The 61,683-nt window shown below is 41.8% G+C and overlaps 1 protein-coding gene across 1 annotated transcript; it reads right to left on the bottom strand.

Annotated features, from left to right (window-relative positions):
* Nucleotides 1-1,068: 1,068 nt before the first annotated feature.
* FAM124A (family with sequence similarity 124 member A) lies at nt 1,069-38,311 on the bottom strand (the record flags this gene model as incomplete). The annotated part of the gene is made up of 4 exons (XM_083855596.1): nt 1,069-1,866; nt 11,600-12,339; nt 27,946-27,977; nt 38,253-38,311. 4 exons carry the CDS (start codon nt 38,309-38,311, stop codon nt 1,069-1,071), a joined length of 1,629 nt encoding a protein of 542 aa, XP_083711722.1.
* Between the last annotated feature and the right edge of the window lie 23,372 nt (nt 38,312-61,683).

The raw sequence follows: 61,683 nt of genomic DNA, 5'->3' as shown, positions 1-61,683 counted from the left end.
TTCAGTTCTGGGCCCCTCAGTTCAGGATAGACACTAAGGTGCTGGAGTTTGTCCAGAGAAGGGCAGCAGAGCTGGTCAAGGGTTTGGAGCAAAAGTCTGATAAGGAACAGCTGAGGGAACTGAGATTGTTTAGTTTGGAGGAAAGGAGGCTCAGGGGTTGCCTCACTCATCTCTACAACTACTAAGGAGGTTGCAGTGAAGTGGGTGTTGGTCTTTCATGCTGAATCTTGAGTGAAAAGATGAGAGGAAACAGCCTTAACTTGCACCAGGGGAGAGTCAGATTAGATACTAGAAAAAAATTATTCACTGAAAGGGTGGTCAGACTTTAGAATAAATTGTCCAGGGAGTTGGTGGGGCCAGTCTCTGGAAGTGTTCAAGAGGTGTCAGGATGTGCTTTTGGGGATACAGTTTAGGGGTGATTATGGTAGTGACAGGTTGTCACTAGAACTTAGACGATCTTGAAGACCTCTTCCAACCTTGATGTTTGTGTGATTCTGCCCTGCCTCACCACTGTCAGCTCTCAGAGGTTGGAAGGAAAATGTTTCCTCACAAGAAGCTTCTTGCCTGACCCTACTGAGACTATGTTTCTGGGACCTGCTGTGCTTAGAGCAGCCTTTGGAGCCTGTGAAAGGGAAGTAAGACCCCTTTCTTTTCCCATCTTTCTTGAGTTAGAGGAATTTCTCAGAGAAGTTAAAGCAATTTGGTTTCACAAAGTAGTCTTCATTTTCTGCCAAAATAAAATGTAATACTATGTGCCTCTTCTGGCATTTCTTTCACCACCAGTACAAGGGCTGGTCACAAAACATCCACCTTGAGCTGCTGTGCAAAAGCCTCTGTGCTGATGATATCTCCCAGTAGAAAGATACAGGGTGCAATCTCAGACTGCTTTACTGTACCCAGTTTGGGAATGCCAATCTCAGAGGGTTCTGAGTATTTTCTTCAAATATTTAACACACTTCTGCATCACCTTCTCCTCAGCAAGGAACCTTCTGTAAGCTCAGGGTGGACCCACTGCTGTCATTCACAAGTAGAACATGTTTCCTCTGGAAGGTGTAAGATAGAGAAACCTCAGATATAAAATTCTTCTTCATTAACGGGTGAAGCTGGGCAAACATGATCATCCAGAGAACAGGGAGCTGCTCTCAAGGGCTGTTTGTGTTGCTTGGAGAGAGATGCTGACATGAAAGAGCTGGAAGACCATTCTGAAAGAGAAAGCAGTGAACCATCAACTGACTCAAAAGTATTGCACATGGCTGACACAGGCCTTCCCCTGGTGGCTGCCTGTTTAGTCCTACTGACAGTTTGTTTCTGTGAGGGAAGAGAGTCTTCCAACTCACTGCAAAATCCATTCAGGGCAGAGTATGCAGAAACCACAGACAGGTCTGAGAAGGACAGCTTCTTCCCTGTGTCCACATCAGTCTCTTGGGCACCCTCCAAGTCATCAATATTAAGCTTGGGGCTGCATTTCCATGTTTTTAACCTGGTTGCAGGTGACCCAGTGTTTAAAAACTGAAATGGTTCACTGAAATGAAATGTCTCTGATGCTGAAGAGGAGTTCACTGTGGGCAAGCAGAACAGAGACTTGCTTCGTTGGAACGACCAAGAAATGCTGGAGGCACTCCTGGATCTGCATGTGAAGTCTTCTTGATCACTGTGTCTCAAGTCCTGCTGGGAGAAACCAAGATAATGACCAAGGCCATTCGTGTGATGCACCTTTTTTTGACCCATTTCTTGTGGCTGTTCAGAGACAGATCGGTGGCTCTGAGGAAGAAAGGCTGGCAGAGTGGTGAAGTGGGAATCTGTTGACACAGATGGATATGGTTGCTTGTTCTGCCTTGCAGACTTCCTACACCAACTGTGTGCTTGCTGCAGTTGGGAGAGGGAGAGAAGAAGATCACATTAATACAGAATTGGCAGTTTTACAACCCTAAGTCTCCATTGCTGAGTTGTTACTGCAAATAATTATGAAGCAGACTTCAGTCATCATGCTTGCAGCAAATGTTTCACTGCAATAACAAAGACAAACCACCCTGCCAAAATCCCAAATATTTACATAAGGAGCCTCAAAGACAACAAAGAATAAATGGTAGAGAAGCCTTGCCTTGTGGGCCGAATTACACTGGCTTGAATTTCTCGCTTCCTATTGACTTACTGAGATTCATTCATATTCTGTCTTCCAACATTACTACTTAATGGACAGCTTAAAAAAATAAATACATATATGTAATTATAATTTCTCATTTCTTCTCTACTTTTTTTTTTTTTGTTTTGTCCTCCTTTAAAACATCAGAGAGCCTTCAGTGAGCAAGCTCATTCTGTCTTCTCAATGGGAACCTACTACTTCCTTCAACTCCTTTACATTTTCTTTCTTTCCTAGTTAGCTCTATTAAGTAGCTCACAGTGACATTACAGACACACATTCAGTTTGCTCGTAGACACCTAGACTGAAGACCCAAACTCATGGTTATGATCCAAATCTGAACCTCAATCTCAGTCCCAGGGCAGGATTCAGTTGCTTACCCATGAAAATACTCAAGCATCTGAACAGAGAAAGCAGATGTGAAAAATGGTGAGCCAACATCTTTCTCAAGAAGGAGATGGAGCCAGGTGGCTTTCCTATGGAACTAGACACTGATGTCTGGGTAACTGAACTGTGTTTCAGCAATCATAAGGTTTTTCACCTTCCCCCTTATTTCAGTGAGGCTTTTAGAAATTAGCCTTTCAAAAAGTTTAAATTAAAGTCTTCTGCATGGAATTTCTTGCATAATACAAAATGCTTGATCTCTGCTCCAAAAGAGACAGGAACTAATGGGACAAAGTGCAAGACCATACTCTTGAGAATAAACAATAATCCCAGCAATGGGACTTCTCAGTTGGAAACAGGAGAGGAGAAAGAACTGGGTATCCTGATCTCTTTCTGCTATTAAAACAACAAGGCTGTGACAACACAGTATTGGGCAGACTCAAATGAGTTGAAAAAGCACTGTGGACAACATTGTTATGGCTTCATCTGGAATACTGCACGATTCCAATCACACCTATGTGAAAAAGAATAAATTTTAAATGAAAAAGATGGGGCCACAGAAAAAAAATAAGATTAACTATGCATTAAAAACCAGAACCACAAACTAATAAAAGGTTTCTAATAACAACAGAAGGAGAAGAATCTTCTGGGATGAGTAATGGATCAAGACAGAGCTTGTTTATTTTACTGAACAGATTATATGACGTGACACAAGGAGCTGAGACCTGGTTCTTTGTACCCAGTCTCTAAAAGAGCTCCATATATTGCTGCTTCTTACATCTTGCTAGTGCACATCACATTGTCTTAGTGACCCAGATCTGTCATAGCCATCTTCTGGTTTATATTGAAGTGTTTTTATAGGAAAAAAAAAAGGATTTTCACATCTGCAAAAAATGCTTGGTTCTTTCATGATCTCTTACTAGAGATTACAGGATAGCCAAACCACAGAAGTTCATTTAGATGTTGTAGATGAGTAATCTATCTATCTATCTATCTATCTATCTATCTATCTATCTATCTATCTTTATCTCTCTCTATCTATCTCTGTAATAAGGTATGTTAATTCATAACCTATTTCTGAGTAATATAGTAAGCTGTTTCCCTTAATGTCATAAAGAATTATATGAATGAAGAAATTGAGAACAAAGGAGTCAAAAGTAATGAGTCAGTTGTCAACAAAACAGTAGCCAGAAATCACATTAGACCTCTACAAATAACATTATCTTATTAGTGCAATATGTGAGCTAATTTGTTTTAAAATTACTCTGCAAGATAGAAAGCTTGTCCATGAAGAAAATACCAGCTGTTTCTTAACTGAAGACATTTTTGGATAACCCAGAAATAAGAATCTGACATGCTGAAAGTCCACAAACAGATCACTGCACTCTTTTGATGTGTTTCACCAAGAAAACACTCCTTATTATATTTTGTTAGCATTAACAATAGGTACCTTTTTTTTCTCTGCAGTAGCTCTGTTATGAGATAAACTACATGAACTCAACCACCATGCTCAGTGAATCAACACAAGTGCTTTCAGAACACTTCTACTTCTCAGAAAGAAAATAATGGATTGTCTCACTGTATCTTATTTTTATCCTATACTTGTGTTTTTGGAGATTTAAGCTCACAATTTGGCAGATCAAGCATCCACAGAAACCAAGGATCCAAGCAAGTGCAGTCTTCCTGTTTGTGAAAAGGATGGGACTACTGGTAGCACCCTGGAAAAAACTGTAGCTGAAAACACAAAGCTTTTGGGAACAGATCTATCCTGGCACTGCAGAGAGTTCTGGATTCTGGACAAAAGCCTTGCCTTTACCTTGTGCAGGCCACACCACCTGTCTACCACAGGTATATCAGGCAGAGCCCACAGACATCATGAATGAGATTCATCTGTCTAGTTAATACAGCCAGTGGGGTCTGGAGAGAAATTCAGCTTTCCCTGAAAACACTCTTGTGTCTGGTTGGTTAGCTAAATTGCTTTCTATGTCCTTGGGCTGTACTGGGTATACACCTGCCTTGGGTTTTGTAACAAAAAAAAAAGGTTTATTCTATTCCATCTGTTAAAACCCGGTTGGGGAGGTATCTTCTTTCTTTATCTGTTGTAACTCCAGAAGGGAGGGGGTGACAGCCTTTCTGATAACAAGCCAGCTGTTAAAACTGGGTGGGGTATTGTTTCTTATCTCTCTTCACTCTTCCGCTACCCCCATGGCAATATCTTCTGTTAATGGATCATTAAAGCTCACCAATGACATGGCACATTACATCATCCCATTGTGAGATGCTCCATCCAGGGAGGAGGAGCCAAACAATTTCCACCCACATAAAAAGGAGCCACAGGTGTCACTAGATATCCAGTGTTCCCACAAAACTCCTGAAGGAAGATTGGACCCATCTCTGGACCCTTTTCTCTACGGGACCATCTCTACTTCCAACAGGACCACATGTTCCACTCCAGGAGGGCTGACTTTTGGTGTTTCCAACACCCTGACCAACAGAGTGTCAGGTTGTATTCTGACTCTGTCAGTAGTCTTTTGTATTATTGCATTTATTTTATTTTACTTCTTTTTTTTTTTAATTCTTCCTATTAAATTGTATTTCTGACTTGGAGGGTCTCACTGGTTTTGCTTTCAAACCACAACATCCATCAGCTACAGTGCAAACATAGACTGTAGCTGATGACCCACTTTAGGTAAGACATTAGTTTTAGGGTTTTGCTATTTTAAACCTTTTTTTTCCCTAGTTCTTTTAATGTTCCTGAAGACAGATAGAGGCATTTCATTTTACACAAGTATTTAATTTTGCTCCTGGGTCACAGCTCCTGGTCAAGCCCAGCTGGCCTGGCAGGAGAGGCAATGGTGCATGGTAAGGAGAAGGGGGAGAGCACAGCCTGCTCCCAGAATGGCTGCCTGCAGGGCAGGTCAAGGAACATCACTAATACAGCTTATTTCTAAACAGCTCTTTATAGGAGGAACTGCTCACCTTGGTAATTTTTTTTTAGATGAGTTAAGATTTAGAAGACCTGTTTTCCAATGCTGTTCTTCATTATATGGGCAGAAATGGGAAATAATGGGGAGATACTATTTTAATACTTTCATCTTAAAGCAATATAGCCGAAGACTTTCCTGGCTGTGAGAACACCAGACAGTACAAACAGCAGTAGTGTACTACAGGTAGAACATTGTGCCACAGGTAGCGTGTCAGAAGCTCCCTCCCATGGAATACTAGTGAATAAAGATTACAGGCTAATCCTGTATTGCAGAGAACTGGATTATGTGTACTAATAAGACTTTTCTATATCTACATTCTCTAACTTGTCAGAGATCACAGAGGGGATTCAATGATTTAGCCAGGATTAAAAGTCAGGCAAAACTAGCTCCTTGTCCTGTGCCAAGGCCATTGACCGTGCTCCCCTGTGCCACCTTGGCTTGGCACACCGAGTGCAGTATGCAGCCTGACCACTCCTCTTCGGTTTCTGGAGGAGGCTTCTCTGCCTCCTTAATCCTTCCACCAGCTTTGAAAACAGCTGCATCTTTTCTGAGCTCTCTTCTTTTTCAAGTCCTCATCATCAGCCTTCTCACGGCTTGCTAATGCTCCCAGCATTGCCTGCTGCCTCTGTGCTGCCTGGCAGAGCCCTGCCTGGTACAGCCATGCTGCCTGCATGAGGCACAAGCACCACAGAGATGCCAGAGAGGGTGTCAGCCATCTGAGAGGACAAAGACACAATGCACAGTGACACACTGATTTTCACCAAAATTCCAAATGCAGGGAGATAGATTTGTCAGACCTCGCCACAAAGATGTGCACCAAACCCAGCCACTGACTGAACAGATTAGCCCTCTAACAGAACAGATTTTTTCATCTGCTGCTAATCTGCTGCTCATTTATAATCTCTGCACAGATCTTTGTGAAGCCTGGAGGGATTTAGAGCCTTTGTGTTTTACAATGGGCTGCAGAAGAATTTCATGATGAGTATCTGGGAATGCCATAAACAACTTGGGGTGAACCTCTCAGAAATGTGCTTTCAACTTGGGCTGCTGGGACCTAATAGAAAGAAAATCCATGAGTGTTGCTGCAGTCTATTTTAAGTTATCTGCTTTTTAAGAAAGCAGATAGAGATCTCCTTAAGCATTATCTGCATTAAGAATTGCCAGCAAGGCTTTGCTGAGGTCAGGACCCAGCCAGCACAGCAATGACATCACCATCTCAAGCCCAGATTTTGCCTGCCTTGCTCAACAGGAGTGCGATGGTGTTTGTTTAATTGCATTAAAACCAGTGGAATTGATCCAGGGGGAAAAAAATCAACACAAGAAAAAGTGGCAGAGATCAGTCCTCAGTATCATCATAAGTCTTATTTGAAAGGCAAATAGTCAGAAGCACACCATTTCAAAAAGGCAAAATGCATAGATTTGATTTAAAATTGAACCTCTTAGAAAAGTGGCTTGTAAAATGTTTACAAAAATAGAAAAGCTGAGTGCTTTGTAACACAAAATGTATTCACTCTCAAGAACTTTTGCTGGGTGTATAGATTGGTAAGAGATCCTAATATGCCACGGAACTTAACCGGATAAAGTACCTCAGGCTGAAGAAATACAAGCAAAAATATCTTATATGAGTTAGTGACTGATTCTCTGTGCTCCCTCAAACCCCAGCCATTAGCATTAAGAACAACCAAACACCTATGTCACAAAAAGGAAAGAAAAAATAGATTAAAATATTTTGAAAATTAGGAGACTAGTATTAGATTTGCAGATTAATAAGATCAGTTCATGGCACCTCCCTCGACTGAGTCAATTTTTGCTCTGAAAGTGTGCCCTTTTCACCAGTTTTGGAAGAAAATAAATATATATTTTTTGTAAAAATGCTCTGTACACATCCTTGCCTGTCATAAGACGTAGAATGGTTTGGGTTGGAAGAGACTTTAAAGATTGTGTAGCTCCAACCCCCTGCCATGAGCTGGGATACCTTCCACTAGACCAGGTTGCTCAAAGCCCAATCCAGCCTGGCCTTGAACACTTCCAGGGATGGGCATCTCTGGACAACTTGTGCCAGGGGATACTTTTCTTGCCTTTCTTCCTCTTTGTGCTTAATTCTGCTCTATCTGCACTACTAAGTATAATAATTCATCAAGCTTGAAGGTCTTTTCTCACCTCCATTTTCCTTCCTGAAGGCTAAACTGTTCTCTGTAGAAGTGCCCTTTCTTTGCCTGTTTTTGTCTTTTTGCCTTCTCTGACCATGGTTTAGTTGCCCTTCTTTCTCTTTTCCACTTGTACCTAACTGAGTCCTCTTGTCCCAACTTTTTGCATCAGTTATGGCCACTACCTCTGCTCCTGAAACACATGATACCACTTCTCAATTCAAGATTACAGTTGCCCCACACAGATAAGAACATTGGCCGATTAATTCAGCAAATCAGCTAAAAAAAGAATCCCTCTTCCTCCTCATAAGCTGTGATCTGTTAACATTTGCAGTGTTATTTCAAGGACGCCTTATAAAGCAACACTAGGCAGAAAATAGCCACCTCATAAACTGCACAGGGACTCTCTGGCATGTAAAACAGCAGCAGGTCCTATGCTTAAGTGCTGAGTCTCTACCTAGGTAAGATACTAATTTTTCTGATGTCCACCTTCCTCCTGGGTATGTCTGCATGTTCCAGCTCACACAAAGTGGCTAGGAAATCCTGCCAAAATATTATTTTACTTTTCCTACTCCATCCAGAGATGTTATCATAATTTAAAGAAGCCATCAGTGCACTTTCTTCTCTCTGCTCACTATCCTTGCTTCCCAAACATGCATTACCAAGCCAGTCCAATCAGTTATTAACCTTTCCTGCTTCCCACATTGCACTGTCAGGAGTGCAAGTTGATTAGCACTTCATCTGTCTCTGTGTGGATTATGCCCAGAGGCAGCCAAGAATCTGGGCAAGACCTATAAATCCGGTGGTATACTCAGTATATACCAGTATATGGTATATTCTTAGCTGCATTATTTACATATTCTTCCCACTGCTCTGACAAAAGCTCCCCAGAGCTCCTGCTTCTGGGCTTAGCTCTGGTGAAGAAGTGTGGGTGTCTTCCCGTAGGATGCAATCATGTTCCTAAGCCTTGCTCCTGCTCCTTTGCCTCAGCGGTTTTATAGCTGCACCCTTGGAGCAATTTGCCAACGTGTAAAAGCTACTGTGACAAAATAATTCTGAAGGGCTTCCTTGCAAATGAAGGAATACCTTCTTGGCATTAAACAAATTTATCTTACCCATGAATAACTTTGTTGTCTCTTGAACTGTCTTTATCTAAGCCCCTTGATAATTGCATTTGCAAAATGGATTAAGAACATGGATCAATCTGGCTGGCAAGTATCCAAGTCCCTGTCAGGACAAGCAAGAGGTCACATCTTGTTAGCTTAAACATGGAAGTATGCTCAAAATTTAAACACTGCCTGAAATTTAACAGGGATGTTAATCTACCATTTGTGGTAAGATTATAATTTTAAAAAGGTGCAGTATCTGATGATTACTAACTATCAACTGATATGGAGGCTGAAAAATACTGAGGTCACTGTTTAAGTTAATAAAACTGGGCAGAAGTGAAAGTTATCATGAATGCTGTGGCATGGATAATGTTACTAATAGCAACTGTCTGCGAGAAGTCAAAATGTAGTCTTGTTACTTTCAAAGGTAGATATTATAATTGCTTTGAATTAAGAATTAATTAAATGAATACAAGGAGTCCATGGATCACCAAATCTGATGTTTCCTATAACCCATTTGCTCCATCATTTCCTCTCCCTAACGGACCATCCTGCCTTAAATTAAGGTATTAACCTACTTGCACCTGCTGGGTGGCTGTTATGTAGTTAGCTATGAATATGTACCAAAATCTATTTATTGCCAGGTTCTTGTTCCTGTATCAAAACCATCATTAAGTGAACCAGCCTTTTCCTATTCCTGCTCTTTATCCTGTGGTCTGTCTTCCAGTCAGAGACCCCTTCAGACTTAATTTGTTTGGGCTCAGGTGACCCTACTCTTCCAATTTCCCTTTGTAGGCTGTCTCTCCATTCCTCTGTATGGGGTAAGAGCCCTTTGCTGTCCCTGCACCTTTCTGAGGTCACCTTTCTGGTGACCACAGCTGAAGACCACAGCTGAAGACTGGTGTGGCCCTTGGGATCCTGTGCAACTTCCCATGCTTCCTATGGCATAGTAACTCTGGTACACACCAGAGACTGCAATTTTGTTTTCATGGTCGTGTCACACTGGTGGCTGTAGGTATCTGAGTAACAGGAAAGTTTCCCTTTGAATCAGCTGTAGAACTCCACTTCTTATTGTACAGACTTGCTTAAAACCCATACAACCAGGACCTAGTTCCCATGATTTTAAAATGGCATAAGTTAGATCCAAAGTCTCTGTTTTCCTTCCACTTTGCATATACTAAACTTCTTTTGCTTCACCAGACTTCCAGAGTGATAAATTCAATTTCTCTAACTCCATTCTCATCTGCCATTTTGTCCTCCTGTTCAGAATCATCATCCTCACCAAAAACAGAAATGAAAATCGATTGTACTTGCAGGCCATACATAGGCAGGTTTCTGCTTTTCTCTTTTGGTTCATATGGCTAAAATCTTATTCTGATTTTCTTTGCTCAGCAAGTCTCACTTTACCTCTGTACTGCTTGGCATTTGTTACTTCTGAAAATTTGCTGGATTTACACCAAAAGCCCTATTTAGACGCCTGGGTTTTTTTTTGTTTTTTTTTTTTTTTTTTTTACCCTTAGGTGACTGTGGTTGCTGTGTATAAGTTTGGTGATGACTTGTCAGCTTCAGTTTGCAACTTATCTCAGGCTAACAGAGATCTGCCTAAAGTGCAATCAGTAACCCTGAAAAATTGGTTACTGTCTTGCCAGACAGGCAAGGAAGGTGCCCTCCTCAGCCCTTTACAAATGTTGCTCAGCTCTGGCATGGGATTTCTCTGAGGGTGGCATCTGCAAAGCAGCACCTAAAGGTTCAACTACCACCTGGATATGACTCACCAGAGCAGAGATGTCTTGTGTACCTAGAATTTTAGTCCCAGGAACTACAAACCCAGAGGCACCGTGCTACAGAGGGTTGTACACACCTCTCTGCATTCTGGGAGGTCTGTACACTGAAAGGATGGCACCCACAATGCATCTTCCACAGAAACAACTGGACAAGCCACATGAATGAAATTCACTCCAAAAGAACACCCTTTGAAATCTGAACAACAGCCTTACAAAGGTGAGGGACCGTGCTCCTTGACTGGAATATAAGCAGCAATAAATACCTCTGCAGTGCAAGAATGCACATTAACCTGGCTCTGGATTGCCACAGATACCCCTCTGCAGGGCAGGCAGCTATTAAGAGTTTGCTGCTTATCCTTTAATGTCCCTTGGATGTGGTGTAATGGAGCAGAGCATGCTGATATATTGCCCAGATATGGTGCCTACAGATGTCCTAACAAACAAAACTCTCAGGATTCGTTTATGAGCACTTGAGATTAGCTCAATCAGAGAGTCTGTGGAAATGTCTCTCTTAGGCTGCTCTTCAAGGCGCATTTCTTTTCCTTCACCACCTCTCTCTTCATCCTGATAATCACTGTGCAAAAGAGAGATGTAGTTTGTCACCCAGTGATGCTAGAAAATAATGAGTACTGTTAGAACCTCTGCTTGTCTTCCATAAAAGTCTCATACCTGAGGGCTATTTTAAAAATCCCTGTCAGTTCTGTGCCCATATTTCTTATAAAACTTCACTCATGAGCCATGATTTCTCCACTTGGGCTCATAATTCCTTCTCTCCTCGTTTTTTTAAACAGCTATCTCACCTCACATCATTCTTAGCATAAACCAAGGTTGACTGATAGCTGGATAACATCATTCACTGCTTTTGTGATCAGTTACACAACACAGCAAGGGGTTTTAAATTCTTTCTTCAGCAGTACTGTCCTGGCTCTTGCTCCAAGGAGAGAGCAAAAAACCAACTAACCAACCCACCAGCAACTGTCAATGCAGGTTAAGCTTTCCTGCACAAAGCCAAGAAATGTGCTTCTATTTCCCTGTGTACTGAGCTTACCTGCAAAAGGATCCTATTTCCATCATGGTCTTCTGTCTGCCACCTGCCTTCACTGATGGGGCTGCAAGGGTTGGGCAAGAGAGGTACAAGCTGCCCCACATCCTTCACTCTGAACTCCAGCACGGCTGACTCTGTCCTCACTGGAACTTGTCCCTTTGGGAGTTTTTTTAAAGAAAACTGAATGTCTATTTCCATGTTGGAATAGACGGGAAAAACACAAAAGTCCGCTTTTTTCTGACACATTGGTCTTTTCAGTATTAACTCATACAGTTTCAAAATGTCCACGAAATTTTCATTCCTGCAGTATATGGTGAAGCGGATCATTTCTTTCCCGTAGTGCACTGGGCGAATGGCCCACAGAGGAGTCTCTGGAGCCAAAGTGTAAAAGTCTTGGCTGCATGGCATGTAAGGGAGGAATTTCCCATGCATTAGCTCTGTGTGGTGGTAATGCCAAGGTGGCCGCTGAAATGTTTCATGGAGCTGCAAGATGGGCTCTTCTCCATACTCCTCTTGCAGGAAGAGAACGACAGCAAGGGCTGGCTGAGAAACACCAGCCTTGAGCGGCTTCCTGCGCTTCCTGGGCACCCGTCTTTCTGAGACCCGAAACAGCTGGAGGTCTGGATGGATCCAGGCTAGAAGCTTATCAATGGCCTGCTGAAGAGTCTTGGATTCACCTGGATCTGTGATAATATGTACACTAACAAGGAATGGATCTTGTATGCCTTCCACAGAAAGTTCACCTGAAATATTAAAAAAAAAAAAAAGTCCTTTAAGATTTGCAACCAAGTTGACAACACTTAGGTGACCCTTAAAGGAGAAACAGTCTACTCAGACACAGTGGGCTTTTCTTCTTTTCTTTTTATCCATCTCTCTGAATCTCACTTGTAGTAAACAACAACAAAAAATGTACAGCGATATAGCAACCAAGAAAATAATCAGAAGGCAGAGAAAATTTTTGTCAAGCATTCCATAAGAGTTGCTGTTCCTCTGAGACAGCATCCAAAAGATGCTACTCAACATGCATTTCTGTGTTAGAAAAGACCTGTTCCATACAGCTGAGAGGCAGGAAAGACAAAAATACTGATGTAGAGTGGGGATGTAAGGGACATTAATGATGTGCAGAATGATAAGGGTGGAGAGTGTTCATCCCACCTCATTTTCATTTTTGCCAATTGGCTCAGGGCATGGAAATCACACCGTTGAACTCTATCACCCTGACACTGGAGTTTTACACATTTGTTTTATGTCCTGGTGTCCTGGAGGCAACTGTTCTAATAAGTAAGGCAACATTTGTAGGGAAAGGTAATATCTTTTATTTGACCAACTGATACAGCTGGGAAAAAAAAAAAAAAAAAAAAAAAAAAAAAAAAAAAAAAAAAAAAAAAAAAAAAAAAAAAGCAGACAAGCCTTCATCAGGCACACAGGTCCTTCTTCAGGAAAATATATAACTTGTCCCTACAAATCCTGCACTTCAGACTGTATCTTCAGACTATCAAGACTGTAATACTACTGCTTCAAGGTTTTCTTAAGATTAAGGAAGACTTGTAAAGGGAGGAGGCTCAAAAAATTACATTTACTCAGGGGAAAAAGAAACCTCTAGTCAACCTTGGCGATGTTCACAGGGCAATGTTAACCTTGGCAATGTTTGTCTTCTATCTCTTTGTCCCTGAAACTTCTTTGATAGCCTAGCAGAGCAATGGCTGGTGAGAAGTCTAGTAGAAATTGTTACTTCTGTTCTGCTAGAGTTACATGCCAATAAAGAGGCAGGTTGTTCCAAGACAGTTTAATAAATTAATCAAGTAACCTTGATATTTTTGCTGAAGTGGTTCCCCTTGTGTGGTATTCTGAAACCACTTCCATGTCTGAGACCCTGAGCTTGGGCACAAAGCCTAAATGTGAGAAGCCTTAGAAAGGCTTCCCAAGCTTTTCATTGTGCAGATCACATTTAATAAGGGGATTGTCTCAAAGGCTATTCCCCCTCCTATTAGCAATCAGTACAAACCTCTCCCTCCTCCCTCCTGGCATCAGAACAACATTCTTGTGATACTTCACCAATTGCTTTAATGGAAAAGCAGCTTTGTGCGAGTAGTGTTTTAGTTGTCTTTCAATATAAAATAGCTGCAAGACCCAGAGAAAATTTAGATGCAACTGCATAGCTTTGCAGACAGAGATGACTGGTAAACACAATGTCGGCCTCAATTTAGAAGCTGCAGAAAGATATGGTATGCAGAGCAAATAGCAAGCGTGCATCTTGCCTAGGGGAGATAAAGAAAAACCAAGTAAGTAATCAAAAATACAATTACAGCAGAGTTCTTGTATCTCTGCATGAAATGGGTGATGTAAAGTGACTTTGTCAGATGGCTAATGGAAGAAAAAAAAAATCGAAGCAAAAAGAAAAACGCTGTCAGTATGTGGCAGGAGGCTTTGCTGTGGCAATCATTACTGGTAGGTAATTCTTTGAGATACCCCCCTGTGGGTAGTCACAGTGTGGGAGAAAGACAAAAGGGGTGTGGGGGGACGTCCTCTCATGGTCCTCTACATCGGACAGCAGAATGGGAAGGAAAACAAATTGCAGAGGACAGTGATTTAATAAAACTTGAACCCTGATAACTATGCAGTCATTCATTTTCTAAGACTGGAGTAGAAGATGTTCAGCTTTTTTCTCTCTGATTCCTGTGTTACACAAATGCTATCAAAGGCTGCAACAAGTGACAGGCTTGATATTTATGCATATAAATAACTGCAGCTCTGAAAGAAGCCTGGGCACAACAATGTGAAGCACAGAGCCATCGCTACTGTCAGCTTCTTTCTCTGCTTAAAAAAAGATAAAAAAATCCCTGAGCAAGGCTTTCCTACCCTCCTGTTGCTCAGCATGGTGCATGGACACTGAATGGCTAAAGCATTTTTCAGAAGTGGAGCCTTGTGGGAGCCAGTGGCAGCATTAGTATTCTGCAGCCATCGCTGCCTGTGCCCATCAGCACCAGATGCTCACAGAAACATCCTCAGAGGCACAGCACAAAGCCATCCTTAGGAGCCAGAGTTATACAGAGCAGAGCAAATCATCTCTTCTTTTTGAGCTAGCAGTAACTACATGAGTGCAACAGATCAGTACAGAAAGAGCTTCGGTTCTATTTTGTGTTAGCACAGATGCTTTTTCATGTTTCATTATGTGGCTTCTGTGCTTCTAAAATGGCAGCCCTGTCTGCTTGGGTAAGAAAAAGAGAAACTTAAGCAGAAATATAAGGCAAGGAGAAACTTTCCCTGAAATGACAATAAGTTGCAAATTGTTTCTATGTTGCCAACAAATCTTTTTCCTTCATCTGACAAAGAAGGAGGGGAAATACCATTTTTCATGACACAGTTCAATTTGTCCTAGGGCAAATTGTTACAGAAGCAAATGAAAACTCTGCATATGTATTAGCCTTCCTGTGTTACTAGTTAATCCCACAGAAAATATCAAAATGCTGAGGCATCAATTTGAAAATAAGCTTCACAGTTCTCACAGCTATTACATTTTTTTCTCTTCCTATGACAGAAGGGGATTAGGTCCCTTAGAGTCGGCAAAGCACTAACTTTGCTAAGAGGTAACTACTACTGGGATTGAAAGAGTATTTTACAATTCTAAACTTTTTACCCCTCTGCTAGGTAGTATTAACCACCCACGAGAGGTTAAAGCAGTCAGCCCAAATGCTGTGGAGCTGTTACACTTCTTAAAGCTGGGAGTGGAAGATTGCCCCGATATTTTATGATTGTATGGGTCCTTGTCTACATGGTATTTTTATATTGTTGCTGATGCAATATTGCTGAGCTGTGATAAAAGAATGTCCTGCAAAACAGAATGGCAGTCCAGCCCTGTGGTACTTCCTGCCCTCCTTTTCCTGCCCAGAAACCAGGACACTTTCATCAGTAAGACAATCTGAAAGAAAGCAGTGTGTCTTGTCAAATCTGCCTGTGCCAACTACCTCATTTTGGTGACTTCTCTGAAACCAAAGCTGCCTGGGCTTAGGGACAAACAGGACAGGTATCTACCTGTCTATGCCAGTTGTCTACATCCCCTGTTGTGTGCATGGAGAGAGGTATCTGCCTCTGAAAAACCTGTGGAGGATGAACTTGCCTTGTTCATTCTTTTCCCCCTCTCTCACTCTGTAGGGAACAGCAGCACCTGCAGAGAAAACCCTCTTGGTATCCAGAGCTGCCTGGCTGGGTGGCTATGAGAACAGGGGCTGGTGAAAGGTGTAGAAAGAAGAGATCTGATGAGGAGCAGCTGAGGGAGCTGGGGCTGTTTAGTCTGGAGAAAAGGAGCCTCAGGTTGACATTATCACTCTCTACAAGTGCCTGAATGGAGGGTGTTAGCCAGGTGAGGGTCGGTCTCTCCTCACAAATAACAAGTGATCAGACAAGAGGAAATGGCCTCAAGTAGCACCAGTGGAGGCTCCGACTGGATATTAGGAACAATCTCTTCACCAAAAGGGTTTTCAGGCTTTGGAACAGGCTGCCCATGGAAATGGTGGAGTTCCCATCCCTGGAGGTATTTGAAGGACAGCTGGATGTGGTGACATGGCTTAGCAGTGAATTTGACAGTGCTGGGTTAATGGTTGGACTTGATGATCTTAGAAGTCTCTTCCAACTTAAATAATTTTATGATTCTGTGATCTAGTGACACAAATACCCATGGGTAAAGTGGAATGCAATGGGTTAACTGGCTGGGGAGCAGCCGTCACCCCTGAGAGGTGCCATAAGGACTCAGGTATCACTCTTACTGGCTGGGAAGGCAGTGCTCCTGACACAAGGCAGGCTCAAGTGAGTGTAAGGTCAGGATAGCAACCCCAGAAGCTGGGAAGCAGCCAGACTCATCTGCAGATATGGAGAATTGGATCTAACACTCCTTCTCCCTAGAGTATGTATGCATTTAACTTTAACCCACACAAGATGTCCCTAGAGATTTCTTTCACACCACCTGCATATTCCTAGGCTAGAGAAGTCTCCTTCATTTGCTTTTTGGCCCTAGGTCTCCTGCAGACCTTGCTCAAGCAAAACTCTGGGCATGACCTGGAAGTCTGGTCCTTCTTTGATACCGTGACATACCCAGGTTGCATTTCCTCTGGAGATGCCCTGGGCAAAGATCCATTCCTTCCCAAGGCAACGTTCCAACTATTTTATCTCAGGAGAAGCCACTGCCTTCAGCAGTCTTGATGAAATCTGATTTTCCAGGTTTCTCCAGTGGACTAAACTCATCCCATAGCAGAACTTAGGAAGGATATAAATACCTCTCTCCCTAAAATGTCTCTCCTCACCCTGTGCTGGTGAAAGGGTGAACCTAAAGACCTCTCAGACTTACCAGCAGCTATTTAATGGAGAGTTACCTACTGGGCCAAGGAAACCTGGTACGTTTTGTAAGAGAGGATTGAATTTATAAAGAAGTAAGAGTTTAGGATGACTGGTTATTGATCCTAGTTTGTGCATGTGAAAGAGCATTTCCAAACTGTGGCATGTATTTTCAACTTTCTAGCCACATACATTTTCAGTCTTCTATCCAGGAAACACAGAGGAAATATCTAACCTAAAAATACTTGATAATTTTTTGTTTGTTTGTTTGCTGACCAGCAACATTGCATTGAGAATCATAACACTGAAACCCAACTTCCATTTTTTCCACTGCAGCATGCTGCTTCATGAGAATCAATACCTGAACCTGTCTTATGCCATACAGACCAGATTCCTCTATTGCTACATCAGGCAGTAAGACTTCAAATTTTGTTTGACCAAATTGCATGATGCAGTACCAGAGATGTAAATTGGGCAACAGGAGAGGTTCAGAGTGAATGTGCCAAGCTTCTGAACTGCAGCTCCCATCAAGCAGTACTTAATTATCAAGAAATTACTGCTATTAGGAAGTAAGGAAATATTTCAAAACCAAACATTACGAAACAGCATATTTTTTCACAGCATATTTTTTGGTTAATCAACCAAAATATTTCAACTGTGGGAATGTAAAATAATCTCAAACACTGTATAAATAATGTCAGAAGAAAAGGCATGATAATATTTCCAATTAAATTTCCCAGGATTACTATTGCACAGAAAGTATCAGTACTTTGCTACTTCAATCACATTGCAAAACACAACAGTAGCATTTCTCATTGAAGAGGACCTTCACATTTTATGTGAGTCCAAGGCAATAATGATCCTTTCACATGTACTAATGGAAAGGCTCATGGGCAGACACAAAGTCAGAGGTTATTTTCATAAACAAGGATCATCACTTTGTGGGCAGCTGCAACAGAAGCAGTAACTGGACACCTCTGGCAGCAGAACTCACCACCAGGTCGGTCATGCTTTGATGAACTATGCAGCATCAATAATCTTTTGAACAAGAAAGATGTGACAGATTCACCAGCTCCTCCATTCTCTTTCCCTGCTGTTTAATAGCATCTGACAAATGCAGGGCTGCTGGATAATGTGCTTCTCAGCATGCCCTGCTTTGCACACCACCTCAAACTCAGGAAGGATGTTCAGAAGCAAGAAGAAAGGGGATATTCTGCACAGCAGAGCACCAAGAGGAGAAACCTCTTCCACGCTCCCCTCAGAGCATCATTTTCCTGAGGAACTGCAGTTCAATGTTCTACAATGCTCACTCCTCCATGCGTGCTAAGGAAGCATAGACAAGGCACAGAAGACCAGCACACAGACAAGCACAGCAAAATGCTCAGTCTGCTCCTCCAGTAGCTGTAGAACAGTAATAAAAAAACCCTGAGCTAAAGAAAAAAAAAAGCACAAAATTAGGCCCATTATCTCTCTGATGGAGATAAAAAGCCTTCTCTGGTACATTAATATGAACGGTCTTACGAGGAGTCATTATTACCCTTAGTGTACAGCTCTGCAGCCAATCCGAGGGAATGAAGCTTGTCAACAACCAACACTTAAAGCCCACAGAGGCCCTGCATGATCAAGCAAAGGCAATGGCAGATCTAAATATGTGGTACCTTTGCTGTTAGATGGTAAAACTCTTGCTGAAACTCCCCACTGAGCTCCAGTGAATTTTGATCCCTCAGTCACCTAAGAGGACTTATCTTCTCCTGACCTACCTAAGGGTAACTTTTCATGATCAATTTAAGCTGCTGTTGAAAGGAGGCATCTCACATCCTTCACCTCTCCGTGTACTCCTGCTGCCTTCCCTTTGGTTGGCCTGGGCGCTTGCATACCTACATTTCTTAAACTAACAATGCAACAAAACCTGACACTCCCTCTTCCATTTGCAGTCAGATGGTCTGTGGTGCCATCTCAGCCCTCTTCAGAGCCAGGTGACCCTCATCTCTTCATTCACATTACTGCAGATTTCTCACTTATTCCCTAACTACCTGGTAGCTAAGAAACAGTTCATGCTTGGTATAAAAGGATGTATGTGTTCTCTGTGGGCTGACTGTCCAGCTGTAGGTTAGGGAAAGGGGTAACTTGAACTCATATTAGTATTTTTCCTCCCTCTTGTCCCAGTATATTTCATTCAGTTCCAATGAAACCTGTGGGAAGTTAGAGTCTCTGTGAAGAAAGATGGCACAAGTTACATCATGCTTTCCTTCAGAAACAGGCAAAAAGAAAGGATGAGGATGCCATATTGTGTTTCTGGATGTGTAATTCCATGTCTCTGACAGTTTTTGCTGGGTGTGTGTATTCCACCCAGGCTTTATGGAGCCTAGGGGCATGTCAAAGCAGAGACTGTGCCTATTATATATTAAGCACCCAATGAAAAAAAGGACTCCCAGCTCTGAGAAGACGGTGTATCGGGTCTTCATGCAAACAAACTTAGGAACCTACAGTGGGTGCTTTCACACCATGGTTACAAGCAAGTAAGCTGCTTGGCAATTCCTTACAAACACCCTGTAAGATAGTGATTTTTCTGCCAGTGCTCTGGGCTTCTCTGTGAGCTCTTTATTTTGGCTGCCTGGTGCTCTCCTTCCTCAAAATACACTGAACATTATGTTACATCATTAGAAATAATCAAAATTTCAATTTAAAAACCCAACGGCCTTATCATCTACTTATCCTCTGGAGAGCACTGAAGTCTTCAATACTCTCCTCAACCACAGATAAGGATCATAGCTCTTGGCAAGAACCCAGACAGTGATATTTAGTATAAATACTAGATTCTGTAGAGAGCAGCAATGTGTAATTCAATTACAAGTTGTGTGTGTAATTCAATTACTACGTAAATAAATTACTACATAATAAATCTCCCATCAGCAACCACTAGTAAATCCAAAGCTGTAAAAAACTGCATCCAACACCGTAATTTCCAAAGTCCTCTGATTATAGGCACTGTGTTTTCTCAAAACTCCACTCCCGTGACAAGCTGAGATTCTCAAAAATGTTTTTTATGAAAGGCAGAAAGAACACTGCCTTAAAAAAAAAAAACCAAAAACATTGCACACTTGAGCAGCTAACGAATGTAGTCCAACAATGAGCTCCATACCACACACAATGTACTTTAGTTAACTGAAAGTGTGATTTTATGATGGGCTTAAGACAATTTAAGACTTTACTGCTGGCACTCTTCCCCCTACTATTCTCAGCTAAGTGTTTCCAGTGCTTCCCATGTGTCAGGTCTAGATGCAAGTTGAAAGAGCTTGCTGAATATACTGAAAAGAAACTCTCAGACTTCAGGAATAATAAGGATTGTGTGTTCTGGTGGCAGTCAGAAAACTAGTTTGGCTAAAAATGCTGATTTTCAGACAGACCTTTTTTAATCAGTCTGTGCTTTTGCACAAGTCTTCCTGGTATCACAAAGATGTGGCAAGGAAAGCCAGCCAGAGAAGAGGTAGGAGTCACACCAAAACATCTGCACTGAAGACACAACCAAAGACAATATGGGATCAAACCCTGAGGCATGGCTGAGCATTGCCATGTTTGTGTCTCTGTAGACAATGAACAATACCAGCATTACAGCAAAGGACCCATTTGGACTTGGCAGGAGTGGAAAATTAGTTTGAATCTCATAATCCTTCCAGCTGACAGTAGTGTGTGGCTCAAAAGATCTACCCCCTACCAGCTGATGGCAAAGGGAAGCAAGAATAGAAAGCAGGCTTTGTCCATGCTCCATCCTGGTCCCCTATGATGGCAGCCAGGAGTCACCTGGTAAACATTTAATTAACATTTTATAAACTATAGATACAATTTTTTCCCCTTAAACTATGAATCAACAAGTGTTGTACCAAAAAAAAAAAAAAAAAAAAGGCAGCAGAGGATATCTACTGCTCTAGAATACGGCATACACTATTACCAAATGCCCCAGTTTCCACTAAGCATACATAAACAAATGGTATTTATTTATTTTTAAAAGTTCATATGGAAGAAAGTACCCCACGATAATGTACTGTGGCCATGAGGAAACGAACTGTTGGCATTGGCAACATTATTAGAAACTGCCTTAATAGCTTCAGCCTTCACGAGTGTTCTGTTATTTGACTCAGTGACTCAGATGGCTTTTCCTGTTCTACCCCAACTAGTGCCTCAGAGTCAGGAGTTGCCATGGGACAGATTTATTTTTTTAGCTTCCCTCTTTGGGCTTTAACAATTCAGACAGACATAGCAACAATTTCCAGATCATTCTCACCACTGTACCAGCTGAACTTAGAGTGCCAAGATCTTTCCTGCAACCTATTTCTCAGGGTTAAAACGCCCACTAAATGGCTGCCTAGCTCCTTGTGGTTTTCTGGGACAGCAGCAGTAACACTTCCACAGGGGGAAATTTAACCCACATCACCAAATAATCCAATTTAACTTTCTCTGACATATTTCCTGCAAGATTTTACTACAAATGTATGGCACTCGATAGCTCAGTGTCTACCAAAGATTTCCTATGCTTCTGAAATATGCTTGGATTATTAAAAATGAGGCTGTATTTGGTTACATGGTTTTGATTATGACTATGTGGGCTTAAAAAAAAGGAGCTAGAAAAACATTTACATTGTTATCCATACACATTATTATTTTTTAATAACTAGTCCAGTTTTCATCTGCTGTATCTGTATGACAAGAAAAAAAAAAAAAACCAACAAAACCTGGCTGGATGTGGTCAGAAAAGAGTATACAAAACAACTGCAAACAATGCTTTGATAACTCTGATCCAGTAACTGTTTAGGGTACACTTGCACATCCCTGATACAGAAATCCCAAGCTAGCACCAAGCCAGTAGAAAGTAATTAAGCCATGGGACACACAGCTTGGTGCACGCTAAATGATCCTGAAGAGTGAAACTCTGAATTTTACAAAAACCAGAGATACACAGGTTACTCCAAGCCAGATAAATTTGAACAGGAACTTCCGTCTTAACAAGGGCAATGGTATGTTCATGGTCAATGCCACTTGGAATGCAAAAATCAAATCTAGGTTTGATTTCAGGTTTCACACATTCTTTTATGCATATCCTTACACATGGGTCTCTAGAGGTGCCTTCCAAGCTCAACTCTCTGTGGATCAGTACTGTACTTTTCTATTCTGTATGCAAGCACTTGGTCCTTTATCACAGTGGAATTTGATGACAAGTAGCTACATTAATGTTTTGCACAGTCAAAGACTGCTAGGTTGCATGCACCAGTGACATCTTCCTTCTTCACCCTGCTATAGCGGGAAGCAGCATTGCATTTTACCCCTGGCATCATAACATGAGCCAGGCAAGAAATACAGAAGATGTATTATATTTTCCACAACTTTATTTCCACAGGAGCTGACACTTCAGATTTCATTACTATATGAAACACCTGAATTTGCCACACTGACAGATGCTGCAGGCTAAGACTCTACATGATTTGGGTCCAATTTCTTCTTGTATTTTTTTTCATACCTTAATTAGTCTTCATTTTATAATAACACCTTCTGGAAATGCAGTATGATGCTGGCAAGCCTGCTGTAAATTGTTTTTATAATTGTATTTAATATAGCTTATTGCCAGCCATTGCAAAAGCACCTCTGTTCTCTATGGAAATAAGAAACAATATACCACAGTGTATCTTTGTATAGCAGTAAAAAATTACAATTATATCCTTACACTCATTAAAATACGTTGTTTGGAGAGATAGACTTAGAAAACACCCAGTCCAGCAGTGCCTGGGTCAGAATTAGTCAGAACTAACCTAACTTAAAGCAGGCAACTATATTATGAAATTCAAGTTTTGTGACAGATTTCTCAAAGCCAAAATCAGACCCACTCCCCTTCCTGCTGCTGGTTAGTTTTCATCATCTTTAACAGTTCACTGTTAGAGACAGATTTTGAAATGACACACATATAACAGGAAGCCATTTCTCCCTGTGCTTTTGTTAGAAGGCATCTTGTGATGGGTTGACCTTGGCTGGACACCACGTGCCCACCAAAACCACACTATCGCTCCCCTCCTCAGCTGGGCAGGGGAGAGAAAATTTAATGAACGGTTCATGAGTTAAGGTCAGGGAGAGATCAGTCACCAATTAATGTCATGAGCAAACACTTGATTTTGGGAAATTAGTTGAATTTATTACAAATCAGAATCAAAGTAGAGTAATGAGAAGTAAAACAAATCTTAAAAACACCTTCCCCCACCCTTCCCCTCTTCCTGGAATTGACTCCCAACTCTCCACCTCCTTCCCTGCAGTGGCACATAGGGATGGGAAATGGGGGTTATAGTCAGTTCATCAGCATTTCTGCTGCTGCTCCCTTCTCAGGGAGAGGAGCCCTTCCCCTGCTCCAGGTTGGAGTCCCTCCCACGGGCGAGAGTCCTTCATGAACTTCTCCAACATGAATCCTTCCCACAGCCTGCAGCTCTTCAAAAGCTGCTCCAGCATGGGTTCCTTCTATGGGGTGCAGGCTTTCAGGAACAGGCTCCAGTGTGGGCCCCCCATGGGCTCACAAGCCCTGGCAGCAAACCTGCTCCAGCATGGGCTCCTCTCTGCAAGGCTCTGCAGGATCTGGCAGGAGCCTGCACCAGTGTGGGCTTCCCACAGGGTCACAAGCCCAGGGAGCTGATGCAGATGACACTGACAAAATGTTGACCAAACCTTGACCAAATCCCCTAAGAAAGATCTGAATTTATACCAGCATAGGCACAGAATATCAAACTGAGCATTTATTAAAAAGAAACATGTGCAGTAATCCACATATTTTGTATGTACCAAAACAAACTTTCTTGTGCTCAATTTCTAGAACCAGAAAGTGGGTGAAATTCCATGGGCCAGGGACATGGGTATGTGCAACATGGAAATAAAAATTTTAATACCCCAGCTCTCAGGTTTACTACAAAAGAATATGAACACCCTGATATGAATATGAAGGACACAATTGTTTCCTAGCTGCTAAAGGAAAAGCAGGGGAGCAGGGGAAGGTGAATTACCAGCTTTCCAACTGCAAAGCAGGTGAGTGACAAGCCCTTTACCTCACTGAGAAGCACAGCCTGAACTACTGCGAGCTACAGGGTTCTACAATTTCAAATACTCTAAAATCTTCCAGAAAAATGCACCTTATCCCATAGGACCATTTTTATATTTCATTTACCAACTTAGCTGGACCAGTACAAATGTGTATCTAGGCAGCTACCTGACTACCAGGCTAAAAATGGTTAAGAAAAAAAAAAAAAATCATTCACTTCCACAACTATTTTTACGACAACTTAGTTATGTTGGCTCCACAGCTGACTAGGTGTGGAATAATTCAAATCATGGAATCATTAAGGTTGGAAAATACCTCTAAGATTATTGAATCCAATCATTAACCCAGCACTACCCTGTTCACCACTAAACCACATCCTCAAGTGGCACATCCACACAGTTCCAGGGATGGTTATCCCACCACTTCCCTGGGCAGCCTGTTCCAATGCCTTACCACATTTTCAGTGAAGCAATTTTTCCTAGTATCTACTGTAAACTTCCCCAGTGCAATTTGAGGCCATTTCCTCTCATCCTTTGTGAATGTTACAAATGACAAAAATCATGTTTCAAAACGTCCATTTCTGGCTTGGGTCTTTCTGAAGAGCCATTATCATCAATGCAAAGATTAAGCAGAAGAGGCAATAAGCACTCCCCATCAAAACTCCTCCCTAGCTGAAAATCATCCTTGAAACATAGCTCAAAGCAATCTGAAGATAATTAAAATTATGATGTACAGAGACTGTTGTTTATTGTGCCAACCAACACTAATTAATTATTTCTTTGTGATTCTGACTGTCTGTATCCATATGCCATTTATGGTCTTTATATTTTGGCATTATGTACTTCAGGTAAAGGTCCCTTCTGTGGGTGTAAAGTGCCTAGCATAATTCTCTCTCATATAGAATTAGGGATCCCTAATGGTAATTGAAAACCATAATTGAAAATATGAGGAAAAAGAAGGTTAATACATTTCCTGGATTACTGAAGGGCACGCAAATAGGCAAAACATCCCAGCAAGACAAATCACTCTTCCTCCTAAAGAATAAAGGAAAAAGTAACTATACACATCAGCATTCAGGTAAAAAAATAAACCAAAATACTAAAGATATTTCTCCTCACTGAAATCACACTGCAAACTTTAGAAAGCTGTTATACCTCCAGATGCATCATCCTGCAGACAGGTTTGTGTGACCTTTTTACTCAACTCAATAAGACAAGGCAAAGTGGCACAGAGTCACCCTGACAACAGCCAGAGCCTGCACAGCAGGCACCTGCTGCCTTTTCCTGCCAAAATACACACGCTCTGCACACTTTGGCACTCTTCCCCAAATTACCTACTCTGCAAAACCACAAGTGTTTGATGAATGCTGCCAGTAAAAAGCATTTTTGGTTGTCTGAAGCTGGGACACAAGGGCAAAGAAGAAAAGAAGTGAGAGGCTGCCTAAAACCCAAGGTCCAACCAATCCACCAGGCAGGGCTTTGAACTGCTGAAGCAGTGCACCGACCACAATAGCTGCTGCCATGTGCTCAGGGTAAAAAAAGTACTAGAAATAAACACAGAACGATCCTGCCACTGCCATTTAGCAGCCAATGAGGTTTTACTTCTGACTTGGGGGGCCTGGAATTCCTGTACAACTGTGCATTGGTACCAAGTCCTGCAGTTTGCTCAGCTGCTGTGATAGAAGCTGCAGTTGATCCACCTGCTAAGTCTTTCTTAACCTTTTCTTGGCATGTCTATGGAAAACTGTTGTCCAGTGGAGTTAATCCAGAAAGTGAAAAGATTATTAGTTTGTTAAACACTGAAATTGGAGCCTTACTGGTACCACCAAATAGGACCCTCATAAAACCAAATTAGCCTGTAATCCTTCTGGTTTAGATAAACTCCATTAGAACAGGAGCTTCAGGTGAAGCAGCTGCAGGTAATGGAGATTCCTTCTTAATTTACAACATTTACTTTGTGCTACACTACATCCTAACAGCATCATTGACTAGACTGCTTTCTGTACTGTGAATGATAGCACTTATTGAATCTTTTCCCCAAAGAATTTAAAAGGTCCAAATCACCATTTTTTTAAAATCTCTCTTCTCAAATAATCTTTTTTTTTTTTTAATGCATTACAGCCTCTGACATGAAAATATTTCTATTTTACCAAAATTCTTTTATGTAACTGCTTCTGTTACTGTTGCAGTGTCTGACCAAACCAACCACACAAACCCCTCAAAAGGCAAAGTTAAATGCTGGTACTTGTGAAGCTGCATCACTATAATTTGCCTTGGAAGGAGAAGAGAGAAAGAAGGAGACTTTTCCGTCTCCTGAACTTGTGTGTCTTTGCTGGAATGATAATACCTCCTTGTACTGACAAATTACTGGTGTTGAAACACAACTGCAATGGCCACATTACACTGGACAGCAGTGGCCAGAAAGACACTGAGGAGACCATAACATGGCACACTGTAGCTGCCACGTAACAAAAGATTCATTCTCCTTAGAAACACCTCATTTAAACCAAGGCTTACAAATATAATTTGGTACCTTTATTTGTAAAATGTGCAGCAGTCACGCCAAGTTTTTAAGGGATTCAAACCAAATTTTTAAATGAGAAATACTATACTTGGACTTTGTCTTTTGAACTAATATGCCTCTGTTAAGCAAGTAACTATGAGTAACCACCCAAAAAGTGGAGGAAGTTGGCAGCATATTCCCCAAGCCACCATCTGAAATTGTCAGCAGAGAGGGTTGTGTGCCACACATCTGGTGTAACCAGGCAAATCCAATATGCTTTCACTATCACAGGAAGGCTCATTGCCTGGATTTTGCCTCCCAATCATTTCAAAAATTATGCCTGACAGTGGGAATCCAGAAATCTATTTTAACAACAGAATTTTAGGAAAAAGCTGCACTAAATTCTCTTTCTCAGACATACACACCGAGCAGATGGAGGAAAGACAGCGAGTTCCTTGCTAGTCACATCAGCTCAGGAGTCAGACATTACGAATGCTGTCTCATCCAGCTCTTGTTGAAATCAATTAAAGCCCTTCAGTGAAGACCGCGGGAGATGGAAAATAACCCTCTCCACACTTCAGCCAGAATGTGTGAGTGAGAAAAAAACTGACAGCTTTCTTCCCCTCCAATTTTCATGGTGCTTAAAGATCCAGATTATAAAATACAACTTGTCATCTAGGAATTTTTGATGTGCTTGCTTGGCATAAATAAAGCTCATATCTATGTGTGAATCAGGAAGACAGACATCATTTTGCACTTGGACAAGGAGAGATACCAGCAGTCATGCATGAATAAGCATTACTGCATTTCAAAGTGCTTCAGATGCAGTGTGTTCTACAACTAATGAAGTAGATGGAGTGAAAAAGTGTTCCTTGTTGCTTAAAAAAAATCAGCATTTTGCATTGGTAAAAAATAAAGAAAAAATTAATACAGACACAGGAATTAGTCTTCTACCAGTTGGATAACCTGAAAACCAAACGGCATTGTGAATATCTAGAAAGACTGAGGCACTTACTAGAGCATCTACCATCTCCAAAATAAAAACTGACTTCACTAGAGTTGCTCTTAAGTGCTTTGTTGGCACCAGTTTACAATAAACAATCAATTATTCCTGCATTCCCAGCTCTAATGACATTCATCACTGCAAACTCCTTTAGCCTGAGGGCCCATTCACACTGGCCCACACAGTGTCTATAGATTTTGTTCTCATTTTGCTTTGCATCCTTGTGGGTGCCAATGTTTAGGACTTTACACATGGTTTGTATTTTGGTCATAAATATTCAGTTTAATTTTCTACACTGTTTCTAGACACAGATCCAAGAAGAGAAGGAATGGGGGCTTTAGTGTGTCAAAGTGAACTCTGTCAATAACACTAGGTTAATAAATATAAGCAAGCAGAACAAAAGAAAATATAATAATCCATTTAAATAAAGAATCTCAAAGTTATACTCACTGCTGGTAGAGGACATACGGCTGTACTCAGACCTGCAAGACAAAAAAATTTAATTGGAATGTATTAAATCTAAAAGACATAATGAAAAATTTACCCACTTAGTGGGTAACTGACTAACACAGTGCTTATTGAAATTTTTAATGCCCATTTAGCACTGGTTTTGTGCTAAAAGAGTAACTGGAACAGGTTTTGAATGATGCTTCCGAAACACTGGCATCTCGTGTGAATTTTTAAAATATGTAAGTAGAATGAGTAAAGTAACTGTGGTTTTATCTAGGGGTTATTCATGCTACCTAAATCTAGGTAAGAAAATAAAAGCTCAGAAGGCTCTCTAAAAGGAAGAAATAGTCTGCTTCAGACACAGGTTAGAAGTCTAGACTTTGACTCAACTGCCCTCCTTCCTCATTTTATGTCCTCTAAAAGCTGCTTTGCAGATTATGTTTTTTGGAGTTCTTTTTAAGAGAACTCTATTTGATGAGCAGAATTTTTATAATTTCACAGTCACAACTTTCAGAGAAGAAAAAAAAAAGAACGTCAAAATTGAAACATTTAGATGACAAAGCTTTTTGCTTTAGTAGACTATTTTCCTCTTGAAGACATCTCAATAAAACTATACAGCCATTGGTTCTAGTTCACTGCATACTGGATTATCTATGAGAAAATCAGAGCAGGTAAGTATTTTGAGCAACACTGCAATAATTTTTTGGGCTGCATATAAACCAATCTCCTGAAAAACCCATTCTAAGCTGATTAAAACATAGCCCATTTATGTCCTGAAGATTCAGAAATAATAAGATGAAACAAACTTGCCATCACTTAATATTTAAAGAAAAAAAAATAATTTCCACTGCGGAGGTCTTACCTATGATCTTTGAGTCTTTGGGTCTGGAGTTCACAGCTACACAGCCTCTACCCTCACACTTACTGGGGTTCCCAAAACAGACCCCATGCACCAGAGCACTTTGCAGTGCCCTGAGCAGGCAAAGTGCTTGGGAGCCCTAACACAGCTCTTGGATTCAAACGTAAATGTTTGTTTTACATAATAGTTGGAGCAAGTTTGCAACATTGCTTTAAATTGAAGAAACCACATGAGCCTTGACTCCCAAGAGATGTGTGTGGAAGTAGATACCAGCTAAACATATTCTCAGGATACCCTCATACTCTAGGCTCTCAGGCAACCAAGGGAATAAAGGACATCAATCTCACATATCTATAGTATCTGCTTTTGATTTTAATATGGACATATATCTGCAGAAGAAAAAAGCCATTGCAGTCATCCCCATATTTCACAGCTTTGCATGCAGTACTCTGCAGATCAGATGCCAAAACTACTGGTTAGGTGAGAAGATAATGAGGAACTACTCCCAGCTCTTGCCAATCTTGCTGGACTAATGAAAGATGACACAACCTGAATTTTTCACATTTTTCATGAAAAAGGATTCACCAATACCATCAAGTGCCATGAAGTTACCATAGTTTTTGGAAAAGATCTGGGCAATGCTGGGGAAAGAGTTGCTGGTGGGGGCTGGCAGCTCTCCCTCACTCACTCCTCTTTGCTAATCCTGTACCCCCAGCCACTTTGATAAGGCCAAGGAGCAAAGAAACATCTTTGTTCTACTGGTAGAGACCACGGGTTTAGGTCATTAGCAGGCACTCTCAGGCACCCCATACAGGGCTGCTCCACAGCACCTCCCCCATGAATTGAGTGCTACCCCTCAACCAGTCACCCCCAGGACCCTTATGTAGCTGGGAAGGGCAGAGGCAATAATGACATTGTTGTTCTGAATGTGGCCTCACTGCCCTCTGTGCAACAACAATTTACACACCAAGATGAGGTATTCCCATTTCTTTTGTCTAGTTTGTGCAAAGCAGGGAGCTGGTGTGACCCACAGCAGGCTGGCTCCTCGATCATCAAAGCTCCACAGCACTCATATCTTTTAGCAAGGAAAGGAATCAGGGTTCATTGGCTAGCAGTCACAGTGTTCTGCTGCTGAGCAGTATTCTACCTTTGACTGGCTACATGATTCTCTCCCCATGCCATGATCAGCCTGAGTCACCTCCTTGAGTCAGTTTCTTGAGTCAGTGGGCTGGGAGCTGATGGTCATGGTTTCCCCTGACAAAACTGCTTTGTACCCAGTTAGAGCTGACTTCAGCACAGTTGCTGAAATTAGTTGGCTTTGTTAATTTCTTCCTTATCTTGTGAGTTCTGCCAAATGTCCTTCTGTGTTCTTTGTGCCCACTATCAGCAGCACATCCCTCTCCCCAAGCTTTGCTAACCTCCCCTAGATCTGAGATCACTGAATAACATGAAGCCCTGAAATTCACCAAGGCAATTCTACTGACTGATAAATTTTAATTTATCTTTCTAACACCTGGACATCAACATGAGCATGAACTTCTTGTTCCTGCTGCTGGGCAAGGTACACACCACTGGTCTGGCTCTGGACCAAGGGAAAGTGATGCCAGGGGCTGGCTAAGGTGCTATGCAGGCCATAAAACCACACAGTATTTTCAGCAGCAAGTCACATCAGTGTCACTTGGCACCATGTATATTTGAAAGGGTGTGAAAACTGTGTAATGTGTCACTCTTCATAAGCCTAGGGGCAAGCAATATATATCCAGCTGCCTCCAAGCATCCCAAGCAAGGATTCATTTAGTCTGCACTTCTGTTTGAAAACAGCCTGGGGCTGTCCTTCAATGTATCTGTGTTCAGCAGTTGGCAGCTAATTCAAAATGAATCTGCACTGCTTGTATTTCGGATGGAAGCGAGACAACATTTTGCCTTTTGCTTACTGCAAGTTGGAACAGCATTCTATTACTTCACACTGTTATTTTATTATCCCAAAGTGCTGCAGGCACATTATAGGACATGTAGAATTAATGAGTCCTGAACTGAGGGAGTACATGCAGGACTTTAAAAATGAAACAAGAGGAAAAATAAAAAAATGGGGGTGAGAAAGGAGGAGACAACAGTGTGCTTGGAGACTAATTGCACCGACACATTTTAATAGGCTTTAGAATTGTGTTGCAGGAGATTTTTTTGTAGTTCTAATATGGTTCGAGCTAATATTTAATTCATGTTTGTTGCATAACTGACATCCACAAATTTAAAAACGGGTAATTAGACTCAAAGGCTTATGTCAACCTCAGATACCAAAATGAGGGGTGTACCCTCTCTAAGCTTTCTATTGTCAATAAAAAGAGAGGTCTGAAGTATCTCTCCCCAGCTGTTGTCTAGAAAAGAAGCATACAAAAACCTCATTTCTAATGTAGAACCCTAGACCACGTGTCTAAAACCAAATGGGATGAATATGAGTCTCTCTGTGTGCTCTCAGGGACAACCTGAATCACCTTTTGTTCTCCCTCCAGCTCCTTTCTTTGTCTTGAATCTAGTCCTTGAGAACAAAAAACCCAGTGCTAGCAAAATCATTATTGTTCTCAACATATTAGAAGTAACCATTCAGATTCATGGCATGCATTGGTAAGTGACTTATAAATTAATATTTTTTTCTAAACAGTCAGCTATTTAGGACACTAAATTCTGAAGTTAGTAAAAGTCTTTTAAGCTTTTTAGACTGGCACACACAACATTCCATTTGACAAAATCATGCATTAGAAAAATCAAGTACTGAAATAAACATCTCCTGGGGCATACAAGCTCTGTGGACATCAAGTAACTGTGTTCCTTTCTTTCTTTCCATTCCTGTTTTAAGCATCCTGAGTTTTGGCTTCTATAATTTCCCTTGGGAGAGGATTTTCCCAATAGGATAACTCAAAAGTAAAGCACTCATGTGCTTTAATGGTGACACCTGGGACCACATTGGGGCTCAGAGGTTCCAGGCCTATTACATGGTCTTGCAGCAGGCTATTTCCTCTGCTAGATGTTAGATTATAGATAAAAGGGGAAAAAATCCACTACAGAAAGTGAACAAATAGAGGACTGTTTGCTTTATAGGAACAGAAAGAGAAGAAAAATTATCAAACAGGGTATTGAAACGGTGTAAGGTACTGAAAAGAAAGGCTTATAGCTCAGTCAAAAGACACATCAGTCTGCAAAGAATGTGTGCTCAATGGTCAACCCACCAGCAAAGAGGAGCTGTGAAGATGTCAAAAGCTCCTATTTTTTAGGAATAAAGGTGGGACCTCAGTTCCCATTACCATCTTTGAAGGATCAGACTTGTGCATTATTAGACATGGTTAGAGCATCAGGAGCACAAAAGATATTGAACAATCCTCTGAGATCTGTGTGCACCTCTCACTGCTGATTAGCCATACAGAGCTTCAAAATATCCAAGAGAGGGAAGCATTCCACTGAATACTAGCAAGAAGCTGCTAGTGCAACTTGCAGTTGCTGAATGTGGTCCATAAAAACACTGTAAGCTTGTTTCTTTGGGTAAGAACATGGCTGTTTTACAGCTCTGGCTCATACACAAGCAATGCAGCTACTCCAGCATGATACACTGCTTGGGTTCCTTGGGCACACTGATCAGCTGTGGAACAGCAGCACGTTAACACAGCACTGACAGCTGCAGCCATAAACAAACACTCCCAAGGGAACTGACTGGGACTGAGGCCAAGGGCCGTGGAACAGTCTGCACCTGTACCAGTAAAACCTCTCACCTTCCAAAACATCCTGGCAAGTGGTCTGCTGGGAATGATCCCTGAACCATGGTAATGTGGTAAAACAAGATCCTGGCCCATGGTAAAACATACCCAGAAAAGACATGGGATAGACTAGATGGCTCCATTCAAACTGATGCCATCAAACCGTTTTAAGGATTCAACAATATGGACAACTCTGTCCTGTGCTCAGGGTCACCCCTATGTGCTGTTTAATGAACTGTCATGGCTGGAACCAAGGTCTCTCAGCTATGCAACACCTCCAAAGACCTGCTATGTAAAACAAACACTCTCAAGTAATTCTACCATAATACTATACCCCCATATGCCTGTGGTCTCCATTGCAAGGGCTCTTAATCCCACTCCCCAAAATGAGATAGCAGAAAGTTTACAATTTCTTCTGCTCTCTGCATCCCCTGCTTGCCTAAGACTGATGGAATGGAACCTGCTGGATTCACATTTCCCACATCTTCTCTACCTAGAGTTGTGGCACATTTCACTATTTCATATTAAGTACTGTATTTAACAGGTTCTTTTATTTCCCTCCCTCAGAAAATGCTCCACAGGCACATGGGAGTATTTGATAGCAGATAAAGCCCCAGGCACAAATTAGAAGATTTGGCTTTATAGCTCTGTCCTGGGTTTCTTCTCACCAAACTCCTGCAAATCAAAATCTGCTTCACTAGTACCAGTCCAGCACAAATCTGTTACCCTCATGGTACTTCTGCTTGTACAGTCAAGATGATTGAGATGGAATTACTCACAGCAACTTGTCTCTAAACTCCTTGCTCTGGATTTCTAGGAAAGTGACAAGGACAGATGAAGGATTCCCATTAGGCAGCTCTAACCACTACACTCCAGAGCTTATTACCAACAGCAATGTTTGAGATCCCACGTGAGAGACACCATTGCTGTATAAGGTTTGAAAAGTTGCTTGTCATCTTCCAGAAAGCACCTGATGAGGAAGGACCACCCTGTGCTTCAGTAAGCACAGCTGGCTGCACACCCTGCTCACCACTCCCTCACAGGGCACTCCCAGAGGGACACATCAGGTGGCATTTATCCACCCATCCCAGGCCAGAGGCTGATTTATCCTCCTAAGGTCCTGGTTCTCTTAATTAACAACAGAAGAAGCCTGATTTATACCAAAGATCAAGCCTTCACACAGCTACATTTACCTAAGGTGAACCTCAGTGCTTGCTGGGACCTAAAATTTACGGATATCAGCACAGAGCTCACGGCCTCCAGAATGTGATTTAAAGTCTGTTTCGATCTTGTTTTCCCTGCCTTGCTCCAGTGCTTTCAGACTTTCAGGTCTGCCTGCCCCGATGTTCAACCAAACAGCTTCACTTCACTGAGTAAATCTGGTTGGAAATGGTGCCTCAACCCCAGTTTATGACAAAGAGCTCAACTTTACATTATTCAAATGTCAAATCAGAGACAACCTGAGTATCATGACATATCTGTACTGATGGGTCTATACATGAAGTGAAAGTGACAGCAAAAAAAACCACAGCAAAACAACTCCCAGAACCCAAAGCCAAAACAAAAGAAGCCCCAAGGTAAAAATAGGCCTTAAAATAGCTTTCAACATCAGTGGGTTTGTGTTTCTGAGAGTTTCTCATAGATGGATGAAATATGTGACAAGAGACTGACATGTCAGCTTGAAGGACTGCCATACATAGTTGTCAATGTTGAATTCCTTAAAGCCAGAAGCATGAGACATGAGAGCAACCTCTCACTCCAATAAACCATTCAACTATTCATTTGATAATTTAAGTGACCCATTCTGACTGAGGACACAAATGGATTACAGTGTTCTTGATGTTTTACCTCTAAGTGGGTATAATTTTATATATATATAAATATATAGATTGCCTTATCTTCTATTAACAAGTGTATGTCCTGCTTTAGGACCTCACACTTTTTACTGAACTGCAACAATTAAATAAAGGATTTTTTGATCTGCTTAAGAGATAAGTTAACAGAGGCTCAAATAATTTGTGATTTAGTTAGGATCACACATGCAGCTAGGGAGACCCATAAGGAAAACCAACAAACAAGTACAGCACACTCCAAAACTGAATATAAACTCTGCAAAACTAATTTGAGGAATGAGAGACAGGAGAAAATGTCAAGGAGGCAATAAACACCACAAAAATTAACTGTAAACAAACAGCAATGGATTTTGCTAAAATATGTTACAAATAGCTGCTGCATGGTAGTTTCATAAACATCAAACATCTTGTTTCTCTGTTTTGCAATGGATTTCTCTATATCTTGTTGAGCTCTTAGTAGTTGCCTACTACCAAAAAATACTATGCCCTTCCTTTCTAAAATTCATCCAATACTCAGCAACTAACTATTGTTTAGTTCAGCTCGCATCATCAATATTTACATTTTAAGCTTATTATACAAAAAAACCTCCCCACCAGGTACTTCAGCAATGTTTCCCCACTTTCTCTAAAAATATTAATGATTTATTTTAAATATAAGTGGATAAGTTGCAAATTCAAATAATTTAAATGCTAGAACTTCTCAAAACTTTAAATTACTTCAAAGAAAAAAATGTTTAGGGAAACTTTGAGACAATCAGTAAGTTAATGATTAAAGTGTGGACCTTTTAAGAATGGGCTCTTACAGCTGTCTAAGTGAACAAGTAAACTTCTCCTGGGAACTGTCATGGATGTTGAAGTGTTTAGAACATTGATGCTTAGAACAGAGAAACTACCTGTTTTTCCACACTCACTTGAGATATCAGTCCTGAACACAGTGAATTAAGCTGATGCTTCGTCCTTGATACCAGTGGTAGCCAATCTGTCTTGTTGCCTCAAAATCAGGCATGCCTAACAACTTTCAGAATTGTCTTAGTTTGTCATCTTTGCTCTGCTGTTGAAAGACAGTGAAATAACAGCATTTGCATGGCTTGCAAAATGAAGAAAGTATTAAAATGAATAGTGGAACTATTCATTTTAAGTAACTATTGTTTTTCTCACTTTTTTTTCTTTGCCATTTAACTACAGTTCTGTAAATGTGCGCAAATCCACTACCAAAACTATTACCAGAGAAAGCTCAGTGTCCCCCCTTCTGGATTAAAAGTTTTCAGTAGCAGATAAAATAAGGGGTTTATACTACAATTTCCCCAAATATGTTTCCTGAGAAGATACAACTTCTATAGACAAAGTCTCTCAGATTGAGGATGGTCAAACTATTTCAAATCTCATTAATAAACAGCCAATATAATCTAATTGGCTTATATGTTCTACACCCTTTATTTAGGTACTTGACAGCACCAGCTCAATCCATTCTTATTGGATTCAGGAACTCCAAATATGCTATTTTTGTTCAGCAGACTCTTTGCCAACCCTATTTACCAAGGCAAATGTAGTAAGAGGAACATATTTTCCAAAGGATTAGGAAAATGAAGGGTTTGAATTGTAATTGATCTTGCCTTTAGCAGAGAGTTTTGCCTGCTTTTGTAGCTGGCAGCCACAACAAAACCTTAAGCAACATATGCCCTGTGGAGTAGTTGATGTGTTCAATTTGTTAGCTGCTCTAAGCAGCTTCAGCAGCCCGGGCTCCATGTAAGAGCTCACACATCATTACGTACAATCATTGAGATGACAAGGGCGTGCAGTGCCTGGATGTACTACAGTCACTATCCACTATTGTTCCCCGAGGGACAGAAAGGGACCACTCCATGCAAAACTGTTACTGAATCACTCTGACAGTTGTTCCTCCTTATTCTTTCAGAGGACGATTGCTGAAGCTCAGAATAGTTAATTAATTTTTTTTTTCCCATTGAGTAATTGGAGAAAAAGGAATACAGTTCAATTTAGCAATAGCTGTGATGGGCCTGAGACAAAGCAAATAGCAGAGCTTCTAGTAATAGGGAAAAGCAAGTGCTGTGAACAGTTGGTTTGGTGAGAAAGCTGAAACATAAACATTGTGAAAGAGACATACGCAACATGTTTATCAGAATTAAATAGCTGCTAAACAAAACTAAAAATAATAATTGAAATGCATGGACCCATTGCTTTTCAAAATAAACGCCAGTTCAAAGCACTGCAGTTATTAAGTGCCATATGTCATTGTTCAAATTCCTCAGACAGACTCTTCCACCAACCTATACTTTCCAGTGTCACACATGGGACAGAGATGCTTCATAAAATCATCAGCTTTAGCACCTCATCAACACAGACACAAGCAGCTGTCACGCTGGTCCCTGAGGTCTAAAGGCTAATGTCACCAGCTGAGTCAAATCCTTCCAAGTGCCTGTCCCAAGGAAACCCAGGTTTTTCCATCCCAGATAAACACAGCAAATTAAGTGTGACTTGACCAATCAAGGGGTTTTTGAGCTTTGAACCAGGCATGAGTTCACTGATTACTTTGTCTCCCTTTTACCCACATCCCTAATGGGATCTAACCTGTATCTGGAAAAGAGGCCTGGATTTTTTCCTTTGAACTTCTGTCACATAAAATATTTTAAAGCTTTTACTGTTAGATGTGCCCACAATACAAGGTAATGGGAAAAGTCCTTAATTTCTCAGATTACAGAAGAGATTTAAAAATTATTTAAATTCCTAGCTGGATGTATGAAAAAGATTACCATATGCTATTTTTAGATTTTTATTTGTAATATTGCTACTTCAGTTTTGGTGCTGTTCACCTGACACCACTGTGCAAAGAATCAGCTTTACAGTTTTGCCAGAGTCAGACTAGAGGCCAAAGGAGATGCACTAGGCAAGGAGCTTGGAGAGAAACAGCTGGAGGAGCAAGGAGTGAGGAGAAGGAAGATTCAGGAAAGAAGAGCCTTAGCAGGAGTATGCAGCCTCCTTTTGCCTTTTTGGAGCCAGAGGAGGAGCAGAGGCTCAGTGCCATTCCTGACAAGATACCATGGCAGCAGCATGTAGGGCAGGCTTGAAAGCACTTCCCTTTCCCTCCCACAGAGATGGGCTGAAGGTGTGAGCTGAGTGGGAGATCCCATGGATCGTCCTTGCAGCTCCATTACCTTAGGAGAAGTCATCCAGCTGACACACAGAGCACACCTCTGGCAGCAGGGCCATGGAGTCAGGGGGGAAGTGTCTCCTTGACTGAGATGACACTACCAGCAGAGTTTACAGCAGTTGGTTCACAGGCGAGCACGGGGAGTACCATGACAGCAGCAACCCCCTTGTAGGGTGCCTACAAACCTAACTTGCTTTTGTAGCTGGCTCTCCGTGGTCTTTTTAAGGAGTCAGCTCTCTCTGCCTGCTGCTGTCTGGGTGTCCCTGCCAGGAGGAGCGGACAGGTCCTGGGCACGCTTGCAGACCATCCCCAGCCGCACAGTCCTTGGGATACAGGCTTGTTGCGGCACCAGCGCATCCACAGCCCGCGGAGCTCGAACTCAAAGCCACAGCCACCACCTCTCCGCACGTCCCTCCCCGAGCCCAGCAGGAAGACGGTGGGGACCGCTTCACCCAACCCACGGCGAGCGCCAACTCCCCGGGCAGTGGGAGCAGGGATCCCCTCCCCGCCTCACGCCGGACCGAGTCCCGGGACGGGACGGGAAAGGCGAGGAGACTCGGCGCTGAGCGGGAGGGAAGCTCTGCCCGGGACACGAAGCCGCCCCAGCCCAGCCCCGGCCCCGCCGCTGCCGGGACAACAAGTGCAGCCCTGGCCCGGGAGAGAGAGCCGCCCGCACTCACCCGCCCGTCTCCGCTCCCGAGTCCACGCACTCCTCCTCGCCGCCCGGCTGCTTCTCCATGGCGGCGGCGGGGCTGGGGGGCTCCGCTCCCGCCCTGCCGCCCGCCTGTGCCACGGCGAGAGCGGCGACAGCGACAACAGCGAGAACAGCGAGAGCAGCGGGCGCTGGGCCGGCCCGGCCCCCGCCCCGCGCCGGGGGAGGCACCGCCCGCCGCCTGCAGCGCGCCCGGCACAGCACAGCCCGCCCGGCACGGCACGGCCCGCCCGGCACAGCACAGCCCGCCCGGCACGGCACAGCCCGCCCGGCACGGCACAGCCCGGCACAGCACGGCCCGGCACAGCCCGCCCGGCACGGCACAGCCCGCCCGGCACAGCACGGCACGGCCCGCCCGGCACGGCACGGCCCGCCCGGCACAGCACAGCCCGCCCGGCACGGCACAGCCCGCCCGGCACAGCACGGCCCGCCCGGCACAGCACGGCCCGCCCGGCACAGCACAGCCCGGCACAGCACAGCCCGCCCGGCACGGCACGGCCCGCCCGGCACAGCACAGCCCGCCCGGCACGGCACGGCCCGCCCGGCACAGCACAGCCCGCCCGGCACGGCACAGCCCGCCCGGCACGGCACAGCCCGCCCGGCACAGCGCAGCCCGCCCGCCCTGCGGGACTCTGCGGGCTGCCGCCTCAGACACCGCCTCAGCACCTTCACCCCGCCACTTCAGCCTTTCCAGGGCTAAAGGTGCGGCCCCCCATGTCCGGTGGAAGTTAGGAGAGACTGTTGGATGTGTGGATGTCCTCACTGTCCATCCGGTCCTGGAACACCCGCTGTTACAGCCTTGTATTTGAAGTCTTGCACTGTGCAGAGCTTTCTCCAGCCTCCCTCAGAGCTGCCTGGCACTTGTTCGTTACATCCATCGGATACAATAACTTTGAAATTGCACACAGAAACGGGCAAGGGGTAGTTTCCAAGCTGATGAGAATTGCTATAATGATGCAAAAGGAGGATTAGAAGCATTTTGAATGCTGCCAGTGAGGAAATGCTGATGTAGGAAAGCTGAGTGGTATTGTCTATAAGGCAAGAGTAAAGGGAAAAGTTGTGGGTGCATTCCTGTATCATGTCACACATGTCTACTTATTTTGTATTTGGAATTGAACACCTATTTCTTTCTCCATCACTTACAGAAGTACAAATATCCACCCATGTAGGTGCGAACCAAGATCTCACCCATCCAAAAAATCCCCAAACAACAACAACAGAACAAACAAACAAACAAACACTCCCAGCTCTTCCCTTAATCCACTGATTCTGTTCAGTCTGTGGCAGATTTTGCAAAGGAGGGGCAGAAGTGATTTGTTAGCTCAGCTCTCTAACCTGGGAGACCAGCTCTTTGTCTCTTCTGAATCAGGTTCAAGAACAAAAATGGGATGGTGTGCTCTCTGTGTTCCCCACAATGTAGCTATTGTGGGATAATTAAATCTACCCCATAGGTGGAGGCCTCTTCCTTTAATATTTTGTGGAAAATACTTTGATGAGTTGGAATTTTCTCTTCAAAAATCTCTAACAACCACCGAATTTCTATCAGCTGCAGGAAATGATCAGAAGTAAAAAAAGGTTTTTTAATAAAAAAGAATTTAATAATTTTTTAAAAATTAATAATGATGATTTTCTTATACCTTTTCTTATTTATGTCTTACAAGAAAGAAGAAAAATAGTGAAAATCTTGACATTAAAGACATAAAACCGAACAGAATGTAAAAATATGCTACACAAACCAACTTTCTGTCAGTCTAAGAAATGCTAAACTGGTTTAGTTTGCCACCAATACTTTTATATCTATCCATCTGTGCATTGCATGGCCTTGCTGTCCCCCATTTCAAGCCTGCCAGTGGTCTCACAGGTTGTATATGGCAGCACAAATGAATAGTGACACCTGGCATGGTTTAACAGGCTGGGTGTAGTTCAAGCTACTGTTGTCTCCAACATGGTCCCAGTTCTCTAAAATAATCTGGGTATGGGTAGGACTCTTGTGAAATAAAAGGAAAGGAGAACACCTTGGGAAGAGCTGTCAAGGTGGTCCTGCCATGCTGTAGGAATGACAAATCAGTACCAAACCCCAACGGGCTTATTATGAAACTGGTGAATTCCCATTGCTCCACCTTGGAGAGACACTGAACTCAAGTGCTGTCCTGTGGCCTCCCAGCATCACAGAAAGTCAACCCACTGAGTGTCCTCAGAGATTTTTAGAGGAAACTTTCAGCTTCTACTATTCATCAATCTATTCATCTATTAGGAAAAAAAAATCAGTATAGGAAAGTTGGTGTTTAATTTGTTTTGACTGTCTGATGCATGTCATTTTGAAAGTAGATAAATGATTTCTCATTTTATGTGGAGGATTTCAAATTAACATTCCCATAAATATAAGGATTTAGGTATGGAATAAGCCCCCTAAATAATACCTCTTCCATCCTCCCCCCAGCAAGTTGTTAAAAGCTAGTTTGGACAAACTTCTATAAATGGGGCTCATACAGAGCAGTCCTGTGCAGGCACCTACATAGTAATTCAGAACATATGGAGACAAACTCTCTATGCTTTGTGACTGGTAAACTGCCATCCAAAACAATTTACTCACAAAATGAAATTAGTACAATTTCTTTTAGGACTGGGACCAAAATGCTGTTCTTGTTTGGTTCCCAGCTTGCTAAAATTTGAATCACCACATTCAGGTAGTTAATATTTTCAGATATACCATGTCATTAGGAGATTCCCCAAAGGCTAGACAGGGGCAAAACTGACAACAATTCTTGATTCCCAGCTCAGGGCTATGCTTTGAGTAAACATTTTATTCTCCATCAGTGCAATGGCCACTGATGACCCTGAGCCCCACAAAAGTGGTACTGGTAGTCTCTGTTACCAGGATTGGACAGACCTGCTTCTCTCTTTGATTCTTAGCCTACACACATGCATTTATTTAGCTAGTGCAACTGTGCTTTAAAGCAGGTCACTTTTATTTGCTCTTAAGAGTGGTTTCAATGTGAAATAAACTGACTCTAGCCACCGTTGAACTGATTTAAGATGTAACCAAACCTCCTTAAATATTTAGAAATAGGTTTAGTTAAATTGATACATTTCTGTATATAAAATTTTAGGTGGTCAGCTAATAGATCTTTTCCATTTCTGACTTTTATTATTCTAGTTAGTTTTGTTTAAACACTGGCATATGAGGGGATCTGGAATAGATTTTATGCTGCATTTAAGATTAATTTATTCCATCTGTCCCAGGGAGGGAAAAAAGAAACATTCAAAGGAAATATATAATTAAGATAGTAAGTAAAGCTACCGCAAACTGTAGGTTCTCTTATTTATATATTTGCCCCATTTAACTCTGTTTTATTCTGGTCTTTCACATAATTATGGTGAAAATGAAACTTCTCTGCATTAAATTCCAAGCATTTAAAAGATTTTAATGAATGAGGTGTTAACTCCTTTCCCTTACTTAGGTTTTCTCTGTTACCTGTACTTCACATTATGTTGTCTCTACTATTTCTTGAAAAAAGAGAAATTAAGTTTTAATTACTTTATTATACTTATGATACTGTGATATCAATTTAATGACAAAGATATTAGTGAAAATATTTCTAATTTTTTTTTCAAATTTCAAGCCTTTAATTTAATAGTGGTGGTTAAGAACCCAGACACAAAATTAACAGGAGACTTTGGATCTTCAAAGATACCAAAAAAGTAAATCATTCTGTTGTCAAAACCAAACACTGAGGATGTGAAATGAACATTAGTTCTGCAGGAAGTTCTCTTGCTCCTACTTGCCTAGATCCAGATCTAAAATAGGACTAAAGGTACTTAAAAGAGGATGTAAAGCCAATTCTTATGACTGTATTCAAAACTGTTATCATGGTAAGTCCTACACAGTGGGTAATTAGCAGGTGTCTACCTTCCAAAAGAAACTTCCAATGCATCTGGGGCTGTATGTGCAAATTGCCCAAGATTAGCCATTTAAACTTGTGTCAGCAAAGTTAAGCACTACCTAACTGCAACCTCAATCTGCTATAACCTCTCTCCTCACAGAACAAAATTCAGGCAGCAGATCCTCCTCCATCACACAATGGTCTCAGTAACTGAGAGCACAGTGCAGGGGCAATAGCTGCAGCCTCCAGCTGAGGAAAGGCACATTGGAAAGCTGAAAGATGAACCACATTGAATCATACAGGGACTAAAAGAAGGGGAAGAAAAAGCATCCATTTCCCTGATGGATCCACACTTGGATTCAAATTTCAATATCTTTTCTGGTCCCTGACTTCTGTCTGCTGAAGTATCATCTTTCCTGCACCAGCCGAGAGGATGGAATGCAAGATAAATAGTGTAGCAGAGTAAGGAGAGAGAGGAGAAAAACGTGTCCCTTTTCATGGAACTAAAATTCTGGTGATAACGATGTTCTGTTGGGAAAAAAAGCACTCAGCTATTTTCTTTACATGCAGCATTTGTGATCTCTCCCTTTTTCTGTGCAATTCCAAAACAAAAGAGGACAGATGCCACTGCAGTTCCTTCTGGCATTATGATATAAATTAGAGAGTCCTCTTAGCTTTTGAGGGACAGTCCAAGAACCTAGCTTAGCACAGCATTCACTACCACAGACAAATAACAAAGATGCTAAAGGATGGGATTTTTCATTCCCAACTAAAATCTTTCGAATTGTGCTGTCTCCACCCTCTGCTACCTGACTCTGGAGGCAGAATATTACCCTCTAATAAGGGGTTCTGGATTCCATTCCTGGCACTTTCCACTCTACTCTAGGTATTGCAGTGATGAACTTCTCAGTTTACAGAATCTGGCATTTATAGAAAAGTTTTTCTTCTTTAATGGTCCCCGTGGAAATTAGCCCTCTGCAGGTCAAGGCTTTGTTAACATTCACTGCTGGACTTAAGACACTGGGTTGTGGTTTTAAAAAAAAATGAGACAATTGCAGTTTTGGAAGGAGGAAAATTACGGCTTGGCATGTGGCTCACTCTTCATGCTAGGTCAGCCCTAAAAGGCTGACTTTTAGACTGGTAAATGTTGCCAAAATAGTTGTGGCAGTTTCTCACATAGACTGTTGGGTTGTTTGGATTTTTAAAGGTTATGATAAGGTCAGCTTCATTTGTGGTAGGTCTCAAGCCAGACATCCAACCTCCTAAAATTCTACAATTTTGAGGAAAAATACAACTATGTAATAAAAAGCTGTTTCTTCAAAGCACCAAGGTGAGGGTTTTCAGTGAAGTTTAGGGGAGCTTGGTTCCCTGGTCCCACTCTTTTAAGTTTCATTTGAAAACTGTAGCACACACACTCCTATCCAAATTCATGGTACGGTACAAAAATACCCATTTTATAAGCAAATTGCTTGTTTTTACTTGAATTCTAGTATATTAATGTTTTTATGGAAAACTTCTAGCACTCAGCAACAGCTGCTATAAAAACTTGACTATTTGGAGTCCTTTTCAGTATCATCCCAAAGCCCAGAACTCTATGTGAATACAAGGAGAAGCAGACCTGCACCCCATCACTATTCAGGCTTCTGGTTGGAGGCTTGACCAATATGGGTGATGAAAAGCCCTTCTCAGGGGAAGTAAAGTTGAGATGACTCTGTATTATGAACATTAGGAATTAATCTTGCCCTTACATTGCAATGATCCCATTCAGGCAGATCCTTCCAGTGGATGTAATCAGTGGTTTGCTGTGTGTAGGGGCCAGGATCAGCACCCAGGATTGGACCTTAGGGCAGTGGCTCTTTGCCAGGAAATGTTGAATCAGTATCCAAGCTCTGTGAGTGCACTGACCAATCCATCCTAGATTAAGCATGAGAGATGAACTTTTGCTGCAATCTCCAATCCAGCCCTTACTGGTGTGAGGGAATTTAGAAGGGCTTAGCAGCAGTTTGGACAGCCCTGAAAGTGGAAGGCTTGGTGTACAAGGGCTACATGCCATGGTTGTGTGAAGGCAGGTGGGGGTCATGCATTTGAATTCCACTTTTTCTGTCATGTGCTGGTAGTGTCACTCTGCACCTCTTCCTTGGTGCTCTGCAGGAAGAGAGAGCATCAGCACAATCAAAACAAAGCCATTTCTACCTTCTCTAGGACTAGAGAGGTGATTTCAAGATATCAGTGGATGGATAGAGACCTAAAAATGTAGGCAGATTTCCAGGTACTCTTAGTCCATTTGGCCAGAGACTATTCTGATCTGTGCTGGCTGACAGAGGATAGAGATGACTTCTGTGGACTTGCTGAGGTAGGGAGGCAGTGCTTGAGCCAGAGGATGAGTCTGGTGATGCTTGAGTGTTTGCCTTGTGTCTCTGTTGATGGAAGTGTTAAGAGCGTACTGGTACGTATCCACTAAAGCACAGTGGAAATGGAGTGCCACATGTGTGAAAAGTATACCAGGAAAGCAGAAAATGGACTTGCTATCACCTTTATGAAGTCAGTGAGATGGTTCTGGCTTCTGATGAGTGTCCTGAACCCTTCACATATACTCAGTGAATGATTATTATATTCAGAAAAGCACTCCTATATTGGTAACCATGACAACTCCTATTAAATGAAGTTTTTTCATGAAATAGTGTGATTTACAAGGCAGAGAAAACATTTATTTTCAAGGACCAATCCTGTACCCATTGATGTTCAAAGAGGAAAGATTAAGCCCCTATGGTAGCAGCAGTAAATATTACAGCAGCTTTTACATGTAGACTCTTCTGATATTGAAAATGATCTTCAGGGTTTTTTTTTCCTTTGCAGCTGGTCATGACAGTAAAACTTTTTACTCTGGAAAGCAGCTACATTTAAAACACTGTTGGATCTCCAAGGGAGATTTTATTTCCTAATTGCTCTACCATATTTAAAAAAAATAAGTTTTGAATTACCTGTGATACAAGTTTTTAATCATAAGATTGGCAGTCAGATGGTTCTACTAGGTTTAAATGTTTTTACTAAAACCTTTCATCCAGTAGCTGTGAATTTTAGCCACCGACTTATCAAACCAACATCAAGAATGCCTGGTTTATGCATAATCTACACAGTGGTAAACACACTGAAGTAGATAACTGAAATAAAACGTAAGCAATTTTGGTAGAAGATATTTGATTCTGTTTCTGCTTCTGAGATCTGTAAGCAGGAGTTGATTTACTGGCATAGAGGGAGATGTTACAGTCTCACTTGCTCTGGCTGGTGTAGGAGCTCCTGTGTCCAGGGATTTTGTGCAGCCTTCCTTTCCCCTCCCTCATTAGGCTGAGGCTGTGACTGCTATATCCCTTCTCTCATGTTGAGAGCAGCCTTGAGGATGTGATCTCTCTGCCTATGCTAAGAATATTAGAAGACAATGATGAAATGTTCAGGGCTGGGTTGGATGGGGCTTTGAGCAACCTAGTGCAGTGGAAGTTTGCCCTGCCCATGGCAGGGGTGTTGGAGCTAAATGATCTTTAAGGTCCTTTCCAAGCCAGAGAATTCTACCAAATGATTCTACCAAAGCCTGTCAAGGAATGAAAGCAGGGTCTTGTACAGGAACCCTAGGAAGTAAATAATTGAGACTGGAATAGAAACACTCTGCCCCAAAATATGGGCCAGGCAGTTTTTTAATGTCTTATCAGAGCTGGTAAAACATTGAAAGAATAAAATTTCCCAGCTTTCTAGTTCATCCATTTGTACCAGGATGATCTTTTCTGAGAGCTTATGGATCATATTAAAGGTCCCAACCGAACCTCCAAGCTGCATCATCCAGTGATCCATAGAGCCAGGAGTTCTCATTGTTGTGAAGCAGAGCCACTCAGCAGCTAACACTCAGCTAAAGGGAGCATGCACATCTGCCCTTCTTTCCTTTTCCTGACTGTGCATGTGCACCTCCTCATCTCCACACTGCCTGGAGAATTTGAAGGAGCTGATCTGACTCAAAATCAGCCTAGCAAAACAAAGAAGTGGTTCATCCTCAGATACATTACTTTCCTAGACAGACTCAACTTCTTGCACCAAGTCCAGCAGCAAGATAAAAGAGAAGGACAGAACAGCATGGCTGGCAATGGATGGCTCCTCCAAGGTAGAGGACAGGACCCCAGCAGCCCAGATTCAATTTTACTTCTGCTGCTGTTCTTGAACTGCACTGAAAGATTTGCAGATTTGTAACTGGGCCAAATAAAAGTATAAAGGGCAGAAACTTAGCCCAAAAACCCATTAGCCATAAAGGATTATTAGGAAAGAAATTTGGATGCTATTTCTGTGGTCTGCAAGTTTTAACTGAAAATTACATAAGTTTTTTTGGCTTGTGTAAATCAACTCTAAAAAAATATCTCTGATGTTTAAGAAGCTCAGACATGTAATAGCTGGCTCTGGCATTTTGCAAGAAGTTCATAAAAAAGCTTAAGACCATTAGTATTGGTTGTAAACTCATTCTGTAGCCTGAGAGCCATCTGCTTATCTCCAGAGTTTATTGCCTTCCATCTACCTTAGTGCTTTGGATGGCTGCCCATCGCTGAAGCACATGAGTGCCTTTCCTTCAAACTGCAGTGCCTCCTGGATTCCCTGGCTGCTCTGCAATCTTCTTTTATTAGAGACTATGGAATAGTTGTCCTAGGTCATATCCAAGATCCATCTAGCCCAGCATCTATCTCATCTAGTAGCCAGAAGCAGACGTTTAAGGAAAGCATAAGGACAGGACGCACTTCTAATGGTACTTCTGTGATTTATCTCCAGATGCCACTTTGATATGTTGGGATCATAGGAGTGTACAAAGTGGATTAGAACTTATCCTACTTCTTACTGTCCAGCAGTTTGTCTATGAGAAAATGTGGCTGATTTTATGATCACTACACATTCTAACAGTGTTCTAGGGGCATCACATAACTAACTAGTGGTGAGGAAAAAAAAACCCTAATGAAGCAAAAGAGCTTCATTGGTAGCAGTTACACTGTGATTTCACTCACCATGGAATTCTGCACTATGTAGGTGGTGGAGCATCTAATGGCTGCTGTCCTCAGCTCTGATGTGCCTCAGTCAGGGGTTTTGATGCAGCAAAACTTGTTGGTGAATCTGCCAAAACCTCCACACCAGTGACTGGCAGTGCTGCTGCCTGGAGCTGTCCTCCAGTGATTTATAGGTATCATCCTGTACACAGATCACCGTAAAAAACACATCAGAGGCAACATCCAACTATCAAAGCTGCTGATTGCACCTCTCAGCTCCAAGCTGTTTGATGCACAAATCAAAGTGAAAGGAAACCCATCTGTATTTAAATGTTCTGTCTTTCAGGAAGAAGAAGGTCCTGTTCACGACAGTAAAAGATTGAAATGTGTCCTCTCTCCATCGTGCTACAGGATTTGGCCTGGCTCTCCACAGCCCTGCTGGTCCCACTGGCCCTCTGCCTGGCTTCCCTTGGGGCCACAGCTGCAATAACAGTATCAGTCTAGCTCCTCTGTTGTGGCAGAGGGGAGGAGGAGGCCTAACAGTTATTTCCCTGCTCACCAGTTATTTTACTGGTTCCTATAAAGTTTCATGTGGCCAGTGTGCCGGGTGTGCAGGGGCTCTGTGATCCAGGCTGGGAGGGATGTGCTGACACAGAAAGCCCCATAACCCATAGGAAGCCTCCACAGCCCAGGAGATTGCAAACTGCATTCAAGCTTTTAAAACACACCACCTCTCAGAGATGAAAGGGAAAGGTCTGACTGTAATTGTGCCCGCTGCTATACCCACTGTAACAGATCATCTGTGAAAACAGACACTGCCAGAGAATAACAGGTAAAATCTTTACAGGTGAACTTAGAAATAATGATGCAAATAAAAACATTTACTTTACTAGTCAGGATCAGGTTTTGCAATGCAGATGGACATGAAATAGGAAAGTTTCTTTCTAAACTTACTCCTTTTCTCCTCTGATTCCTGGATTTCCCCCCAGACTTGGGCCCATGGAGCTCAGTGGCAAATAGATCCTTTCAGAGACCCCAGATGGGCAGTAAAAAGATGACTTGGGAAAAGGTTTCCAAAAGCTACTCTCAAGGCACCTAACATGTAGCAGCTGAAAGAAGGACAATAACATGTGCAAGACACTCTTAATACAAATCCCAGTAATGGAGTTACATGATAGGCTGCTGCCTCTTGCCTCTTAATTTATGAAGGATCAAGTGGATTAGAGCCAGTCTGCTATGCATCATAAAGTACTCATCACAGCATGTCAGCGTGTAAAAAAATGCAACTCCATGGAGAATAAGGAATAAATTCATCATCTCTCTTTAACTTGATATTCAAGGAAGCTGATCAGCATGTCTCTGTCTGAGGAATGTTGTTTATACTCAAATAAATGGTGTGTGACTTCCATGAAATGGTTTAGATATGGATTCTGGACAAAACAGAGTTTCATGAAACCCATGGAACAGTTAACGTTCATTGTCTGAAAATGAAACATTAATCTTAACTCTAAGGCAGAACTATTCATTACTTTTATCTGTTCAGAAAATGATAGTGCTGTGTACTATGAACAGCATACTGTGTTTCCAGGACTGATCTCATAAATAGTTCTTTTTCAGATATTTTCCATGATAATGCCGTAGATATGAAGACCACAAAAAGTCTTAAGTTTTTCTTAAGACTTAAAAGGTCTAAGAACTTATAAATATTTTATTCTAAATCTGCCAAAGGAAAAAGTCAAATAGATAATTTTCAGCACTTGCCTTTGCTTAAAGGATGCAAAAATAAGTTTTACAAGTTATTTCAGCTGTCCAAAAGTTGCTCCCATAATTACTCTTCAGTAATTCTGTTCACAGAGTAATGATAAAGATGCCAAGTTTATTCATCTGGGATTTATCAAATAAAATCTCATCCTACATTTAGACAATCACTTTCAGTCTCATCCATTTAAAGTTAGGTGTCTACATCTGTGTTTAGGTTCCCATATAAAACTGATTGGATGTTCAGTGCTTATTGTCCACAGACAATGCAGATGCTCAGTAGTCTTTAAAATCTGCAACTCTTTTATTGCTCTATATATGAGGCTTTAGTTCAAATGTCAGTTACAGAGGATAAGGAAGCTATGAGCACCTGGGAAAGGGATGGAGAGGTTGATAGAAAAGCAGAGAATGCTCTTATACCATCCAAGGTTTCACTATCCCTCTATCTTCCTCCAGTTTTCACATAGATTTCCATCTTCTGTCCTTTATTTTGACTTGTGACCCTAAGGAGATTACTTTTTTTTACAAATATCCTTTTTTTTTTTTTTTTTTTTTAAACTGCCACACCTTGACCTCCTTTATGTTATCTTCAGTGTTTCTACCCTATTTGTCCATCTTCCTCAAAACTCCACTGCTTTTCTTGGTGCTCTCAGGAAGACACAGCAGAAATACTTCTTACTGTGAGTTCCAGCATTCGCATATTGTCCTCATGAAGTCAGCTGAAGTTTGGAGAATATTGAGTATAAGGCAGTGCTGGAGCAGAGAACAATCTGTACTTCTATAAGCAAAGGCTGTGTCACCTTCTTCTTCTTCTTCCATTTTCCCTCTCCACAAGTCTGTGCTGAACACATGAGAGAAGCATGTCCAAATAACTAAATAGTGTTAACTTCTAGGTAAAAATGAGAGGCATAAATCACCAGCCCAGAGGACAAGCACAAGATAATGGAGTAGGCTACATTTGGAGAATATTTAAAGGGAATTACTTGTCTCAAAGAAGATTTGGAAGAGAAGAAGAGAAGGTTTCTGTCTGTGAAAGCAGGGAGCCATTCTCTGAGTGAAGATGTGTGTGCAGCTCCATTTTGTATTCAGGGTTAGCAGTGACCTTACTGAATGGTATTGGACAGAATGAATTTTGGTTAATAATAGACATCTTCTGAGCACTCTTAAGTGAAGGAGCTAAGCAGACCTGGACATCTGCCTGCCTTAGTTAATGGAGAAGGACAGGCACCTTCAGGGTGATTTGCATTGTACAGTGTCTCTCGTAATAATTAAAAAAGAGGCCTACACGTGGGTGGTAGGGAAACTATGTCCAGGCTTATGATATTCTCTATAGTATTCTCTACAGATGCTTATTCCTTATTCTTGAAAGACCCTTATAATACTACCTATAAACTACAGTGAATGTAACTGCTTCAGCATACTGCCTACTTCTGCTAGATAAACATTTCTTGTGGGATAAGATCATTTATCTGAGGAAGGAAAGTTTCATTTAGTAACTACTATAGTTACTGTGGTTGCAGTATCGTGAGATCACCCACATGAAGAAAATGTTTATTGGATTGTTTGAGTGATTGCTTCCTTTCCTGGGTTTTTGGCAAAGTTTTTGGGCAGTGGAAGAAGTAAATGGACCAAAAAAGTCTTATTCACCTCCCCACCCACATTGTCAGCCATGATTATATCAGCCATGATATAATAACACATGTTTAAACATTCTGTAAGTAAGGAAGAATTTTAATGGGTGATAATGGTGGAAGCTTATAGTGTAGTTATTGACTAATTTTGCAATGGTTGTGGAAAGTGTAGTAGATGGCTCAGGGAACCAAGTGTGGGCTCTGGAATATTTCTCCAGCCAATAAAAAAAATAACAATGGTTTACTATCCAGTAACTATATTATGGTTTATCTGCTGTAGTTTCTCTTCTACCAAAGAGCACAGGCATATCTATCCACCTTGTAGGGGAGGCAAAAGGCTGGACATAGGGAAGCCAACCTTCTCACAGAGCAGGTGGCTGGTTAAAGTTTGATCTTGCCGGTCACTGAGAGGGTTGATGGCTTTGTTGAAGGGAGAGGTAAAATTTACACAGTACTGAGAAGATATGATGAGTTGTAAGAATGTTGTCTTTGCTGTTTTGCATACGTTACTGAAATCTAAAAGAGTATGAATCCTGCTGCTAATCTGATATATTTTTTTGAAAAAAAAAAAAAAAAAAAAAAAAAAAAAAAAAAAAAAAAGAACCCTCAGCTTTCCACAGCATCTTCAGTAGCAGAATATTTACTTAGTCTATAACAAGAGAGATTGCTATTTGCTTTTCTCACTGTTTGTACAGATCTGGTTGTAAGAGGAAACATTTCCACGATATTCATCATACTGTTATTTGAACTAATTTTAGAATTTCTTCTCAGTTACTACTTGGCTCTCTTTTCTTTTTCCATTCAATTAAGAAATGTCTGAAGTTCAGCCCTCACTCTTCTGCATTGCAGCTTGGCAAAAACCCCTTGCATAGAAAGGAGCTCCCCTGATCCTGAGTGCCCTGCCCAGGGAACTCTATGGTATCTCTGTGGTTGTTGCAGCTGGACCCTTGGCTGTGGGCTGCCTGTCTGCTGCCCTGAACAGCACTGCAGTGTGTGTTGGGAGATCTCCCTCTCTCCCATGTAGCAGAGCTTCTTGGAGAAGATTCACAGGCAAGCGGTCCGTGTGATGAAGTTTAGACACTCAGGTTGTGACATGTATCCCTCTGGACTTCTTTCAAAGTCAGGGAAGAGAAATAGGGCTTCTGAGTCATCTGCAGAGGAATTTGTTCTCTTCCAAGTGGTAGGCAGGATGCTTCTGGTGAGTAGGTGGTATCTTAAACAGCTTCCATCACCACTTAGAGTTAGTGAAACCAATATCCCATGTATGCACCTGCAAGTGGATTTGGTGCCCTGAACCAGAAAATTCACATAATTCAAGTCTAGATGACAATGACCAAATAAGCAGTTCGTTGGAATGCTGCATTGTATGCATACATATATGTCATGTTATTACATGAGCTTTTATGGATATTCAGGGGTCAGCTGAGCAGTTCCAGCAGGGGGGCTGGGCACATGGAAAGCAGCTGCAAAGAAGGCAGGTGATGTGTGACAAGGTGCTAATGGTGTTTATCTGAATTTCATTTTACAAAACATAATATGTAGAGGTCACGTGCCTCAGATCTTCTGGAGGCATTTGAGTTCCAGCAGCTGAAGTGATATTTTGTAAGAATATATCTCTTTAAGTGATGGGTTTCTTTTTCTGCTGCTTTGAAGTTACACTTGGGCACAAGAAGAAAGGGGCTATCTGTACAGAATTAGAAATCCACTCCAGATTTTGTCAGTGGGATTCTAAACCTGACTACTAAAAAAAGCTATCAAGTGCTTCCTTTCCCACTTCACAATTAAATGTCCTTGATGTGATCTTCAATCCTGTGGTGCTGATAGAAGTCCTTGTCTAACATCTTTCCATCCTTGCCTGTAGAAGGAAGGTGTTGGGAGGAATGTCTCTATGAGGGAATGGAGCACAGTTCTGAGACTCCACAGCTGATGGGGACATTCCCAAGCCATGTGGACTTAGCAGTTCAGGTCCCAAATCATGCTGACTGAATGTTGGAGATGCAACAGTGCATCTGAAAAAAGGTTTGTGAAACTGGGTGCAGTGCCTCGTGAACACAGACTGCTTTGAGACCTGAGCCATACAATATCCACTTACCTTCCTTCCACCTTCACAGTGTTTCTGTGAACATAATGAATTCTTTTCCAGCTGAAACCAGGACAGGTTTACATTAATGGGTTCTCTCTCGTTATCTCTAGCTCCTTTAAGGCTCTGTTTGAAATTTTTTTCATGCTTATGCAGCAGGAAACATCCCTAACAGGCTGGATAATGTGGCCTGCAGTGCCAGTGAAAAAGCAGAGTCTGACCCTTGCATGAGTGGTCACATGGTGATCATTCATCTCACTAATGAGGAGGAGAATGTTCTCCCTAATCTGCTGTGTGTTTTCCAGTCCCTCCTAGTCACCTCCTTTTCTGCATTGCACAAGAACAGGATTATGACTAAGAGTAATTTTTTTTTTCCTTGTGGAAAAGAGAAAAATTTGGAAGCAGTGTATAAATAGCTGAAATCTGACTGCACTCAGGATAATAGGCTTCATGTGTACACACACACACATATATATATGTGTACACCTCAGGCTCTTTCTCAGTAACACTCCATAATAATTTTCATATAATCCACAGGCAGGTCCATATGATAGAGGGGATGGTTCAAGGCAGAAACTCCCTGTACTACACAAATGTTGAAGAGAAACCTTTATGGTAGGAGTGCACAGATATCAGTGACATTAAACTTGATGTGTTTGATCTTGGTCCCAAACATGCATGATGAGTGAGATAAGCCATTATATAGCCAGAACAGTGGATGAGGTTGACAATTAGCCAGATATTCCAATACTGAGTTCGTTACAGCTGAATTAGAACACAGCTTGGAAGCAGGTGGATAGAAACTAAGGAAAAAACTTCACACAAATGGAGCTGATGAGATGGAAGAAAATGGGGGAGAAAACCCACATACTTAGGAAGCTGCTGCAAGAAGTTTAACAATTTAGGGACTTTTCCAGAGGTGTGAAAGTCATTTGAGATGAGTTCTCATTCACAGAGAGGCCTCATTGTGATCTCTCCTAATGTTCCCATGCTATTGCCTATATAAGGAGACTCAGACATGAGGGGCACAGCATTACACATTTTTCATTAGACTAAATGGTTTTTTTGTTGTTGTTTTTTGTTTGTTTGTTTGGTTGGTTTGTTTATTTTTTTTCCCTGAAAAGTTCTCTGTCAATGCCCGGAAAAACCTGCTGAAATTTCTAGGAAGTGTGAGCACTTTGTAGGACAGCTGCCTACGGGCATGAGAATAAATGTAGAGCCTGCCAGTTTTTATTTCTAGAAAGAACCTTCTAGCAACTGTTGTCATTGCTGTTCTCTTCTCTTTGACAGCAAGGGCAAGTATGACCATGGCTCTGACTCCTGGGCACAGAGCAGTCTGCCTGCATCCACACACTCCAGTGGCTTCATGCCATTAACCTAATTGTATCAGACATTGGAACTAGTGAAGCCTTTAACTTATATCTCTGGCTGGCAAAATGACATAAAATTTTGTAAAACTCAGCAATCCAAGAAAGTTTTCTGCAGATACCTTTATTAGTAACTAGATTAAGGAACAGATTGTGAAACTACCGAATCTGGTGCCTGACTAGGCAGCAGTTGACTTACAAAAAGATGAAAAATATCCAAAATTTCGGCCCATTAAATGAATGTTCACATGACTGTGTTATAGATTAAAATAAAACTGAAATCAATTATGGATTAAAGTTATAGTCATCAGACTGGCATTCTCACCTCTTCACATATAGCTGCTTCCACTCTGCCTGTGTGGATTTTCCACTTGCAAAATCTCAGGCATCTGCAAATCACAGAAAACTGAAAATTATTACTGTGACAAAAAGGTGCTGTTTATAGAAGCTCACTACATATTTATTATTTACAGTTTTTCACTCAATAAACACAATTTCTGCCACAATAGGCAGTGATGAAATAGTGACATCATCCATCAGTCAGTACTTATACTGCTGAGAATGAGACTTTTACTTTTTTCCTCCAAAGAGCTTTCACAGTAAATGGCACTACTTATAGAGACTCTGGAAATCTGACGTGCATTTAGTTTCAGATATTAATTCAGAGTGTTTTCTGATAGTGCACTACCTCATGATTCCTATCATGAGGTAGTTTGTGTTTTCTTTTTTTTTTTTTTTTTTTTTTTCCTTTCATTCAGCTATTTCTTCTTCCTTTCCTTGTTACTATATAAAATATGTATATGAGCTGGATATTATCAGGTGAGACTATTGTCCTGTAGTGCTCAAGTTGAGCCAAGCTTAGTCATAAACTCCAGCTGGTGCAGGACCATGCTGTAATCCAGGGAATGAATGGGAATGTGTAGGCAAAAAACCCATGCCCAAATCCAAGATTTTTCATCCATTTCAGTTACAATTATCTCCAGTGTTATTTGTGGTTACACAAAACAAACAATTTTCCAGAAAAAGTAAAGTTTTTGGAAGTAAAATGTCTTAGATACACCACCTGTAAACTTTAAGTAGCTTATCCCACGGGAGAACAACTATATGGTGTGGTCTAGCTCATAAACATAAGGCATTCTTCTTCCTGCAATAAGCAACAGTATTGCCTATTAAAATGCAATTGCTTCACAGAGATGGTACTTCTCCCCTCTTCTGCCCCAATACCCAAAAAAGGCAACCAATGAAACCAAGCAACACTATAAAAAAGAGATTGACTTAAATGAACAGAAGAGATTAATGACATCTAGAGTAATGACAGCACAATGCTAATCCCAAGCAGAGCTCTAGAAGGAGGAATTGACACACAACAGAAAAGAGCTGCTTGTGAGGCTCATGAGAGTGTTGATTCTGCTCTCTGTGTTACATACAATCCATTTACAAATGGCAATATGAAAATCCCAGGTATTTTATAATGAAAACAAATCCATAGGGTTTGTTTTTTTTTTTTCTTAACCAGTACTGATCTGTGCCAGTGTGTACCAAATCTTTGACTCCAGTGAACGTGAGTAAATCCCTTGAATTATCTTGTCTACACCAGCTCAGGGCCCAGCCCCTAAAAGCTGTGCCTGGACTGTTGGATGGAGCAGGCCCACGTCCCTATGCAATCAGGACCGGATTGTGATAACCCACACAAGCTGTGTGCTTTTTGGCAATTTTGGTTTGTACCCTCTAGAGCACCACTAAACAGTGCACAACACAATCTGGGCGAGAGCACAGTCTTTCCAGCTGGCACGAAGGGCAAACCTAGATATCTGGGGGAAAAAAAGAGAATTTATTTAGGTAGATGTAATCCATGCCATGTCTGCTGCTATCAGAGTCGGGGGGTCTGACCTTTCACTCTCTGATGTTCCTACATAGATGTAGATGCATAACATCTAACCTAAACTGTGCTGAATTCAGCACCACTACAGAAATTACAGCTGTGGCACTCTGTGTAGGAAGAGTCATAGATGTACAGCAAGATCACATCAGATACCTGCACTTTTATTAAAAAAATAATTGAAAAGCAAAGAAAAAGGAGCTTTCTATAAGCTTATGAAAGTAAGGACTAAAATGCATGAGCATCAGAAAATCTTTTCACAAACAGTCTTCTGACTCTCTAAGCAAATTTCTATAAACTGTTTTCTGTTTGCTTTGTCTAAGTATTGAAATGAATTTGCTGTCTCCTAAAGCAGTGGAGTTCACAGCAACTGGCTTGGTTATTCCTACTCCCAGGGAATAGGAATATCTCCTGTTGATCTCATTGATATTGGCTAAGAGCCAACATGATTTTTCTGCAGAAGCAAATTCTGACTTCATAATTGTGAGTATTCAGCAGTTAATTTCCCATTAGTGAGAGCTACTTCCTCAGTCAGAGAATATTCCCATGAGAGCCATGAGTCCTAAGCACCTTGAATCTGTAACACAAAAATCCACATTGAGCTTCTCGGAAATAAGGCATAAGATATTCATTCATAAGAAACATTTGGTGAGTAATTTCCTATAGCAACAATGGAAAACTCACTCTTCATTTCTGTGGTGCTTGCAGCCTGGAATCTTGAGGGAAAATTGGAGTATATAGCTCCTCTTTATATTGTGTCCTGGGAACTCAGGGCTGCACCAGGGATCTCAGTGCAAGCTCATCTATGAACCACCAGAGATTACCTCCTGTGCTGAGACTGGAGGGAAGCAGTGATTTAGTTTTCTTCCCTTTCTTTTATCTGTGGCCAACCCTACCTGGCTTCATATCACCTATACAAATACAACTGTAGTAATCTCTGCAGTTTTGTCTAAGAATACCACCACACCTGGGAGGTTTATAATGTCTTATCCCAGAGAATATTGTTATTTCAATATCTGACAGTGCAGGTGAAAAACCGTGTCACTTGGGAGGCTCGTGTGTTGTATGGCCAGGAGTCTAACGTGGCAACTCCAGAGGTCGACGCTTCCATCTAGTGGTGAAACTAAAAGCTGCAAAAGGAGCAGATTCATGGGAATGAACATTGCTGAGGTGCTTGTGGGCATCCTCCCTGTTCCAAATCTTAGCTGACTGAGGAGAGGAGAAAGACAATGAAAAAAGCCAGGCACCCCCTAACATCTGTGAAGTTTGGGACAAGCAGTTCAATTCACACAAGAAGGGAGCACAGTTCTCTGGGGTGGGTGTTGTCTTTTACTGGAGGCCAAGCAGGACATCCTGCAGATATTCTGGCAGTGGCTGAGATACTGGATGAGCTGAGAGCCAACCCACAGGGTCAGGCATGGCAGAAAGCAAAGCCTGGTCTCTGCACAGTAACCTGGACTTTCAGACCTCCTTTTTCAGAAAAAAAAAAGTGTCTGTCATGGAGAGCGAGGAGAACAACATAATCACTCCTGCCAGGATGTGCCAACGAAATGGAATAAATAGAGCACTTCTTCAAAAACATAATGATATTATAGGCTCTACAACAGCAGTGAACTTTGCAAAGAAAGAGGTCTGTGACCTTGTGAAGCTTGGTTCTGTGAGGGTGGCCTACCTATTTCCCCCTGAAACCACCTCAGTTTTCCCCCCAAAAACCCCACCCAGCCACCACAGAACAATTTTTGATGTCCACAGGCACACATCCAGGCAAACTATGAAGAAAGCTAAGTGCATATTTCATAAGCACATCAATAACCATAACCATATTCACTATGTAAAAAATGAAGAACAGTGACACTTGAGTGATAAAACATAGTGCTTTGCATATTGTTGAAGTCAATAAGGTGAACTGAAGTGAATTAAATTGAAATATCAACTCGGTTTCTGCTGCCTCATGTTTTTAGACAATTGGATTTCTTTTTATGCAGGGAGGATTATAGATGATAGATTGCAGTTCATTTCCACTGCAGCAATTTTTTTTCTGGATGTTCCTGTTGTATCTGCTTAGCCCCAGTGGATGTGTTGAAGATCCTCCATGAATCCCTTCCTGAGTGTGTTTTGACTCAGAAGTGCAGTGGCCTTTGCTTGCTGCTAGCTCTGGCTGCTATTTGACCTGTAACCTTGGCCTGTGCATTTCTGTAACTACCACAGTTTCCCCAAGATGTTTTTTCTGAATAATAGTTTTAGGAAAAAATCACAAGAGGAATGCTGGCTGCCTCAGTCCTTGCCACTCCGACTGTCCCTTTCATTTTGTGCTGATGCTCAGATTACAGGCCTGTAAGACTCAGCTGTTCCAGTTCACCAGGGTTCACATAAATATTTCCTTCTGTTTCAGTTAACCTAGTTTCACTCCCGCCTGCCTGACCTGGAGGTCTCAGAGAAAAACACAGTTAGCATCTCCATGTTTTGCCTGCCATGTTCTGCCACATTTCAGGGCACAGGAATAAAAAATCTCCACGTTCCTCTGACCATAGACGAAGCTGACTTGTAAGCTTTGTGAATTTAAGAGGTATCTTAGCCTGGAAAGTGTCATTTGGCTTTGCAGATTACTGTAAACACCTTGCCAAGCAGCAAACCCATTTCACCATCCATGACCACCTGTGCCTATATCTCAGTGTTTGCTCTGACCTGGCTGAAATCTCACCTTTGTTAAGGCTTTCCAGGTTGTTTTAAGAATGTGAGTAGATAACAGTTAATAATTATTTTTGTCTTATTTTCTTTGGTGTTATTGGTGAGCCATCTCAAAGGTGGACCCACTGCAAACAATATTTACACCAGGGACACCTCAAGTGTCCATGTCTGCAAGTTGCCAAAGGGCTTCTTGAGGACTTTTTGAATCTGGATACCCAAGAAGCAGCTACCCTGTGCCCAACAGGGTGGCAGTGGGCCTCTTTGCAGCTTCTGTGCAGCCACTGCTTTAGTGGGATATTTTTCCCCCCATGTTTAGATCCCACATCATAGGTCAGCTACTCTGGAAGATGGTGTTAATTGAAAATTCCTCAGAGGATCTAAATGAACTCTTATTGACCCTGCAAACAGACACACCTGTGTATATGATATGACTGTTCACAGTAGGCATAGGGGAAATGCTTTGAAGTTTAGCTTGAAAGTGGTAGGCAAGGCTGTGTAGCTGCCTCTTCTTTCCCCAATCCTTTAAATATGTTTTAATACAGACTAACAGGGCTGTGTTACAAGGCCAGTGGAAGGCTGGGGAGGTGGGAAGTGAGTAGAGGCAGAAGATCAAAAGAGAAGAATTCATGTTTACCAGCAACCACATTTTATGTTAAAACTGGCAAATGTGAAAGAAAAACATGGAATCTGATTTCTCCTGCTTCTTTACTGACCACTCAGAGAGAGGCGATAAAAACTGTTCCTACCAAACCTGGTTAACAATTTTCTTGCCTATTTTATTAAGCAACTTATTATCAGTAAAAACTTTTCCATTCTCACAGTGCATGGAGTGATGTCAGCAGTTATTAGAGCAGATGGCTGGTGAGGTACACTCTCGGTAGTGATGGTGTTGCAGGATTCACTTCTTGTAGGGTGTCATTGCAGGTGTAGCTGCTACCTGCTGAAAGGGCTCTGGCTGGCTCCTGGTATTCCTTAGCATGACCAAAGTTGCTTCACTTTGGAAGTGCTTCTGCAGGTGCTAAAGTAGATGTACTAGGAGATGTGTTCAAGAAACTTATTGCAAAGATAATAGTCCCCTTTTATTAATTATGTTGTGGCAGCAGGGGCAGGGACAGGGCAGGGCCAATGTGCTTGAGGCTGTATGTAGGTATATTTTTTCCCAGAGACATTGTGAGCAGAAAAAAGTAAACATGCAACCCCCCCCTCCCCCACACTATTGGTAAGTGCTGAAGATATATTTTTTCTGTCTTTCCATCTTCCCTAGAGTTCAAATGATACCCCGCTTGCACTGAATCCCTCTGTCTCAGGTATGCCAGCCAAACTTCTCCTTTTTTCTTCTCCACTTAAATTTGTTTTGCCCTGTTTCACTGGGTTAGCAGAGCAGGAAGGAGATAAATATGGAAAGCAGAGTTCCAAGAGTACCTACGAAAAAGTCTGGAGGTATTGTGAGCAGGCCTTGCCTGGGAATGACTAATGGAGTTTAGCATCCCTATGACTTACCACTGCCCCCTTTCATAAGTCCTCCTATAGACATCCTTTGTGGGAAGGATAATTGTGTATTAGAATTTAACTGGAATGAGTAGCAGATGATCTAGTTAAAGATCAAGACAGACAGTTTGCGTTCTAAAAACCAATTTGAAGAACTGCTGCTTACAACCTCCATTCCTCATTGAGCTATCATGACGGAATTTTGGCTATTTATCACATTCGCCTGCCAGAGATTCCATCAATGGGTGATGGATGTGACAGGCAACAAGCAGGACATCACAATAATTCTTCAGCCATCTTGGGAACAAAGGACTCAAGAGGCGAGACAATATCTAATTCAACAAAGACTAACAAAGCTCTGAAAGGTCCTAACAGAATTTCCACTAAAAGGACATGAATTTTTCCAACAAAATGAGCAAGGCCAACTGGTTGTTCCCTTGACCCCGTGTGACAGAAGACAAGACAAAGTTCCCTTGTCAAGCTTGTCACAGAGATGGCGTCTTTAACCATAGCAGGGTTGTTTGAGGGAACAAAAGGAAGGAGGAGGCTAGATACAGCAGGGGATAAGTGTGGTAACCTCTCACCCTCTGAAAAGGCTGCCAAACAACAGCTGTAGATATAGGTCTAAAGCAGGGTGTGTTTCACTGGCATTTTTCTTGTTGCTTTGTCACAAAACATACACGAATTTTTTTTCCAACAATGATAGCAATAGTAATTTTTTAGAAGTATTGCTATCTCATTTGTGCAATCATTTTCCATGCATGTCACTGCACATGAATTGGCATTTCTTTATTTTCTCATGCCTGGTAGGAGTGCATTCACTGCTTTAGTTGGTCCCAGGCTGTGCTTATGCTGCAACAAAACCTGTTCAATGCATGAAATTTTTCACGTGGTGAAAATTTATGGAGAGTGTATGGGTTCTAAGTCAAGACTAAAATTTAGGTTAGATGGAAAAATGATGTTCTAGATTTACAAAAAACCCTATTCATCTTCTGATAGGAGAGTCAATGTTCTGATTCAGCTGGTTTGACAGGTTGGTGTTGTCTGACACAGCTCAAGCATGTACCATTGGAAATCAAGATTGACAGGTGGGCACCACAGAGAGATTCTGTATCTTCCTCTGAATCAGCTCAAATGAAAATCTTTATCTTAATTCTTGAGAGACTGATTTCTTCACTTTAATGCCTCAAAGAAGCAGTCATAGATGTTTGAAATGCACAGTGTCAGAATTGGTCTCTTTTCCCACACCTTGCGAACTTCCCAAAAGAGGAAGAATATCAAGCAGTTCCTGATTGCAGTTTTGGGAAGGCAGAGCAGACTGTTATCTCTGTGGGCTGAAAGAGAAGATATAACCATTCTTGAGGATCCTTCTTTACTTTATAACAAGGTCAGTTCTTCTGTGTTCCATTTTAGCCAGTGAAAAGTGGGAACCTGTGGTATTGCACCTCTAACAGTGGATGTTTCTTGCCACCCTCCAAAAGCACTGACGATCAGCACCTGATTTAGGATTTGGACGTGCACCACCAGCTCATATTTTCAAGTATGTGTGATCTTCGAAACACTAAGTGTCATAACTACTACCATATGCAGCCAAAATGCTAATTTTTTTTTTAGA

This window comes from Zosterops lateralis, assembly GCF_965231275.1.
Source record: "Zosterops lateralis genome assembly, chromosome: 2".
Lineage (NCBI taxonomy): Eukaryota > Metazoa > Chordata > Aves > Passeriformes > Zosteropidae > Zosterops > Zosterops lateralis.
This window is presented reverse-complemented; position numbering and strand designations above follow the sequence as displayed.